Source organism: Ricinus communis, chromosome 1 (genome assembly GCF_019578655.1).
Source record: "Ricinus communis isolate WT05 ecotype wild-type chromosome 1, ASM1957865v1, whole genome shotgun sequence".
Taxonomy (NCBI): domain Eukaryota; kingdom Viridiplantae; phylum Streptophyta; class Magnoliopsida; order Malpighiales; family Euphorbiaceae; genus Ricinus; species Ricinus communis.
This window is the reverse complement of record NC_063256.1, coordinates 19,957,962-20,029,315: the sequence shown is the minus strand read 5'-3', so window position 1 is coordinate 20,029,315 and position 71,354 is coordinate 19,957,962. Positions and strand designations below refer to the sequence as shown.

General features: G+C 32.5%; 5 protein-coding genes and 1 long non-coding RNA gene across 16 annotated transcripts; 3 read left to right on the top strand and 3 right to left on the bottom strand.

Moving 5' to 3' along the window:
- Nucleotides 1-23,226: 23,226 nt before the first annotated feature.
- LOC125371032 lies at nt 23,227-25,944 on the bottom strand. Its single transcript, XR_007217198.1, has 3 exons — nt 25,310-25,944; nt 24,020-24,096; nt 23,227-23,625 (listed from the first exon to the last, which is right to left on the bottom strand). It is a non-coding gene; the product is annotated as an uncharacterized LOC125371032 (long non-coding RNA).
- A 7,843-nt stretch (nt 25,945-33,787) lies between these two features.
- LOC8271851 (kinesin-like protein KIN-14F) lies at nt 33,788-44,348 on the top strand. Of its 3 annotated transcripts, XM_048379661.1 has the most exons (19): nt 33,788-34,125; nt 34,213-34,389; nt 38,297-38,460; nt 38,848-38,991; nt 39,539-39,898; nt 40,154-40,222; nt 40,350-40,574; nt 40,728-40,809; nt 40,917-41,012; nt 41,094-41,273; nt 41,376-41,482; nt 41,586-41,764; nt 41,890-42,054; nt 42,156-42,409; nt 42,490-42,653; nt 42,741-42,935; nt 43,012-43,739; nt 43,885-44,053; nt 44,184-44,348. In XM_048379661.1, the coding sequence occupies exons 2-18, from the start codon at nt 34,233-34,235 to the stop codon at nt 44,042-44,044; spliced, it is 3,429 nt and encodes a 1,142-aa protein (XP_048235618.1). In that variant the 5' UTR covers nt 33,788-34,125; nt 34,213-34,232; the 3' UTR covers nt 44,045-44,053; nt 44,184-44,348. The 3 variants fall into 3 exon arrangements, with proteins under 3 accessions (XP_048235618.1, XP_048235621.1, XP_048235615.1); XM_048379664.1 differs by having other exon boundaries at nt 43,042-43,739; nt 43,885-44,348; XM_048379658.1 differs by having other exon boundaries at nt 43,885-44,348.
- Nucleotides 44,349-44,436: 88 nt separating this feature from the next.
- On the top strand, nt 44,437-46,145 carry LOC8271841. The gene has a single exon (XM_002532123.2). It carries the CDS (start codon nt 45,174-45,176, stop codon nt 46,143-46,145), a length of 972 nt encoding a protein of 323 aa, XP_002532169.2. The 5' UTR covers nt 44,437-45,173.
- Nucleotides 46,146-46,428: 283 nt separating this feature from the next.
- Nucleotides 46,429-54,907, bottom strand: LOC8271840 (UDP-glycosyltransferase TURAN). Of its 7 annotated transcripts, none has more exons than XM_015727220.2 (18): nt 54,770-54,907; nt 54,025-54,149; nt 53,903-53,936; nt 53,700-53,755; nt 53,464-53,604; nt 51,691-51,839; nt 51,508-51,597; nt 51,333-51,399; nt 51,182-51,245; nt 50,985-51,090; nt 49,893-50,059; nt 49,687-49,797; nt 49,532-49,593; nt 49,369-49,421; nt 49,209-49,284; nt 48,673-48,798; nt 48,369-48,437; nt 46,429-46,591 (listed from the first exon to the last, which is right to left on the bottom strand). In XM_015727220.2, exons 2-17 carry the CDS (start codon nt 54,127-54,129, stop codon nt 48,414-48,416), a joined length of 1,431 nt encoding a protein of 476 aa, XP_015582706.2. In that variant the 5' UTR covers nt 54,130-54,149; nt 54,770-54,907; the 3' UTR covers nt 46,429-46,591; nt 48,369-48,413. The 7 variants fall into 7 exon arrangements, 4 of the variants coding, with proteins under 4 accessions (XP_015582706.2, XP_002532170.2, XP_048235627.1 ...); XM_002532124.4 differs by lacking the exon at nt 46,429-46,591 and adding an exon at nt 46,605-47,005; XM_048379670.1 differs by lacking the exon at nt 46,429-46,591 and adding an exon at nt 46,605-46,914.
- Nucleotides 54,908-55,364: 457 nt separating this feature from the next.
- On the top strand, nt 55,365-61,176 carry LOC8271843. Of its 3 annotated transcripts, none has more exons than XM_048379687.1 (7): nt 55,365-55,495; nt 55,620-55,733; nt 55,839-56,050; nt 57,893-58,070; nt 58,611-58,754; nt 58,952-59,039; nt 60,228-61,176. In XM_048379687.1, the coding sequence occupies exons 1-7, from the start codon at nt 55,452-55,454 to the stop codon at nt 60,498-60,500; spliced, it is 1,053 nt and encodes a 350-aa protein (XP_048235644.1). In that variant the 5' UTR covers nt 55,365-55,451; the 3' UTR covers nt 60,501-61,176. The 3 variants fall into 3 exon arrangements, with proteins under 3 accessions (XP_048235644.1, XP_015582708.1, XP_048235639.1); XM_015727222.3 differs by having other exon boundaries at nt 57,884-58,070; nt 58,662-58,754; XM_048379682.1 differs by having other exon boundaries at nt 57,884-58,070.
- Nucleotides 61,177-61,449: 273 nt separating this feature from the next.
- LOC8271844 (LRR receptor-like serine/threonine-protein kinase RGI3) lies at nt 61,450-65,400 on the bottom strand. Its single transcript, XM_015727216.3, has 2 exons — nt 62,468-65,400; nt 61,450-62,340 (listed from the first exon to the last, which is right to left on the bottom strand). Exons 1-2 carry the CDS (start codon nt 65,295-65,297, stop codon nt 61,865-61,867), a joined length of 3,306 nt encoding a protein of 1,101 aa, XP_015582702.2. The 5' UTR covers nt 65,298-65,400; the 3' UTR covers nt 61,450-61,864.
- Nucleotides 65,401-71,354: the final 5,954 nt, after the last annotated feature.

The window sequence follows — 71,354 nt, the reverse complement described above, 5'->3', positions numbered from 1 at the left end:
AAATAGTGAGGAAATCACTATTGAAGATTTTTCAAAGCATATTGATGATTGGGAAATACCCAAGGTTCAAAAGAAGTAAATCTATGAGTTTTCAAAGTTTCCTCTCTTCAAAACTGATTTTACTATTAAAACTGAAGAAAGAGATATTAAAATTTCAAAGCCTTTTGAAGAAATTTATTTTTTGAATCCAAAGACCCTTCAGAAGCATAAAGAAAGAGACTATAAGTACATTCATATAGGCCTTGTCCAGGTAGGAATAAAGCCCCTTACCAGAGAAGGTTTAGATACTTCCATCTTAGCAGTCCTTAGAGACGCTAGGTTTACAAATTTCTATGATTCTTTATTAGGTACTGTTGAGGCAAGCCTTAATAAAGGACCAATTTCTTTCAATTGTTTTCCAAACATTACAATTTCATTAAATGATAAAAATGTTCTAAAGAGTATTGTTCTTCAAATAAAGACACATAATTACAAAATGCTTGAAGGATCTATTCCGATAGCATTAATTTTCAAAATAAATTACAAAGCCATGATTTCTGCTTTTGGTTCGAAACACAAGCTCCACTCACCAAAAAGAGAAGCCTTATTCCTCCACACAGATCTTTCCAAATCCAATGCAACTATTGCAAAAACTATTTAATGGAAGGATATCACTCTTCCAGAAGAATAGATCCTTGAAGGTGCAACTCAACCTGAATCACCAAAGCAAACAGAGCTAAATAAAAATCTCAGAAACATAACCCAGTTTCTAGATGGAAAAGTAAAGCTTACATTCAACAGGAAATCAACCTCTTCTAGATTTTCTGATGATGACTCTTCAACGTCGACCATAGATATTGGAAGGGTATCAAAAATACCTTTTGTTATTTATGCCCCTTACAAAGAACCAACTCCATCACAATCACAACCAAGATTTTCAACATCTGATATACCAAGCTCAAACACCATATTACAGAATGTTGATTACCAAAGTAATATCCCTAGACCCGTTTACAATGAACCAAAGAAAGATGATGATATAGAGACCGTCTTTGTCCCCTCTTCACCATCACCATCTGCAATAACTCAAAATCTAGAAGCAGAAATCAACATGATTTCAAAAGATTTTCAAATTAATAAAAAGATTTTACATGAAGATTTTTATTCAAAGAAAAACCATTCTAAAAAACTTTAGTTTTTTAAACATTTTTTATAAGAAAAGGAAAGTATCCAAGAAAGATACTACCAATTTTGCATACAAAACAAAATCTAAATTAAATTTTTTGATTGGTTTCAGGTTTATTGCAAAGAAAACAGTATTCTTTATCCTTTCAAAGAAAAACTCATTAGTCCTGTTACTGTAAGAAACAAGACTCCAGAGTGGAAGGTCGGAGAAAACCAAACCATCCAGTCTGAACATATTCCCCATAGAAAAATAACCATTCCTTATGGAGAGAACGAAATAGAAGCCACACCGTACAAATTAGTAGGAGAAGAACTTGAGAAAAATGTCAAGAATGTTGTTCAGTAGAACAATTTCTCGAATACTTATCTTAACACAATAGGGAAGCAGCTTGTAAGGATAGAAAGCCAAATTCAAAAACCTCCTACAGTCTTCACCTCTCCAATTCCCAACACTAGTCATCCTAAAGAGATAAGCCAAATAGAAAAGCTTAAAAATCCAGTCTTCAAACTCTACCAAATCTCAAACCTAGTTAAGACCAATTTCAAAAGCAAACCGAGTTTGCTAAAGCAGTCAGAGAACAGCTTAGCAAATTAGCCACTTCTGAGTCTTCCAAAAACCTAGTACCAGATACTCCTCACAGCAGTAGGAATATCAGCGCTATAGATCAAGCCTAATGAGATGAATCTAATGATTCAGAGCTTGAAAGTGTCATTGAAAAACCTTCCAACATCAATAGATTGGGATGGCAAGCCCTAGATTGACCTGACATACTTCTAGGAATACTGCCCCAGATATAGGAATAGAAAATCAAAATAGTATCTGATGGGTGCTACTCGTGTTAGCTACAATCTAAGGCAGTGTACCTATCGATGCAGTGTAGCACTAATGGCGAGTATCAAGGTCGTATTCCTCGGGAAAGCGAAAGCCCAGAGTTACTCATTTGTTCTTTGTTATATTAACCTAAAATGGATGATGAATAAATTCTAAACTAACTATTAACTACAAGCTAAGTCCTAAGGGAGATGCAGGAGTAATTGATAAGTGAAATAATCAAGACAAGAAGACAAACCCAAAGGTAATCTAAACTAGTTGGCAATCAAACAAAAGATAAAGGATCGGTGAGTCTAATTATGCTACCTGTGGATGAATTCTTAACTGAATTCGGTTTCTCTCTCGAGATAACCGAATTCCTAAACCTAATAACCTAAAGTTGGAATCTCTTCCTAACGATTGATTCTTAAATTAGCATTAAGCTTTAATCCGCCTCTATTAAGCTTTGTTAATTCTTAATCCGGCTAGTTAATTATCCTTATCTGTAAGCGATTATTAACCAGTTCTTGCTATTCAAAATTCCAATTGCCAAACGGATTTCCCAATCTCATAAAACAATCTAAACATCACAATTCATAACGTCTCATGAATAATGTATAATCTTATTAATACTGAAAACAAGAAGAATACAAAACCAACTCGAACAATCCAACAATATAATATCAAGCCAACATAGTAAAGAAATCCCAATGGATTAAATCAATCTAGCTAATCATGTTCATTCTCAAAATATACAAGAATTCAATTACAACAATAAGCAAAGGTAGAGAAAACCCGATTACACCCTTGGATGAGAGTAAAATTTAAATCCTTTTGCTCCAATTGAATCGATTCTTGTTCCTCTTGCTCGATTTGAAAATCAATCAACAAACCTTGCCCAATCTTCGATCCTTCAAGGGAATCTAATTGAAACCTTGATCCAAGTCTCCTTTTCTCTTAGTTTCAACTCAGAAAACCCTTAGAGAAAGAAAAATTAGGGTTTGGGACGTTCTAACCCTAGCCTCCTCTTCTTCTCTTCTTTTCGTTCTTTTAATTAATACCCCATGTCGCCTCCAACACGGCCGTGTTCCTGGCCGTGTTCTCAACACGGGATGGTGTTCCTGGCCGTGTTACTCTATGTGGCCGTGCTCCCTAAAATCTACTTCTTCTTTGATGTCCAACACGGCCGTGTTTGTCCCCGTGTTAGTAACACGGCCCATGTTTGTGACCGTGTTGAGAACACGGCCAGTGTTGAGATCAACACTGCCATGTTCAGCTTCCTCATGCTCGTACTTAGCTCGTTTCGGCAGCTTTGACATCCAATTATGCTCAAATTCTTTCCTTTTTCATCCTTTGACCTCTTTTGGACCTAATGCACACAAACATATGTATAAGGTGAGTGTTGAGACCAATTCACATCCAAATGTCCATAAAATCAATCTTAAAAACTCCATTTAGATGTGTGTATTTTACGCACATCAAATAACCCCACACTTAGCTCATTGCTTGTCCTCAAGCAATCAAAAGTAAAATAAGAAAAATAAACCACTAAGGAACAATACTTAAACTGACAAACAAGCTAGAGAGTTCTTGCACATATCCTTAACAAGCACAAGTCAAACAAAAAGAAACGAAGCAATCAATTCAAGTATCACAACCAAGATGCCAATAATTCACAAAATACTGTCTCAAGGAAATTATTCAGAACCATCTCCTCACCAGATTCACTCTAAATCACTCAAAGTGTTTAAAGGGTAGTGTTTAATCGCTCAATGCATCAACTATTGCCTTACTTACTATATGCTTGCTCTTAAATCCTACTCCTACCACTTATGGAGAGTTAACAACCATGTCAAGAGGTCTTTATAAGGGTTGAAATGGGGATTAGGTAAGGGTAGGTAAATTTGGTCAGAGTTGAACCTATGGTGTTCTGCAATGAAATACATGACATGCACACAAGTCACAATGATCACAAGGGGTAAACAATGGATAGTAGTCCAAGGTGGGAAATAGGAATCAAGTCAAAATGTTTAGCTCACTTACTTTCTTTCTTTTCATCAACTTTCCCTCTTATTCTTTTTTTTTTTCATAAGAGAAGAACATTCACATAATAGAGTGAATTTCTTTTTGGATTGAAGTAAGCTGCTACAAGATTCTAAAGCTATTCCCAAGATAAAAGTTCCCAATAAAAACAACTCATGTGCAAAATCATAACCCAAAGCAGAATAAAACTAAGTGGTAATAGAATATGATAAAAGAAATGGTGAAAGAAAGGGTTATCTACAGAATCAATAAACGAATGAAGGCTATTTGGCTAGAATGAAAAACCTAAATGCCTCTATCATACCAAAGTGTTAAACTCTCCTTGTGGCCCTCATAAGCATTACCGAGCAAGTTCTAAAAGTAAAAGCGATGAATTGGCACTCTCAACAAGAAATAAATAAAAGCATATAACGTGTATGCTTACAATTTAGGCTCAATTTCTCACAAGTGTGCTTTTGAGTAGGTTCCAAACAAAAATCATCAAAACAGAATTAAATGAACCAAAGCAACTTAGTGCAAAACTCAAACTAATTATCTTACACTCTTCCACAAAACTCAACACTATCGATTTTACCCGATCACATGGACATAAACAAGATTTCAAAAGCAAGTCAACAGTAAGAGCATCGAAACAAAGTGAAAAATTTTCAAAATTTTACAAAAAAAATTGCACAAAGAATAAACAAATAACTGAGATGGAATAAATGAAATGCGATATATACACTAGAAAAGGATCTAAATTTCATATACAAAATAATAGAACATGAAAGTAAGTATATATTGATATCACCACCCCACACTTGAAGGACACACTATCCTCAGTGTACAAAATATATGAAATGAAAAAGGAAAAAGAAACTAATCTTATACGATTATAGCTCCGGGAGTGAAAAGAGGTGCATCGGTATATCGTGTGGAGGAGTGGGCTCTTTGAGGACCGGAAGTAGTGTCACATGCGGAGCTGGTGGATCGGCAGAGCGTCAATAGGAGGCTCGTCAGTACTGTGTTGAAGGGTGCTCGGTTGGAGAGGGAGGGCTAAATTTGGATCATCCGCTAGAGGGATGTCAAAATGGCTCGCTCTGGAACCCGGCTCTATGGACGTGGTGCAAAGTCTGTAGCAAAAATATCATCGAACATGTCATTGGCCATAGAGGCCTCTAACCTACCTCCCTGCTTTCAATCAGGGCTTGAAGCATAGCCCTCTGCCTCTCAAACCGAGCCATCATCCGGCTCAAACTCGTAAAAGGTCCTGTTGAAAAGCCTCTTGTCGAATAAAATCTGCTTCGCTCCTCTGCCAACCTCTCGCACTCTGGCCGCAGCTCTAAACTCAATTGGGAGACTCCTAAAACAACCGAAGAAGACCCGAAGGAGCTGAAGTAGGCGGTTTGGAGGAAGACTCGGAATATCGGGAAGAAGGTGGGACATCCTGTACCATGGGCTCGTGGGGCGGTCGCTCCTCTCCGAGTCGCCAAGAGAGCATTCCTCGGTCTATACTCGGTCCTAGCGGACCGCCTACGAGTCACCATCCCCATACTAACCATCCGGGGAAGTCCCAACGTCTCCATCACCCCCGGCTCAAATGTGGTATCGCTTCCTTCAAAACTCCTAAGCTCCTAGCCGGTTGAGTAATGTAAGTCCCAAAACAGGAAAAATACCTTCTTTGAGTTGTTGCGAAGGCACTGATCTGTCCGGCCAATAAGTACCCCATGTCGGTGGTCGTGCATCTTTGTAAAGTATAAACAGTCAGGCCGGGTAACTACACCACCACTATCTCCCCCTGCCGTTGATGGTCCTAGCCAAGAATGCGTGCAAAGTACCATGATCCCTCGGGCAAGTTAGACGCCTTGGGTGACTGTAACCCTCAGTGTCATCGGGAAATCTCGGCCCACATCTACGGATATGACACACCGGGCATGTGTATACAATGACTATAAACCTCTCCGACTGCATCCTCCTCAGTCCACAAGCCTAAGTGTACCCCAAACTGTTGTACACTCATCGTGAAAGTCCGCCTTGCTAGTCCGGCCGGTCGCATCCGGTTGTTGGAAGTCCCGCAATCGGCTTTGCGAGAAAGAAAGTCTTGGCAAACTCCACAGTCAACTCCCTATATGTTGGTTCAACAATGTCAAAGAAATGTTGAAATGGGGTGTCTCAAGATATCGGTGACTGCAAGTCCGACGGTCTCCAATGCCGGCCAGTCTATCCTACGCCCCTTTCCCAAATCTTTGTGCCTCATCGATTGATATCTCTGCTCAAAGGTGGGTTGCCCTTGGAAAAGTAGGAATCGATGGCGCTGCGGTGGTCTAATTTGGCCTGAACTAGTCGGTGCAGCGCCTGACGATCGAGATGAAAAGGAACCATCGGTCCGCCTCCTCTTGTAAACTCCTGATCCTCGTCTGGTGGACATAGTACCTGAAAAGAAAACTTTTAGTACTAAGGATCAACAAAATTTTGGCAGCATAACGGCATAAAATGAACAAACCAAACGATTTAACTCGATAAAATTAAATTGCTCAATGTCCTGCAAAGAAAATTTAATCCACAACATTGCCAACTAATGCTAACCAATTAAATTTGCAATTCATCCATATGGAGTTTACTTCGCCATAATCCATCACAAGACAAACCAACATGCTAATATAAAATAGATACAAACAGAGTCGACTATCTATGACAGAGCCTATTGTTTAGCGACCGACAATAATGATAAAGAGAAAAATAAGAAATTAATCATAATCATAAATAATAGTAGAAAAGAAAAACAGAAAATATGAGCAAGTTAAGTATATAAACTATATTAAAGAAAATAAAAGAAAATTAAGCACAAACACGAATGTAAATGCATGCACCAAATAATAAAATAAGGGAATAAACAAAAAATAAATAAATAAAATAAAAAAAAATAAAAAAAATGAAACACAAAGAAAATATAAATACGAACTAATATCAAAATAAAATAATGAAAAATGAAGTTGGAAGGTACTTACTTGACAAACGCAATATCCAAAGCCTTCGAAATGAGAAATAAGATGTGAGAGAGTAAGAGATGGGGGAGAGCAAAAAAATTTTTTGAATGAAGTGGTATATATAGGCAAGTGTGCTGAACACGCCCGTGTTCGAAAACATGGGTCGTGTTCATGAACACGGTATGGATATCGGGCCGTGTTAAACGAATAAAAACATGCTGACTTACCACTTCTCAGAACACGCCCGTGTTACGGACACGGTCTTTGACATGGGAACGTGTTGTGGACACGGCAGGGCATAAATTCCCGTGTTAGCTTCTGTGAACGTGTTCAACTTAGTTTGATTTTCTTCAATCAGAACACAGGCCGTGTTAATGAACACGGTCTTGAACACGCCCGTGTTGATCTCCAGATAATGCAAAAGTTGCGATTCTCAGCACTTTCTCACTCTTTCTCACCTGCAAAACCAATAAATCCTCAACTCATACACTCAACATAAATAAAACTTAACAAAAACCAACTATAAAACCTAATCAACTAAGTTCACAATGCAAGGGTAAAGTATTCAAATTGAAAAATAGAATTTGGGGTGCCTCCTAAAAGCGCTTCTTTTTGATGTGATGAGTCTTCTTAGCTGGACTCATGGTGAAAAGCAAACGGTGGGGATTGGCGACCATCCATCATTCTTCCAAGCAAATGGCTTCAAATATCCGCTTAGAGGGATAATCGTCAACTTCCTCTTCCCGACAGTCAAGCAAGCTGCCAGTATGATGGACAAAACTCGCTCCTCATATATTTGCACGTAGTCATGATGCTCTAGGGGCTCTTCCAATTTGAAAGCTAGAGTTTCAACAATTGGAAGGATCGATGGTTGGGCAATCTCTTCAGGAGTGTCGATGGTTTTCTTCAGTCCCTGGCTTGGTTCACTTGCTAGAAGAAACTCGAGCTCCTCCAAGACTTCTTCATTGGATAACTCGTGCTCATCTTCCATCATCGAAGGGACTTGTCAACAATTCCTCTAACTGCAACTCAGCATCATCAACTGTACATTCCTGTTGATAGTCTTTCAGAGGAATTATGTTCGCCTCTTCCTTTTCTGGTTCCATCTCCATGTTCAAGAAATCGTCCTGCACATAAGCATCATCATCAAACATAATAGATAAACCAGAAAAATTCTCATCTAAACGCAAAGTGACGGCGCTCAAATGTTCCTCGGATTCAGTAGCGTTTGATAGAGTTCTCGATTGCTCTTCAGCTAGTAACTTGAAGATTAAGCCTACTTAATGCTCTATGTTATTAATCGAGGCTTGTTGATCTTCAAGTATCCTCTCTGTTTGTTGGAATCTATCATCAAGACTTGTAATGAACATCATCATCAGCTCCTCCGACACTAACTCTTCATCTTGAGTTGAAGGTGCAAGAGTAGGTTTCTTGATGTGGTTCTTTGAGATTCAGTGGTTCGGGCCATCTAAGCTCCATCCATAGGGTGAATGAGTACTCCACTCTTGATTATAGGTGCTTCCATACGAGTCACTTGGCCAATTGCCCGTATAATTCACCTATTCACAGTTATAAGAATAAGGAGTAAAATCACTGCACAATGGACAATTATTACTCAAATGTAAACCACAACAAAATTCATAAAAAACTTGAGATGAAAGGATAGGAGTGGAGAGTTGGTCGGTAGCCCTGCAAAACGATTCCACTCGAGCTTCTAAAGATGCACGGGTATCCCAATTTTTAGCACTCTCTTGGTTCCTAATCCCATTTTCCAATGCGCCACACAAAGAGTTTGAGTTTAGCATTGAACCTCCTTATCATTCACTATCTGAATCATAAACTTAAGCTAAATAAATATGTACAAATAAAATAAAATAAATAAACAAATAAAAATAAAAATCATAAAATAATAAGAAAGAAAAAAAAAGAAAAAAATGGCTAAATTAACAAATAGCAAATTTCACTCTAGTTTTCAAACAATTCCCGGCAGCGCCAAAACTTGATGGGTGCTACTCGTGTTAGCTACAATCTAAGGCGGTGTACCTATCGATGCGGTCCTAGCACTAATGGCGAGTATCAAGGTCGTATTCCTCGGGAAAGCGAAAGCCCAGAGTTACTTCTTTGTTCTTTGTTATATTAACCTAAAATGGATGATGAATAAATTCTAAACTAACTATTAACTACAAGCTAAGTCCTAAGGGAGATGCAGGAGTAATTGATAAGTGAAATAATCAAGACAAGAAGACAAACCCAAAGGGAATCTAAACTAGTTGGCAATCAAACAAAAGATAAAGGATCGGTGAGTCTAATTATGCTACCCGTGGATGAATTCTTAACCGAATTCGGTTTCTCTCTCGAGATAACCGAATTCCTAAACCTAATAACCTAAAGTTGGAATTTCTTCCTAACGATTGATTCTTAAATTAGCATTAAGCTTTAATCCGCCTCTATTAAGCTTTGTTAATTCTTAATCCGGCTAGTTAATTATCCTTATCTCTAAACGATTATTAACCAGTTCCTGCTATTCAAAATTCCAATTGCCAAACGGATTTCCCAATCTCATAAAACAATCTAAACATCACAATTCACAACGTCTCATGAATAATGTATAATCTTATTAATACTGAAAACAAGAAGAATACAAAACCAACTCGAACAATCCAACAATATAATATCAAGCCAACATAGTAAAGAAATCCCAATGGATTAAATCAATCTAGCTAATCATGTTCATTCTCAAAATATACAAGAATTCAATTACAACAATAAGCAAAGGTAGAGAAAACCCGATTACACCCTTGGATGAGAGTAAACAGCCCCAAATCCTTTTGCTCCAATTGAATCGATTCTTGTTCCTCTTGCTCGATTTGAAAATCAATCAACGAACCTTGCCCAATCTTCGATCCTTCAAGGGAATCTAATTGAAACCTTGATCCAAGTCTCCTTTTCTCTTAGTTTCAACTCAGAAAACCCTTAGAGAAAGAAAAATTAGGGTTTGGGACGTTCTAACCCTAGCCTCCTCTTCTTCTATTCTTTTCGTTCTTTTAATTAATACCCCATGTCGCCTCCAACACGGCCGTGTTCCTGGCCGTGTTACTCTCTGTGACCATGGCAACCAATGCCTACAAAACCCAAAGTGGTACCTCTGATAAAGCCATTGCAGAACTCCTTATAGCTGGATTTTCTTGCCAGCTTAAAGGATGGTGGGATTACCATCTCACACAAGCACAACAGCTCCAAATCCTAGGTGCCATCCAAACCACCATAGAAGGAACCCCCATCTTAGATGAGCTAGGAAATCTTATTGAGGATGCTGTGTCAACTTTAATCTTGACCATTTCTCTCCATTTCATAGGAGACCCTTCTCTTCTAAAAGATAAGAATGCTGAGCTTCTCAACAATCTAATCTATAAAAAGCTTAGCAATTTCCAAGCTTATAAAGATACTTTCCTGACCAGAGTCATGCTTAGGGAAGATTCAAACCAACCTTTCTAGAAAGAGAAATTATTAGCTAGTTTACCTAAGATACTAGGTGAAAGAGTTAGGAATACCATAAGAGAAGCCCATAATGGCCAGATCCCTTATGATTTCTACACTTATGGTAAATTAGTTAGCCTTACCCAGAAAGAAGGATTGAAGATTTTCCATGACCTTAAACTCCAAAGACAACTCAAATGAGAAATGAAGAAGACTAGGCAAGAATTAGGTAGTTTTTGCAACCAGTTTGAGTATAATCCCATAGAACCTTCTCCTACCTACAAAGGAAAATGCAAAGAAGATTTTTCTAAATCTTTAAAGAAAAAACGTTTTTTCAAAAATAGGAAAGCACCAAAAAATAAAGAGAATTTCTACAAAAGACCATCCTCTTCTAAGTTTCCAAAAAAAAATTTCAAAAAAGATTTTAGCAAAATTACTTGCTACAAGTGTGGGAAAAAGGGTCACACTTCAAAATATTCCAAGTTTTCTAAAAAACTTCATAAGCTCCAAATAGAAGAAGAAATTTTGAGCAAAATTTCAGCTCTTCTTGTTGATTCCTCTGAATCAGAATTTTTGAATAGTGAGGAAGAGTTTCAAATTGATGAAATTAAAACCTCATCCGATTATTCTGAATCAGATTCTGATGATATTCTAAAGAATATTAATATGCTCACTAGGCAACAAGAAGCTCTTCTTGAAGCCATCAAGCATATTAATGACCCTCAAATCCAAAAATAAGTTTTGAAAGAAATTCTAAAAACTGAAACCCTTGTCCCTTCCTCTAGTAAGAACACCTATGATCTTACTATGATCTTGGATAAAGGGAAAAAGTTAAAAAACCCTCTTCCTACCGTCCAAGAACTTTAAAAAGAAATCAAAGCCATCAAAACAGAGCTCAAAGATTTGAAAGAAAAACAACAAAATGATTCTCTTTTGCTCCAAAGCTTGATTCTTAAACAGAATAGTGATTATGATTCTGAAGAAGAAAATGATTTTCAAAATCTTGAGGTTTCTGAAAATGTTCCAGAAAACTTCATTAATGTTTTAAAAGAAATTATCTCAAGAAAATATTTGATTCAAATAAAACTCATTTTTCCTGGTGATTTCCAAATAGAAACTATAGCTTTATTTGATACAGGAGCAGACCCAACTGTATCAATTATGAGCTGGTTCCTAAAAAGTATCATCCAGAAATAAAAAAAAGGCTCACCTCAGCCAATAGTTCAAAGATCAAAATTACGGGAAAAATCGAAGCTGCAATTTTGAACAACAATATTGCTCTAAAAAATATTTTTATTCTTACCAAGGATTTACAGTAAACAGTTATTTTGGGAACTCCTTTTATTAATTTAATTACTCCTTTTAAAGTAACTACTGCTGGTATCATTTTTAAAGCTAAAAATTCAAAGATTATTTTTCCTTTTATAGAAAAACCCAAGAAGAGAAATCTCAATCTTATAAAAGCCCACTCAATTTATAATTTTGAGATAAATGCTTTGATTAAAGGAAAATAAACTCATTCCAAACAAAAAAGATCTTCTTCAAAAGCTTCATTCTGCTTCTATTTTTTCAAAGTTTGATATGAAATCAGGATTTTGGCAAATCCAGATTCATCCTAAAGACCGGTACAAAGCGCATTCTGATTCCATTTGGCCGATCTGAATGGAATGTAATGCCTTCGGATTAAAAAATGCTCCTTCTGAATTTCGAAAAATCATGAATGACATTTTCAATCCTTATTCAAAGTTTTGCATTGTCTATATCGATGATGTGTTAATATTTTCAAATTCCCTAGAGCAACATTTCAAATATTTGGAGACATTTTTCTATGTTGTCAAGAAAAATGGTCTAGTAGTTTCAAAGTCCAAGATATCTTTATTCCAAACGAAAATTAGATTTCTTGGACATTACATCTCCCGGGGAACTATCACCCCAATTGAAAGGTCTCTAGCTTTTACTTCCAAATTTCCAGATAAAATTTTGGAAAAAACTCAATTGCAAAGATTCCTTGGTAGTTTAAATTATGTCATGGATTTTTATCCAAATTTAAACTGTTTAGCAAAGCCCTTCCATGATAGATTAAATAAAAATCCCCCTGCATGGACTGATGAGCATACAAAGATTGTCCAAAGCATTAAAAAGCAAGTTTCTGAAATACCATGCTTACACCTAGCTGATCCATCTGCATTCAAAATTATTGAAATTGATGCATCTAATTTAGGATATGGTAGAATTCTTAAGCAAGTTCAAAACAATAAAGAATGCATTGTCCAGTTTACTTCTGCATATTGGAATGATATACAAAAGAATATTCCACTATCAAAAAAAAAATTCTTTCGATAGTTTTGTGCATTTCAAAATTTTCAAAGCAATCTTTTAAATCAAATTTTTTTTTTAAGGATTGATTGTAAATCCACCAAAGAAGTATTACAAAAAGATGTTCAAAATATAACTTCAAAATAGATTTTTGCCAGATGGCAAGCCATTCTTTCTGTTTTTGATTTTGAAATCGAATACATAAGAGGAGATTCGAATTCAATTCCAGACTTTCTAACCAGAGAGTTCCTTTAAAAACAGGAGTGAAGATGCCAAGAAAATCGAGAGCAAAAGACAAAGAGGAAATGCCAACTAAAGCTGTTCAAAGCCTGAAAAAGGAGATTTTACCCTCCTCTTCAATGCCTATCAAAACTTGGACTGAAATCATCCAGGAAGAAATGAAAGAAGACCTAGCCCAAAAGCAATTTCATTTTCAGGAGTGGCTTGCACAGCGAACTCTCAAATTTTTAAAGAGGGTCGAAGAATATTCAAAGCAACTAGTAGAACTTTACCCCGAAGTCTCTCCAAAGACATCCTCCTCTTCCAACAAAGGTAAAGGTATACTTTTTATCTCTATTTTAAAACCTGAGATAGCAATTTTCCTTCAAAACCTATCTCAGAGCTCTCAAAGTATTTCAAAGCCTAACTCATAAGAAATAGTTTTGTCGCAAATAAAACTTTTCAAAACCAATGAGTATGTAGAAAAGCAAAATTTCCAAAGCATTTTAACTATTGAGGAAGGATTCTGTACAGAAAGGCCCTCAAAACTAGTTTCAAAAATTTTCCCTCTAGGATGGTACTTTAAGCCCTGGAATATATCAAAGCCCTAATCTTACTACCAGTCTATCCTTGAGGTAACTGGTTCTGCAAAGTTCAAACACTTCAAAAAGCATAAAGACCACAAAGACCCTACATATTCCACATGCACCATCCAAAGAATCCTCCACCCTTCAGATTGGGAAATGAATTTACATTCACCAAGATCTTTTCCAAATTCCCTCCAAAGCACCTACCCATCAAGCCTAAATACTTCTTTCAACTATTGGGATTACCAACAAGCTTGGTTTAATACCTTTCTTTTACAAAACGAAGGACAAAGCCATTTTTGGCTTTTCTACTTCGACACAAGCACAATCCAAACTTCAAAAATCCCATATTGGTTTAAACAATGGTGGATTTTTTATGACAATGTTCCAGAGACCATAATTCCAGAAGTTCTACCTCTGTTTAATATATTCAAAGCCCACTATAAACCAAACAAAATAGAAAGACATTTTCCCCCTTTACTTCTATTTTATTCAAACTTTTTTCTCCCTTGGGTATGTGTATGGTATTTCCATTTCAACCAAGCAGCAGATGGAGAAATCATCCTTGCCTGAAGATTCAAAGTTAAATGGTGGGATAAATTTAACCACCAAGAAAAATTATCTCTAAAGATGGTACAAAGTTTTCTTTTAAAGAATAGCTTCTTGCCACCTCTGAAAGAGCATACCACTTTCTTGGCACAGAAGTCTTTCATTATTCCAAAGCTAGCGGTGGCTCAAACAGAAGAAGATTTCTTACAATTGATCAAACAGTTGTCAGAAACCGCCTCTTCAAAAGGAAAATCTAAAGCTTCATCTTCGTCTTCTAGCACCAGCTCAGCACCAATTGATCTGGATAGTGACTCGAACAAAGATGATTGTTTTGGAATTTTTAAGCCCATCAAATAACATCTTTGTAAAGCCCTTGGGTTGAAAACCAGAAATGGCAGCCCAAAATAATTGTGTAATAGGCCAAATGCCTAATATAAAAAAAATTTAAAAAGAAAAAAAGAAAGAAGGAAAAAGACTCTGCACCTCTACTTTTTTAAAGTAAAAGATTCCTTACTATTGAATCGTGGCAGACGACTTCTGCAAAAGATATGGAGCCTCTCACTCCATTATCAAAAGCATCCAAAAGACGTGGAGCCCCTCACTCCATTATGAAGAGCATCCAAAGTAATAATTATGAAGCCTTAAGGCTAAATACCTCTATAAATAGATGAGCTACCTAAGAAGAAGGCAGACTAAGAAATAACAAAAAACTCTTATATTCTTCAAGTCATACCATTAGAAATATAGTGAGAAAAGAGATTGTGAGAGTGATAGTGAGAAACAACCTTCCTCTTGTATTCATCAACTCTTGTAAGTTATATTTCTTTTTTTTAGAGCTTTCATATTAAAGCTTTTATTACAAAGTTTGTATATTTGTTCAAAGCATCAATAATCAAAAACTTGTTATTTTATCTTATTTTCTATTTCTTTTAAGATTTAACAAGTGTATGCTCTGTGCTTGCCTCGTCTGAGGATCCTGCACACTAGAAACTTGTTAGTCTTCGCGTTAGTCTATATTTTAGTCTATATTACCTAATAAAGAATCATAGAAATTTGTAAACCTAGCGTCTCTAAGGACTGCTAAGATGGAAGTATCTAAACCTTCTCTGATAAGGGATTTTATTCCTACCTGGACAAGGCCTATATGAATGTACTTATAGTCTTTTTCTTTATGCTTCTGAAGGGTTTTTGGATTGAAAAGATAAATTTCTTCAAAAGGCTTTGAAATTTGAATATCTCTTTCTTCAGTTTTGATAGTAAAATCAGTTTTGAAGAGAGAAAACTTTGAAAACTCATAGATTTGCTTCTTTTGAACCTTGGGTATTTCCCAATCATTAATATGCTTTGAAAAATCTTCAATAGTGATTTCCTCACTATTTACTAAACCTTTAGACCTTGAAGACTCAGAGGTAGAAGAGTTTGAGAAAGAAGAAGATCTACAGAAAAAAAATTCTAAATTCATTTTAAAATTAAATCAAGATAACTTTCTAAATAAACATGAACCAAGCCACCAGATTTGCTGCCCCTACACCAGACGGGACTTACTACTGAGCATAAATGAACAAGTTTTTTTATCAGTAATATGATGCAGCTTAAAATGATTTAAAAAATTTCTTTTATGTAGATAATCTTTTCTTCCCAAGAACCTTGTAGGCTCTGATACCAAATATAGACTAACGCGAAGACTAACAAGTTTCTGGTGTGCAGGATCCTCAGACGAGGCAATCACAGAGCACTCCAAATCCTAGGTGCCATCCAAACCACCATAGAAGGGACCCCCATCTTAGATGAGCTAGGAAATCCTATTGAGGATGCTCTGTCAACTTAAATCTTGACCATTTTTCTCCATTTCATAGGAGACCCTTCTCTTTTAAAAGATAAGAATGTTGAGTTTCTCAGCAATCTAACCTGTAAAAAGCTTAGCAATTTCCAAGCTTATAAAGATACTTTCCTGACCAGAGTTATGCTTAGGGAAGATTCAAACCAACCTTTCTGGAAAGAAAAATTCTTAGCTGGTTTACCTAAGATACTAGGTGAAAAAGTTAGGAATACCATAAAAATTCTGATTCAGAGGAATCAATAAGAAGAGCTGAAATTTTGCTCAAAATTTCTTCTTCTATTTGGAGCTCATGAGTTTTTTAGAAAACTTGCAATATTTTGTAGTGTGACCCTTTTTCCCACATTTATAGCAAGTAATTTTGCTAAAATCTTTTTTGAAATTTTGTTTTAGAAATTTAGAAGAGGATGGTCTTTTGTAGAAATTCTCTTTGTTTTTTAGTGCTTTCCTATTTTTTAAAAAATATTTTTTCTTCAAAGATTTAGGAAAATCTTCTTTGCATTTTCCTTTACAGGTAGGAGAAGATTCTATGGGATTATACTCAAACTGGTTGCAAAAACTACCTAATTCTTGTCTAGTCTTCTGCATTTTCCATTTGAGTTGTCTTTGGAGTTTAAGGTCATGGCAAATCTTCAATCCTTCTTTCTGGGTAAGGCTAACTAATTCACCATAAGTGTAGAAATCATAAGGGATCTGGCCATTATGGGCTTCTCTTATGGTATTCCTAACTTTTTCACCTAGTATCTTAGGTAAACCAGCTAAGAGTTTTTCTTTCCAGAAAGGTTGGTTTGAATCTTCCCTAAGCATGACTCTGGCCAGGAAAGTATCTTTATAAGCTTGGAAATTGCTAAGCTTTTTACAGGTTAGATTGCTGAGAAGCTCAACATTCTTATCTTTTAGAAGAGAAGGGTCTCCTATGAAATGGAGAGAAATGGTCAAGATTAAAGTTGACACAGCATCCTCAATAGGATTTCCTAGCTCATCTAAGATGGGGGTCCCTTCTATGGTGGTTTGGATGGCACCTAGGATTTGGAGTTGTTGTGCTTGTGTGAGATGGTAATCTCACCATCCTTTAAGCTAGCGAGAAAATCCAGCTATAAGGAGTTTAGCAATGGCTCTATCAGAGGTACCGCTTTGGATTTTGTAGGCATTAGCTGCCATGGTCATCTGTTGTAAAAGACCAAGAATGTTGTATTTTGACATTCCATCTATATTCCATTCATAGACGGAAGAGGCATTGAATCTAGATTGGGTAAGGATACTGCATTCTTGGTCTCTTACAACAGATGACCATTGCTCCAAAGCTTGATTCTTAAACAAAATAGTGATTATGATTCTGAAGAAGAAAATGATTTTCAAAATCTTGAGGTTTCTGAAAATGTTCCAGAAAACTTTATTAATGTTTTAAAAGAAATTACCTCAAGAAAATATTTGATTCAAATAAAACTCATTTTTCCTGGTGATTTCCAAATAGAAACTATAGCTTTATTTGATACAGGAGCATACCTCAACTGTATCAATTATGAGCTGGTTCCTAAAAGGTATCATCAAGAAACAAAAGAAAGGCTCACCTCAGCCAATAGTTCAAAGATCAGAATTGCGGGAAAAATTGAAGCTGCAATTCTGAACAACAACATTGCTCTAAAAAATATTTTTATTCTTACAAAGGATTTACAGCAAACTGTTATTTTGGGAACTCCTTTTATCAATTTAATTACTCCTTTCAAAGTAACTACTGCTGGTATCATTTTTTAAGCTAAAGATTCAAAGATTGTTTTTCCTTTTATAGAAAAACCCAAGAAGAGAAATCTCAATCTTATAAAAGCCCACTCAATTTATAATTTTGAGATAAATGCTTTGATTAACGGAAAATAAATCCAGTTTTTCCACCTAAAACAAGATATGGGTTTGAAAAGAATCTAAAGTCAATTGCAAAATGAGTTTGTCTAAAGAAAAATTTCTGATTTGCAAAAGAAGATTGAAAAAGAAGTTTGTTCTGATCTTCCTAATGCTTTTTGGAAAAGAAAACAGTATATGGTAGATTTACCATATGAAAAAGATTTTTGTGATAAATAAATTCCCACCAATGCCAGACCCATCCAAAATCATTTGGATGGCACCTAGGATTTGGAGCTGTTGTGCTTATGTGAGATGGTAATTCCACCATCCTTTAAGCTGGCCAGAAAATCCAGCTATAAGGAGTTCAGCAATGGCTCTATCAGAGGTACCGCTTTGGATTTTGTAGGCATTGGCTGTCATGATCATCTGTTGTAATAGACCAAGAATGTTGTATTCTGATATTCCATCTATATTCCATTCATAGATGGAAGATGCATTGAATCTAGATTGGGTAAGGATACTATTTCGATTTTCTATTCCTAGATCTGGGCAGTATTCCTAGAAATATGCCAGGTCAATCTAGGGGCTTGCCATCCCAATCTGTTGATATTGGAAAGTTTTTCAGTGACACTTTCAAGCTCTGAATCATTAGATTCATTGCATTGGGCTTGATCTATAGTGCTGATATTCCTACTGCTTTGAGGAGTATCTAGTACTAGGTTTTTGGAGGACTCAGAAGTGGCTAATTTGCTAAGCTATTCTCTGACTGCTCTAACAAACTCGGTTTGCTTTTGAAATTGGTATTGACTAGGCTTTGAGATTTGGTAGGGTTTGAAGACTGAATTTTTAAACTTTTCTATTTGGCTTATCTCTTTTGGATGACCAGTGTTAGGAATTGGAGAGGTCAAGACTGTAGGAGATTTTTGAATTTGGCTTTCTATCCTTACAAGCTGCTTCTCTATTGTGTTAAGCTAGGTATTCGAGAAATTGTTCTGCTGAACAATATTCTTGATATTTTTCTCAAGTTCTTCTCCTACTAATTTGTAAGGTGTGGCTTCTATTTCGTTCTCTCCATAAGGAATGGTTATTTTCCTAAGGGGAGGATGTTCAGACTGGATGGTTTGGTTTTCTCCAATCTTTCACTCTGAAGTCTTGTTCCTTACAGTAACAGGACTAATAAGTTTTTCTTTAAAAGGATAAAGAATACTATTTTCTTTCCAATAAATCTGAAACCAATCAAAAAATTTGATTTGGATTTTATTTTGTATGCAAAATTGGTAGTATCTTTCTTGGATACTGTCCTTTTCTTGTAAAAAATGTTTAAAAAACTAAAGTTTTTTAGAATGGTTTTTCTTTGAATAGAAATCTTCATGTAAAAGCCTTTTATTGATTTGAAAATCTTTTGAAATCATGTTGATTTATGCTTCTAGATTTTGAGTTATTGTAGATGGTGATGGTGAAGAGGGGATAGGGACGGTCTCTATATCATCATCTTTCTTTGGTTCATTGTAAACGGGTCTAGGGATATTGCTTTGGTAATCAACATTCTGTAATATGGTGTTTGAGCTTGGTATATCAGATATTGAAAATCTTGGTTGTGATTGTGATGGAGTTGGTTCTTTGTAAGGGGCATAAATAACATAAGGTATTTTTGATACCCTTCCAATATCTATGGTCGACGTTGAAGAGTCATTATCAGAAAATCTAGAAGAGGTTGATTTCCTGTTGAATGTAAGCTTTACTTTTCCATCTGGAAACTGGGTTATGTTTGTGAGATTTGTATTTGGCTCTATTTGCTTTGGTGATTCAGGTTGGGTTGCACCTTCAAGGATCCATTCTTCTGGAAGAGTGATATCCTTCCATTGAATGGTTTTTGGAATAGTTGCATTGGATTTGAAAAGATCTGTTTGGGGGAATAAGGTTTCTCCTTTTGGTGAGTGGAGCTTGTGTTTCGAACCAAAAGCAGAAATCATGGCTTTGTAATGTATTTTGAAAATTAATGCTATCGGAATAGATCCTTCAAACATTTTGTAATTATGTGTCTTTATTTGAAGAACAATGCTCTTTAAAATATTTTTATCATTTAAAGAAATTGTAATATTTGGAAAATAATTGAAAGAAATTGGTTCTTTATTAAGGCTTGACTCAACAGTACCTAATAAAGAATCATAAAAATTTGTAAACCTAGCGTCTCTAAGGACTGCTAAGATGGAAGTATCTAAACCTTCTCTGATAAGGGGCTTTATTCCTACCTGGACAAGGCCTATATGAATGTACTTATAGTCTTTTTCTTTATGCTTCTGAAGGATTTTTGGATTGAAAAGATAAATTTCTTCAAAAGGCTTTGAAATTTGAATATCTCTTTCTTCAGTTTTGGTAGTAAAATCAGTTTTGAAGAGAGGAAACTTTGAGAACTCATAGATTTGCTTTTTTTGAACCTTGGGTATTTTCCAATCATCAATATACTTTGAAAAATCTTTAATAGTGATTTCCTCACTATTTACTAAACCTTTAGACCTTTAAGACTCAAAGGTAGAAGAGTTTGAGAAAGAAGAAGATCTACATAAAAAGGTTCTAAATTCATTTTAAAATTAAATCAAGATAACTTTCTAAACAAATATGAACCAAGCCACCAGATTTGCTGCCCTTACACCAGACGGGACTTACTACTGTGCATAAATGAACAAGTTTGTTTATCAGCAATATGATGCATCTTAAAATGATTTTAAAAATTTCTTTTATGCAGATAATCTTTTCTTTCCAAGAACCATGTAGGCTCTGATACCAAATATAGACTAACGCGAAGACTAACAAGTTTCTGGTGTGTAGGATCCTCAGATGAGACAAGAACCCTTTTCTTCTCAAATAATTTACTTAATTAATTTCTTAAAGATCCAACTAATTTGGTATAGAAAAATAACTCATTTAATTGTCTAACATTAAAATTTCTATTAAATTATTTCAAATTAAATCAAATAATAAAAAAAATTAAATTAAATTAAATTAAATAAAAATTCATTTATTAATTATTATTTATATAATCATTATTAAATGAAAATTCCGGGTATTATATTATTGAATACATCATAGCTTTTAAATTCCATCAAAACTTTGATTCTCTTATAAATGATAGGAGAACAAATATCACTTAGAGGATATTTAGTATAGCTATTTGAGAGCAGCTGACAGTTCTTTAGCTTCTAATAGCTATGTCAAGATGTTTGCTTATTTTAAAAAGAAAACAGCTCGTAGTTGTTAGAACATCTAATAGCTTTAATTCATAGCAGCTTTAATTTGAAGCTTTTCACCACTCTTAGCTTTAAAATGAATAGACTAAATTAACCTTTTTATTATTTACTTTAAATTATTTATTATTCTCTTAATTTTAATTTACAATAAGTTAATTTAAATTTTTTATAAATAAATAATAATTTAAAATATTTCTTATATCTCTTAAAGTATTTATTTATTGCTTAGCTACTCAACATCTTCTTATCATTATTATTTCTTATTTTTATTTCTTTGTTTAATTAATCATTAAATCGATGTCTATGTTGGTCATTGAATATATAAACAACAACAACTATAGATGTTTCTACCAAACACAATCATCAATTAGCTATTAATTATTGGTTACCACCTACCAGCAATAGCTTAGCCAAACATGTCCTTAAAAAAATGGATATATATGTATATGGGGTAGTTACTATTTGCTCCTTGTGTTTTTCTATATTATACTAATTACCACTAACATTTAAAAATTAATTTTTTTATCCTCCTGCTTTATAATTTTATACTAAAAACCCATCTGATTAAATTTTTTATTAAATAACCGTTAATTAGGTTTGGTTTTATACTATTTGTCCCATGATATTTGGTGTAATATATAAATTGCCCCTTATAATTTATCTATTATACTAAAACACTCTTGTCTAATTTATATGCAATGATCAATTTTAGTGTCTGGATAAAAATATTAACTAGTGTTCTTTAATTATTCTAATTTTTAGCATAACTAATTTTAGTAAAATTTAAATATTTTAAAGTACTTATTAATTAAAATATTGAAAATTGACACAATTTAACTTTAAATTCTTAAAATAAAATAGATACTATTCTTATTACTAACTTTATTACAGTAAATAACTTTAATAAGAATTTTGATTATCAAATTTACTTTTTAATCAATTTAATTTCTTACTTGTATTGACTTTCAAAATGCAAGGAGATTTTAGTATAATAAATAAAATATAGAGAAAAATTTGTATATTACATAAAAAATCATAAGGTAAATAGTATAGACCCAAACTTAATTAACGATTCTCGAACAAAAATTCTATGGAATGAGTTTTTAGTATAAAATTATAAAATATAAAAATAAAAAAATATATTTTTCAAATATTAGGAGGTAAATAGTGTAATAAAAAAACACTGGGGTAACTATATATATATATATTCAATCATCGCAACAACAATCACTAGTATAGCCTATAAATTTTTTGGATGAGTTAAACTCTCACAGCAACAATTTAAAACATTTGTATATCCAATGTTGCACTTTTTTAAATAAATATTTTGCATATATATAACATATATATAAATGTACGAAGCGGAAATGACAGACAGATTTATTAAAATAACCTTATAGATTGTTTAGTTAATTAATTGAGTTAATTAGATCATTTATTAATTAATTTTATTATAAAAATATTAATAATTTCTAAAGTATAAGTTTGACTCTAAATTTCTAACTCTATTAAAATTTCAAGATTGAATAAATTTTAGAAGTTAACAAGGATTAGAATAATAATAATGAAAAGAAATTTTTATTAGGATTAATATTCTATTTAATATGAATTTAGTTTAATTTAATATAATTAATAGAAAATAATAAAATATATGGTAGTAGAATAAGAATAAAATCTATATAGAAATATGAGACTAAAATATTATAAATAAAAAGTAAAAAATATATTTAAAAAACACCACAGATTGAAAAAAAAAAACTAAAGAAAAATCTATAGAAAAACTAATGGAAAGTATGAGTTTTAGATATATAGGAATTACAAGTTGTTAATGCTTTTGAAATAGCATAACCCAATATTACCACTTCAACTTCATCATCATCATTAAATAAAGTTTGGATAAGTAGTGATTAGATCTTTTAAAATATATTAAAAAATTTATATATAATAGATACCATTTACAATTAATTAATTAGAAATAGCATTTAATTTAAATTTTATGGTTGCGAAAAAAAATTAAAAATTACATACAAAAGCATCAACTATGTAGTAACTAAATGTGTGGTCAAAATAAAATATGACTTTTAGCATTATTTTCATATTATTTCCAAAACAAAAAAGATTTTCTTATATAAGAAGTTTTTTTATTTTCATATGCACAAGCGCTAGAAAATGATTTTCGAACGACATATATATTAAACATTTTATAAATTCGTATCTACAAGTTAGAATGGTGTACATATCTTAAATTAATTTTTTACATTTCCAGATTGATTAAATTTGCGTGTTTTCTATAACTGATTTCATAAATCTAATGGTAGAAAAAGAATATATACAAATATGAGACTCACATAATTTATCGACTCCCACTCATAAATTAAATATTCTGTGTCATAGAATAAGGGGTCTCATCAATAAATGAGATTCCCACGAAATAAGTGTCGGCCCGCACAATGAGCTCTTTTTGTTCGTCGAGGTCTTCCAGCATTTTGAAGAGTCTTGGGACCTTCAAAGATCCCACACGCCATGAAGTTGACACTGAGCGCAACCTCTTTGAGCTCTTAACGAATCCCTTGTGGAGGCAAAAAATAAAGACTATCGCCTTTTAGCATTTATAGTATAAATTATAAATTATAGTCTAAGTTTTTTTTTTATATTCTCAATTTATTAGAAGTCTAATAGTTAATGAGTGTCACGACCCACTCTGTGGACCCGTGACCGGCACTAGAGAATGGGTAGACTAAAGGCCACCGAATCCCGTAGTAAGCCTGACACTCACTGACTCAATCAAATCTCATATCAAATTTTACTATTATTAAAGCCACAAATAATCTTAATAGTTACATTTTACATAATTACTTCAGTCTGCCAGAAAAATTAGACGAGACCCGAAACTCAGAAAATTACCACTGATACCTCTACTATTACTACTGCGGAGAATCTAAGATTTTTACAATTTAACATACCAAATCGAATACACCACTCGATGATGAAGAAGTCGAGTTACTGAGTAAGAGTCGCGGGAAGACTAACAGTCACCAATCTGAAAAACAGTAAATGGAGACTGTCAGTCTCGAGAGTGAGTTAAAATCAAATAATCTGGGGACTACTGCATTCTTCACAGAAAATATAGATTATTCGAATCAGTATATCAACCAAACACATAAATACCAATCATACTATAATCATACCATAATTAATAAATAAATAAAAATATATTTTTACTTTTAGGGACGAGTGGCTCAGTAGAACCCTAACCCCAAATTCTAGTAGCCTTTCGGCTCTCTTAATCCAACAGGTCTGGCGCACAGAGAGCAAGCTCGATCAGAGTCCTTACCTCCAGTCTGAACACTTGAATTTCAACTAAGCCGGCGCCCAGAGAGCATTGCTCGATCAGGGCAAACAAATCCATAATAATCCTATGTCCATAATCATTACCGGTGCGCACGCGGTCCTGATGTAACCCACCAGGTAGCATGTTCTACGAAAACCACATTTCGCAAAACGCAATCATCACATTTAATAAATGTCATTGTCTACTGAAATCATTCAACACATATCGAAAAAAAGATTAAAAATTTAGGGTAAAGCAACGTGCAATTCGTGTCGAAAAATAATAATATTTGTATTATTATAACATTCCTAATAATAATATTTATATTATTTTCAATAATTAATAATCAAGTGAAATTTATTTATATTGCAATGCTAATAATCATATCAAGCATAAGTTTCTAAAATAGCATATTAAATTCAGACTTAACAATAGTGCAACGATTAAGTGACTTTAACTCACAGATTTGGCGACCTCCTAGCTCTGCTCCGATGCCTCAGTTGGAGCGAGCCGAACAGACAGATCATCTAATCATGGAAAATAATTTATCAAAACGCGAAAACAATCGATCATTAATCCTAGGTCTAGACTCCTAGGACTGACTGTCTAAGAATCCCGATTCGGAAGAATTCTACTGAAAATCCGGCAGAACTTCCCCTACAACACGGGCATTTACCCCCCGTAAAACGGGTCTAGGACCTGCCAGAAAAATACTAGAAATATCCAACAATTTAACACAACGGGAGTCGGGTTCTCAAGACTTCACTAATTTCCCGACTCCACCACACAGCACAAAAATCACGAGGCAGGCAAACCGACAGACAATTATTTTTGACTCACAAATATCAAATACTCAACACAAAACAATAAGCACGAATTAAATCAAAGAATTTTCAAAAATTAACGAGCCAGAGAAAATTACTGAAACGCTCGATCGCTCGGTCGACTCGCCTCCAGCCGCCGGAGTCCGATCGACGATCCAAACTCACCAGCGGACTCGAAACCATGCGCTGATGACGATCCCCGATTCCAATTTTTCGATCTGACCCCCAATCATCCAAAGAGATTTGCGAACGATCTCAGTCGTCGATTCGCAAACGGAGTCCGATCGCCACGAAACCGGTGCCATTGTGAAGTTTGAGTTGAGAAGAGTCGGGATACGTCCTCCGATCGTCCATCCTTCGCCGGAGCTCGCCGGAAGAACCTGAAAACGCGGCTGCCACCTACTTCGCCGGAACTCCCTCCTCCGGTCACCAAAACCGATGCCACTACCGCCAAAAGGAAGCTCTCTTCGAGGGGAGCCGATCACCACCAAGATCGGCCGGAAAGGCCGCCAGAAACGGCTGGAACGACCTTCGAAAACGCTGCCCCTTCTTGCGCGCTTCCGCCGCCTACTGACACCGCTGTAGCCGTTGCCGCCGCGCTCGCCGACACCAGCAGCTTTGCCGGCCAGCTCTCCGCGCCCCCGGCGGTCGGCCCTGATGCCCGCAGCGCCGATCTCCTCATCCTTGCACGATTCTCTCTCTCCCCGACACCTCTCTCTCTCCTTTTCCTTCTTCCCCGATTCCTTTCCTTTCAGTACCGACATTTGACCCCTAAAATTTTTCTTATTACAATTTGGTCCGTCAACTTTCTTAATTACTTACAATTTCATTTTGCAGAATTTCCAATTAACCCTTAAGCTTTTTATTTAGCCTTTCAATTAAGCCCCTAGCTAATTAATTTGGGCCAAATTAGAATTATTGAAAATATACAATTACATAAATACCCATGCCGACACATTTATTTACAAAAATACCAAACATCCAAATTTCCATTAAAACTCCATATTAATGAAATTACACTTTTAAATCCTCATCCAAAAATAAATTTTCAATTTAGTATTAACACAATTAATTTAAATAATCAATTTTCTAAATATTTTCCAACTTAAAATTTAATACTACTAGTTAATTGAAATACCTATTTTCCCTAAACTCCTTTTATAAAAACACCCTTTACAATTTCTCCATAATTTTCTAATATATAATTTTATTTATATAAATATGCATTTGGGAAAAATTTGAATAACCAAAAAATATTATTATTTCTCAAATAATTTACTTAATTAATTTTTTAAAAATTCAAACTAATAAGATATAGAAAGAATGACTCATTTATTAGTCTAATATTAAAATTCAAAATTTGCATTTAAATTATTCTAACTAGACCAAGTAAAAATTAAATTAAATTAATTTTAAATAAAAAACTCATTATTAAATATATAAAAATTCCAGATATTACAATGAGTCTCATCATAAATTACTAAATTTTAACTAATATTGATAGGTAATAGTTAAAAAACTTAGACTCTTTTTTTCTCACAAATAAAAATACCAAATAGATTTTTTTTTTTATTCATGAGATTCTCCATTTAACTAAATCCATAATAACTAAAACTTATCTATTTAGTTATTATTTAAAACACTGTATAAAATAGTAATTAAGAATAAAATTAGCAATAAAATCAAATAAATATATAAAAGAATTGTAGATAAAGAACAATGAAAAATACAAAAGAAAAAAATCAAAAGATTAAAAGGAATGAATTTGGATAAATTTAAAAAATTAAAAATAATTTACAAAATCTATGCCTGAAATATTAAAGATAGTGTCTAATATATAATTTCGTCATCTAAGACTAATCTTATTTATGTTGTGTTTAACAATGAAAATTATAATTTAAAGATTTTATAAATTTTTAGAATATTAAAATGTCTTTAATTGTAAATTTAATAGTTATTCTAAATATTTAGATGAATTAATCTAATTAAAAACCACGACATTATGTAACATTAAAAGTGTCATTTTTTATTATTGAGATATAACAAGTATATATAAAAGTTCGAAAGGGAGAGAACATATAAATTTACTGAAAGGGTCTTACTGATTGTATAATCTGATTAATTTAGTCATTTGTCATCAGCGTACTTCAGAAACCTTTGATATCAGAATATAAAGATCAAAGGAAAAAAGAAATAAAAATAGGAAAAGTCGAAGAACCATACCTTTTCAGACCGGAGGATCTCGAACTGATTATGGAAGTAATGAAGATTTTTTGTCTCACGGTAGCCTGCTCCAGTCCCTTTACGAAACTTTCGTTATTGGGTTAGCCATATACTTTATATATTTCTAGCGATTCATATGGCATCATCAAATGATACAAGTCTTGGATGCTGGACTTACGAGTTGTACCTTTTCAGTTAGTCCATAAGAATCGGACACTCATATTCCAGGACCATACAACCCGGTTACATGAAAAGCGTCAAACCCAAAGCAAATAATACCAATAATTCATCAAATACAAGTCTAACTCTAAAACTCTGTCGGTATTAGAGTTTTCAATATTGATTATAAAATTAACTTTTTACTAAGTCAATATATTTTATAAATAATAGACCATTACATTTGATAAAAGAAAAAGTAAAGTCTAAAATCAACTAAAAATGACATTTCCGTTAATTTTTTTTGTAGAATGTTATTTTTAATGAAAAATAGAGAAATCTACAACAAAAGTTTTGCAAAAAAAATTATTTCTAAATAATATTAAAAATATATTAAAAATACAAATATGACATTGTACATAATAAATTATAAAATTTGAGTAAAAATAAAAAAAAATAAAAAATAAGAATAGAGAAATATTATATAGAAATAATCCTTAATACTTTTCTATAAAAATCTAGACTGTACTATAAGTGTATATAAAAAAAATATAATAGTTTAAATTATAAATATATAATAATTCTTACACTTAAAAAATATTTAAGTTGAATGAGTCATATTCACCAAACCAACATAAAATATATATAATACTACATTTAAACTTTTAATAAAATTCTAACTCTATTAAGAATTTACTATATTAACTAGTAAAAATATCAAACAAAAAACATATTATATTCTTAAAGATTATTTTAATATTTGACAATATTTATATCACAATTTTACCATATGTTTGAGTTTTGCTTTATTTGAACGACTAAATATCAACTTAGTTTGTAGAGTTTTGAATGAGGCAATTCCATAAATCCCTAGGACATAGAATGTGATTAATCAATAAACTTTTAGCTAAATGCTTAAGATATAAAAAATATTTTTCTTTATATTTTATCATATTTTTCTATTTTATTTTTAAAATTATTAACCAGATTGATGATCATATCAACTAAATAACATTTTAAGTAGATATATATTTTTAATTAATTATTTTATTTTTCATTTAATATTCATTATAAACTAAAATAGTTCTAAAATATCTCATAGTGATGAGTTTAAGTAAGATTTTTATTATATTTAAATTAATATTATAAAATTAAATAAAAAATTATACAAATAATAATAATAATATTATTTATTATTATTATTATTGAAAAGAATAAATAATAATGTCTTTTGATAACTGGATTTGTGTACTCCACATTATTCTGCAGGTCTAAAGGTGTCATTAACTTTTTTGTTTTCTAATAAAGTGGTTCAAATAGGCTTAAGAACCTTTGCTTTGTACTTGAAATAAGAGTGATCATTAGAAGAAAACCTGTCCTTCAAAAGAGACGAGGAAAAAGGAAAAGTATTAAGTACCTGCCTGTCTTTCACACATTTTGACATAAAAATGTCTGATTTTCTTTTTCTTTTTATTAATAATATTTATTTCGTTAAAAGAAATAGGTAAATTTTTGCGAACTTAAACAACAATTCTTTTAAAAGGTATGAGTATTTCATTATATATAAAAAAAATAATTCGTTTAAAAGCTCATATTGTATTATATTTTCTATTTTATGATTAGAAATGATAACCAAATTCAAACACTAGTTTGTTTTAACACATATAAAAAATTTAATTTACTATTTGTATCTATTCTAAATTTATATTAGTATTATTTATATACTGCTTGAATCCATCTAAATTTATTTATGAATTATATTTATAAATTTATATTAGTATTATTCACATATTGCTTGATACATATTTTTATTTCAAAAATTACTTTATTTTACGTCTTTAAAGTGAAAGTTTTTTATTTTAATTTATAAATAAAAAAATTTTAGACTTGTAAAGAGTTTTATTATGAGGTGTTTTGTGCGCTCAAGAATTAAATTAAAAGTCTTATTTAAGTGTAAATTTATAGATTTTTTCTCTATATGTAAAATGGATTTGAGCCTGATCCAATTCAATTCTTTAATACTTAATTAATTATATAAAGTTTTCTTTTTTTATCTTAAACGTTCTTATTTTGACTTAACTTTTTGAGTTACCTATTATTTATTTTCTAACATTCATTTATTAAAGAGAATGTTTCATGTTAATTTTCTTAAACATTGTATAGTAACAACTGTAATATTCTAATCCTAAACTCTATATAAACATTCTTTCTACTGAATTTTAACTTTTTTTCAACTACTAAATTAATAAAATTATTCCTGTTATTATTTGTTGAATTTTAAAAAATTATTAAAATAAATCTTTAAGAATAATTTCATTTTTGTACGCCTCAAACTCTATTAAAACTTTATTTACCTAAAAATAGACATTCTACTCGCTAAAGCCATTTGTAAAAATAGATATTCATTTATAAATTCATTTAATATATAAATTTTGAGAAATCAAAACAAGCTGTTATAATAAAATAAAAATATTAAATAAATATAAAATTAAAATTAATTAAAATAAAAATTTAAAATATCAATATTAAACAAATATCTTTTATCTGCGAATAAAAATTCAAATCTATTACCACAGTAAAAATTAAATCCAAATTGAGTTATATATTTATAAAATTCATCCCACTAGAATTGAGTGCAGTGACATCCGTATTATATATGACAGTAATTATTCTTGTTCTATTGACTTCTTCAAACAGTGCAAAGTCAATTCTTTACTTTCCGAGATCAACTATAGAAAAAAAAAAAAATTAAAAAAGAAAAAGAACACTGTGAAAAAATGCGTTAAATTATAGAAGAGGTATTTGTAGTTTTCCTTAGAAAGGAAGTAAATGGTGTTTGACTGTGCAGTGAAATCTTTTTACTGTAACGAATTTGACCACAAAATTACATGCTTAGAAAAGAAGTCTCTTCGTAACCATAATTCCTTTTTAAGTAATTTTATAAGAGAAAAGAAGAAAGAAAAAGGAAGTAAAAGCAATAGGGTTTGAGAGGAAAAGGGAACCTTCTCTTTAAGTGGGCCCAAAATATACAAAAGGCTTATCTCTCCAATCATTTTAATTATTATGGGATCCAACGTTCCAAATTAGAGGACCCAAGTCTTTTGCCTCTTCTTCGTTTCAAAAAATATCTCACATTTACTTTTGTATTTTTCTTTCACTGTTCCTATTACTATTATTGTTATTTTTATTATTCAACTAATAACTCCAGTTCAAATCATATGCCAGAAGCGATGTAAATATAGTTTTTTTGTATTAAATAATAAAAAGTATTTAAGTTTAAAATATTATTTAAATTAAAATATGCAACTTATATCATATAAGTAAATACACACTAAATAACATAATTTCACGTTGAGAAAATGTAAAAGCTTTTCATACACGTATAATTGATGAATAAAATGAATGTTCAATACTTCTGAGATTAGATAAGATAAATAGATGATATAAATTATATGAGTTAGTATCACTTAATATAGCTTTTTTTATTACAAATTAGCTCTTATTCAAGTGATAAAATTATTTTATTCATAGAAAGAGAAAATTATTTTATTATTAAGCATATATATTTATATTTTTATGATAAATATAAAAAAACTTATTATTTTTTATTTTGTAGATAATAATTAAAATTTTTATAAAAAATAGGCCTAATTATTAATTAAATCGTGAACTTTATACTTTTAATTAATCTTATCTAGTTACTTTAAAATTTTAAAATAAATATTTATTTTTTTAATTTATTTTAAATCTTTTGGCAACAGTTTTAAAATTTATAATAAGACATCATGGCAATTATTAAAAAACATTAGTGAGTTAATAAAAGAATTTACTGTATTTAAATGTAAGATGAATAAAATAATGTCCATATGACATTTAATGACTATATTGTTAAGTTTATGATAATTTTTTTTACTAATTTATAATTATTATTTTTTTAATAAGTACAATCGATTTGTTATGTCATATTTTTTATCGTGAAATTTTAAAAATTATCATGAAGAATATTTTTAGAAATAAATAAAAAATATGAATATTTATTTTAAAATTTTAAAATAATTAAATAAAATAATTTAAAAGTATAAAATCAAAAAGTTTAATTAATAATTAGCCATAAAAGATATAATATGATGTTTTTTTGGTAATGATAATAGATGAGGAAAAAATGATAAAGGTTCTTAGTTTAAATTCTTAAGGAGAATCTTCTGTCATCTCCCACCAACTATTTTGTTTCTTCACAGCACTAAGATACTGTTTCAACAATTTATATATTAGAGGAAATCTTAATATATATTTGTGCAACTTAAATTTGCCATCTCTGACAAAGAGAAAAGAAAAAACTCAATTAAATGAAAGATAATAGTCCTGTAGGTTTTGTTTCATCATTAATTCTTAATGTAGTATTATATAATATATAAACAAGACAAACAAAGTATTTTGACCAAATATTTGACCATAAATTAAATAAAATTGTTATAGAATTTTTTCAAGAAAAGAAAAAAAGAAAATTGTATGTTTAAGTCTTAACACTTACAAATTCAAGAGTTTACACCATAATTATTAACAATCTATTTTGAAAGAAATATGATTAGATTGTGTTTATATTTTCCTATAAAAATGTTTGCTAGTCACTTGGTCAGAATGCATCTTATACTCTCAATTTTTTCTTTTTTATAATATGACTAAAAGATTAAAAAAAACTAATTAAATTAAATCGATTACAAAACCTATAAAAATTTGAATTGAAAAATAAATTAATTGAATTTGTTCGATTTAATTTTAATTTTTTATGTTGAAAATTAAGAAATTTAATTCAGCTTAAATCTCTATTGAATTAATAACTAAATTGATTATATTTATTTATTTTTTAAAAAATATATATATAATATTTAAATTTTTTTACTGTTTGTAATGGATTAATCAACCGCATTTTTAATTAACTGAATAGTTGATTTTTTACCGTTAAAAAATCAATAATTTTATTTATTTTTAGATGCTTTAATTAATTGAGAAGTTGGCAAAAAATCACAATAGAAAATAACCCAAAAAAGAGGCCATACATATGTTGCCATCAAAATGGAAAAATATTATTTACAGGACCATATAAAAGAGAAAAAAAGTAGGTAAATACTCAAAGTCAATATGCACGACCTAATCATAACCAGCATAAATCAATGGAAACATCGGACGGTCTGTATTCACCGAGCAGCATCAATCATCATGCGGAAGCATGAGAAATGTCGCCATATCATAACGGCCACTTTGGGGGATAAACATAAACCAACATTTACAAACGCCTTTTAAAACGCACACCGCAGCCATCATTTTTGGCCAAATCTTGCCCTTCAGTCCAGCAATCATAGGACCCCACTTGTCATCAATCTAATTTGCTTCTAGTTTTATGCCACGTGGAATGGCATTTTCAAGTCAAATGGACCCAATTCAAGTCAAAGGTGAGTGTCTCATTGTATAACAAATTATTTCACTTTATAAAATGGTATATATTTTTACTAATTTAATTAAATTTTTAGATTTAAAATCTTAAATATATAATTGTATCATAAATTTGAAGTACGTTCTAAATTATTCTAAATAAAGATTTTCCTTTAAATTTTAATTATATATAGTCTGTATTATTTTGAATTTTTATTAATATTAAAAATAAAAATATAATATATTTAAAATTATTTTTTAGATAATTTATAGTATATAAACTGAAAAAAATTAAAATATTATGAGATTCTAACATAATATTAAAAAAATATATATTTTCAACCATTCTAAATCGGTCAAAAACTAATATCTAAGATATATTGCTTTTATTGTGTAAGCTATACATATGTGAATGAGGAGTTAATCCAAGTTAATAAATTTGGGCAAATAAAAATAAAAAATTAATATTAAGCAAATCAAATTCTTCAGCCTTGTTGTCCATTTAAAAATATTTTAAATTTTAATATTGAATAATTGCTATATATTTTATTATTTAAAATTAATAAATATATATTAATTATTTATAAATTTAATATATAAATAAAAATATATAGTAAAAAAAGAGAAAAATTGGAACTTATTATTAGCAGAGAATTCACTTAGAGTTAAAATGGACACGTGTAATGGTAATTGCTAACAATAAGGCATAACAATAGTGATATTATTATATTGTTAAAAAGATTTCACTTGAATCCATCCAAGAAAGCCAGGAGGCAAAGGGTTTCAATTTTGAAGGGTCTTTTCTCTCTCTCTCTCTCTCTCTCTCTCTCTCTCTCTATTATGTTTTGTTTTGTGTATGCATTTAATAAGGGGATAGCACCACTCTTTGTTAGTAATTCTTTTGAATGCTCTCTGCCCTTTCACTCCCCACGAGAAACCTGTCACCTGCCATTCCATTTTCTGGGCTTTTAAGTTTTGGATCTGCTTCTTCATTTCTTCACTTACTTACCAGTAACCATACACACTGTTATAACTTCATTGTTCCTGCCCTTTTCTTTCTGTCCTTCAAGATTTTGATCAAACCTGCAAAGGGCGAGTGACTAATGTATGTATATACGAATGTTTTTTACTGTTCTTTTTTATTTTTTCCTGCATCTGCTCTTGTTGATCATAGCTTTTCTTGCTGCTGCAGAGAAATAGATAAAAAGAGAAATGCCACAAGAAACCACCAATTCAGGAATAATACTGACATCTCCTTGCAAGAACTTGAGAGGATTAAAGTCTTCGATTTCTAACAATGACGCTTCATATGCAGCAGAGGAGATCATCAACGACCGTGAATTAGCTCAACGAAAAGCTGAAGAAGCTGGTACAGTTTACTATTTCTTCTTCTTCTTCTTCTTCTTCTTCTTCTTCTTCTTCGTAAGTTCTTCTTTTAGTTCATCTAACACATATTGGTAGATAAAAATAAATGGAATCGAAATGAAAATAATTTAATTCAATTCATTTTCACGGGGCTCTTCTTCCTCCAATGTCTCTTAGTTTTTCACGTCTATTATTTTTAAAATTTTATGCTAAAGTCCGATAAATTATTCCTTTTTTTTTACCACTGTTAATCTTTTGTTGGGGGCAAAATAAGTGTGGCAGTGTTGGTGTAATAATATGATAAAAAAATAGGATAGACAATTAATTAAAAGTTATGCTCATTGAGACCAATACTATGATGTGGCGGAGACTGCGGGTGATCCAATACCCGATTATTATTATTATATGCTGACGTGGGTTTACCTTTGATATGTGGGTCCAATTGAACTAATCTTTACTTTTGTTTTAGCCGAAAGCAAATCTACATTTATACTAATGGTAGATTTTTAACACAAAGAAAGAATATCTAACAGGGATATTTCATATAATCACTCAAAATTAATTTTTTTAATTATTATTACTATTAAGATGATTTTGATATTATATAAATCCAACTTAAATTTTTTTAATTAAATCAAAAACTACTTAAAATAGTAAGTTATAATCTTTATTTAGAATTTATTATTTTAAATATTTTAGCAGGGTGACTTTTATATTTTAATATATAAAATTTATTTATTAAATTTTTATTTTTTTAGTATATTCTTAAATTATGATGGGATTTTATAGTTTTCTTTTATATATATATATGAAATAAGTTTTATTTTTCTTAAATTTTTAATTTCTAAATAAACTTAAATCATTCTAAGAAATTAATTATGTGTATTCAAAACTAAAAAATTTAATAATTTTCAGAATCAAATGAATTAATTAGATTCACTATTTAAATATACCATTATTTATTATACTCAGCGTTTTAGAATTCAACACAAAAGATAAGAGAAGAGATAAATAAAAATAAAATTATAAACTTTATAAATAATTTAATATAATTTATTTATATTATTATAAAAAGCCACTAAAGTAAATATCGTGTAGGACCATAAATGTTTCTTTTGAGCCAGCCTCGAGTACCCTCACAATCATTTTTTCTCTCTTCAGATTGAAACATAAGCAATTATTAGAAATAGCAGTGGAGCACTTTCTAATAAATTTACTCTCTTTTTCTTTTTCTTTTTTTTTTTAAAGAAAAAAAGAAAAAAGAAAATAAATATTTAAAATAAAATTAAAAACAAAAGAGAAATAAAAATTGAAAAGCTAAATCCAATAATTATTAAATTGTTTTGTTAATTTGACTTGTCCAGGCAGATTGGATTTGTTTTTCAAAATACTAATAATAGAAAGAAAAAAAAAGAAATTATTCTAATTCTGTACCTGACACAGTCTGTGTGAGGGACATGAGTACAATTAGCAGGACAATTTTGAATATGTTACTTTTTTTATGTTTTATTTTATTAAATATAAAATATTACCTTTGCATCACAAATTATTATTTTTATACTTTATATATTTTTAATTTAAAATTAAATGGTTTGATTTCGTTAGAAATTTAAATTAGAATTTAGAAACTGGATAACTTTTATTAGTTTATAAAATCAAACTAGTTATATTTTATACAAATATAATATATTATTTTTTAATTATAAATAAAAATATAATCAACATGTTAATGTGTTAAAAAAATAGATTTTGAATTCGAAACTTTAATTTTTAATATAAAATGAATAACCATCAAATTAAAATCTGATAATTATAGAATTTTGCCTCAGTATCCTAATAATGATAAAGATGAATTTTGGAACTTATTTAAGTTATTAAGCAGCTTCATAATTAACTGCCACCAACCGGACCTCAGTCCGCAGTGATAAAATAATATTATTTGCTTAGAGAAATGTTGTGGGTCGGCAGCAGTGCCAAAAGAAGAGATGGGGTAACCGAATGCTCACCGAACCAACCCTAGGCAACCACCGGACTACGGGCTAGTGACGAGGGCTCTTTAAAAGTCTCAAAAATGGGTCATTTCTCCATTATGGGTTTATTTTCTCACAGTAATTCCATTTTCTTTAATAACAACAAGCCAAACAGTCATAGACTCTCTAGAACCATGCAACATCAAAGGAAAAAAATATTAAAATTAATATTATAATTTAATTTTTTTAATACGAGAGATTTTGTAATTTTTTCAGTGATATTTTAATATTTTAAAAAATATATTATCAGCAGTTTGTGTTTTAATTTATTAATATTATTAATAATTTAAAAAATTAAATTTAAAATAAAAATTCAATTACTGTAAAATCGGTCTTTTCAGATAAATAATAGAATATAGAGCTTTATAGTTTTGTCAATCAATCAAGACTTGTTAGAATTTATTAAAATAAAAAAAATTAATTTATAAGATTATTTTCTTTTCTTTTGATTTTTCTTTCCAAATTTTAAAAATTGATACACCTAATTTTGAATATAAGCTAAATTAGTGAGGAGTAAAATGATAATGAAATCGCAAGCAACTAACACTAATAAATGAATCACATTATTAAACTAACAAAGTTAGTAAATTTAAATGTAATTATTAATATTTTAATTTTTAAATACTAAAATATTAAAAAATATATTTTACAACAACCTTTTGTGTCTAAAAGTTTTAGGGTTTTTCAAAAAAATAAATAAAGAAAGAAAAGGAGAACTGGCCTAGGTTTGGTGGGAATAAAGAAAACTGTCCTTTGTTATAAAAAGAAACAAAAAAGGAAAAACAAAACTGTAATTAACCAATCAATTTTGAAAACCAATGAGGGATGATTGATGGGTTGCATTTAGACATTAACTTGAGTGTAAGAAATCCAGTGACAAATTAGACATTAACTTGTGTTTTCAATATAAAAAAAAAAATTATCATTATTATAGTATAATTATTTTTATTTCTCCATTTGGATCCAATGGGGTATGGTAATAATTTTTGTATTTTTGAAGGGCCCCCTTATTCCAACAAAAATAAAGAGAAAATCACCAAAAAGAAATGAGTACTAGTAGTAGGGGCATGCATGCTAAAGCCATAAATTGAGGCATGACCATTTTCAAATAGTACCTCAGTTCTCACTTTTTCTTTTTACTCATTAAAGACCCTTTTTACTAATTTTTCCAGAAATTTTATTTTATTACAACTAGCTACAACTTTCAATTCAATTAAATCTGTTTGATTAATTATCCCAATTGGAAATAGTTTAAAGCTGCTTCAATTCAATTTCTTTTACAAAGTTTTTTAGGGAATTGTATGATTGTGCAAAGAATTCAATTTTTTTTTTTTTAATAAGGCCTCGCTTGCACTCTGTAATTAGTGGAAAAGTAAAATAAAGAATAATTAGATACTTTCATTTTCTTTTTCAATTGTTGTAACTTGTAAATAATTCAATTCTAGTAAGAGAATTGGACTAAATTCTTTTTGTGTAAGAGAATTAAACTGAGAATAATTTAGATAATAACTTTATATTTTGTATTAATTCAATAACTAAAATTTATTTATTTATTTTTACTCTGATCATTCAATTTTAATTTTATTACATTTTAATTATCTCGGTCAATAAGAGATCGATATGTTTTATTATTCTTTTCTTTTCTTTTTATTTTCTACTTGTACGATGTGTCAACATCTTATTTGACAGGAGTGACTAACATTAAAAATGAGACTGATTAAAATGAAAAGAATTAAAATTTAGTGATTAAATTTTAAATTAAGCATATAAATACCGTTAAATGTTAAAAGGGTTTGATACAAGTTAGTGCAAGCAAAAATACTACAAACATATGCATGAAAATTAGAGTGCATGCAATAACAATACTTCTGTGTGTGGCAGCTTCAAGGAGGAACCAAGCAGCAGAATGGCTAAGGCAGATGGACAAAGGTGCTTCAGCTACCTTGCCCAAAGAACCCTCTGAGGAAGAATTTTGCCTTGCACTAAGGAATGGTCTCATTCTCTGCAATGTCCTCAATAAAGTCAATCCTGGTGCTGTCCTCAAGGTATTACCTACCTCCTGTCAACCCTCTATTTACTGGCATTTCTCTGGCATTAATCTAAAAATTAAAATGATAAGCAATTCTTTTATTGAGATTCAATTTGGAACTCGAAACCTCTCAGCTCTGAAGAAGTAATCAGAACCCTCTTTTAAAAGTTACGGATGCTAGTTAGCTTTAGTTTTTAGTTGTTCTATCCAAAAGAAACATTTCAAATATACTGCAATAGCAACTATAATAGCAATGCAATACAGATCCTTATTATTATTATTATTATCTTATACTATCTTTCTGACTAGAATGAATATTCTTGCCAATTCTACTTCACTTGTATGGTGCTACAATAAGATTTTGATTTAGACTCCCACTGATGTTGAGAATGGTTCTGTACAGGTGGTGGAGAATCCAATAATTGCAGTGCAGTCAACAGAAGCAGCAGCACAGTCTGCAATTCAGTATTTCGAGAACATGAGAAACTTTTTGGTGGCTGTTAAAGACATGAAGCTCCTGACTTTTGAAGCATCTGATTTGGAGAAGGTTTTCACTTTTTTCCTTTAAAGGCAATCTTATAGTGCCCTATTTTCACTTGCTTGGCTCATTTATAGTACTCATAAGATGGAGTTCTGCTAGTATTTCCAACCAGAAGTTATTGTCTGAAAACGCACAAAAAATTTCCTATGGACATCCTTTCCTTACTCTTAGATTGCAGGTTGTGCATGTGGTCTCTTACATAAACTTGCAGATTAATGTTCCTTCCTTGATCAGGATTGAAAATTATGCATATCCTTTCTTTTTTGGTCAGTTGACTCCCAACTGAGGTATGAATTCAAAGCTTCATATCCCTGGAGAAGACTTCAATACCTGTTAGCTAAAGCTCATTGGAAATTCGAGCATGCTTTTCTTTTAACAGACATATAAACAGTTTCACATATTTCTAGTCATTAGTCAGTGTATCTTCATAACATAAACGTAACACATGTATACTTCTGATTGAAACATTTCCTTATAGCTGCTATGATAATTTGTTGTCATATGCCTTCTCTAATTAACCAATTCTTTGATTTCAAAATCTGGGGATACACAGGGAGGTTCATCAAGTAAAGTTGTGGACTGTATTCTTTGTCTGAAAGGATATTATGAGTGGAAGCAAGCAGGTGGCATTGGGGTATGGAGATATGGAGGGCTTGTAAAGATTGTATCCTTGCCAAAGGAGTCTCCACCTTCCTTGGTTGGAAGTGAAAGCACTGATGAGTCAGTTGATGAATCAGAATCATCACAATATGAACAACTATTAGACTTTCTCCATCTTTCCAATGAGGTTTCAATTGAAGAATCCAAAATTGCAAATGCTCTAACATTTCTTTTTGATCGCTTTGGACTTGGGCTCCTGCAAGCTTATCTTAGAGAGACTAATGGGATTGAAGAACTGCCTTTGAATGCAATGGTAGGTAAGATCCTTTCAGATTTTATTATGTTAATTCCACATTATCAAAATAGACTCAATGTAAGTTCTGTAGTTCTGGATTAGTAAGTTACAGGAATATAGACCACTGAATATGCAGTGCTGGAATATATATGAACTCCAGACGAATTGGAGGGATCAAATTGATAATGGAGCCTAAGAAACTGAATAATTACTTGATATTCTATTCTTCTGTTTTGTGGGATCTTGTATGATTGTGTTTGTGTTAATCTGCAGGTAATAGATGCTTTACTCAGTAAGGTAGTTAGAGATTTCTCTGCATTGCTCGTTTCTCAAGGCACTCAGGTAAATTTCTCGGAGTATTTCCTCTGAAGTCTTTCCACATTATCAGTGTTTCAATAAATCCAAAGTTCTTTGATTTTCTTTAAGGCCCTGAAAGTAATCTGATGTGTTCTTTCACTGCAACTTGCAGCTTGGATTATTTCTGAAGAAAATATTGAAGAGTGATTTTGGTTCCTTGTCAAAGGCTGAATTCATAGAAGCTATTACACAATATCTTAGGCAAAGAAGTAACTTGGCATCAGATGATTTCTCCAATTTTTGTGTCTGTGGTGGGAAACGAGAAGTTGTCCGGCATACTGTTAGTCACTCTTCTGCTCGTATAGAACTAGTTGATCTTCATCAGAAAGAGCTTCAGGTTTGAGTATTAGCTCATTTGAACTTCCTTTCTCTCTATTCAACAATTATTAACTGCATAACTTAATTGATTACTACTTTCTTGAGTTTGTACCTTCTAATCTTGTCAAGAGAATAGATAATTCACTTGTTTGTCTATTTATCTATCTTTCAGGAGCTTACAATGTACTACAAATCAATGAAACGAGAAGTAAAACAAATTCATGCAGATTGGGAAGATGAGCTCAGGAGGCTTGGTGAGAAATATTGCTTGCTGTTCATATAGTGAATACTATAAACTGTTTACTTTGAAGTAATTGGTGGTGTCCCCAGTAACAACTCATATATAATATTTATGCCTCAGAGCATCACATAAAGGGTCTTGAAGTTGCATCCACTTGCTATCACAAAGTTTTGGAGGAAAATCGCCAACTTTACAATCAAGTCCAAGACTTAAAAGGTACCCATTTCTTATTCACTATTTTTCTTTTATTCAGAACTAGTGGATTCCAATGAGTTGGTAACATTTGGTTCTGAACAGGAACAATCAGGGTCTATTGTAGAGTGAGGCCTTTCTTGTCAGGGCAATCAAATTCGCAATCTACAGTAGATTATATTGGAGAGAATGGAAATATCATGATTGTTAATCCTCTTAAGCATGGAAAAGATTCAAGAAGGATATTTTCTTTCAATAAAGTGTTTGGAACAAGTGTCACTCAAGGTATAAAAACTTTCTGGCAGCAAAACTTTCCTACTCTACTAAAAGGAATTTAAGTTTCTACTCATTTTCTTGACAAGGATTGTTGTTATTTTTTATCTGCAGACCAAATATATGGAGATACAAAACCTTTGGTTAGATCTGTTCTAGATGGTTATAATGTTTGCATCTTTGCATATGGCCAAACTGGATCAGGAAAGACATATACAATGGTATAGCAAAAGTGATTGACTAGCACAGTTCCGCAAAATCTTGTACAATAACTCACTATCACATGTAATAAAATTTATATATGTTTTGTTCAATTTATGCCAGAGCGGCCCTGATCTGACCTCAGAGGAAACATGGGGTGTGAACTACCGAGCTCTTCGCGACTTGTTTCAGATTTCAAAGACAAGGGCAAATGTCATAAAGTATGAAGTAGGAGTTCAGATGATTGAAATATACAATGAACAAGTCAGGGACCTATTAGTTAGTGATGGATCAAACAGAAGATATCCTTTCATACATTTATTTTTTTTATCTAATTAACTTTTAATATGCTGATCTCTGCAATGTTTTGATTACATTTGAGCCGAAATTCTTCCCTCAGGAGTTGATATGCCTTCACTACATGAACATTAGATATACGTAACAACTCTCAAATGAATGGACTTAATGTACCTGATGCAAGCTGGGTTCCAGTTTCTAGTACTCAGGATGTGCTTGACCTGATGAGAATCGGTCAAAGAAATCGCGCTGTCGGTGCAACTGCTTTAAACGAGCGAAGCAGCCGTTCACATAGGTAGAACTTCTCTTTTCTATCAACTGGCATGACATTAATTTCATGAAAGTAAAGATTTTAAGAAATGGTTAGTGATGGTTTTTCCATGGGAGAGGCTGCAGTGTTTTGACAGTTCATATCCATGGAAAAGAGTTGGTTTCTGGGTCTATCCTTAGAGGTTGCCTTCATCTAGTGGACTTGGCTGGAAGTGAAAGAGTGGATAAATCTGAAGCTGTAGGTGAGAGATTGAGAGAAGCTCAGCATATTAATCGATCTCTCTCTGCACTTGGAGATGTGATAGCTGCCCTTGCACAGAAGAGCGCCCATGTTCCCTACAGAAATAGCAAGCTTACACAAGTCTTACAGGATTCTTTAGGTATTTGTTCAATTATGCTATGGAATTCTCTTCCTTTCGAATTCTTTCACTCTTCCTAATTTTTCTCATTTTATGTTCAGGTGGGCAGGCTAAAACACTGATGTTTGTGCATATAAATCCTGAAGTTAACGCTATTGGAGAGACAATCAGCACCCTGAAATTTGCTGAGAGAGTTGCATCCATAGAACTTGGGGCAGCTCGATCAAACAAAGAAACTGGCGAAATTCGAGAACTTAAAGAAGAGGTGCAATTTTCTTGGATTGAGCATGCAGTTTTCTTCTTAAATTAATCGTAATAAAAAAAAAAAAAACTCACTGTCACCTTTGTACAGATATCAAATCTCAAAGAGATGTTAGAGAGAAAGGAATCCGAATTAGAGCAAATGAAAGCTGGAAATGTTAGAAACATTGCCGAAACTCATAAACCGAGAGCTGTTTCTCCATTCTACATGCCAAGATATGGTGCCAATTCCAGCTTCAAACCTGAACCTCATCAACGACCAAATGATGAACCGAGAAGCGCTGAGGTAAAAGAATAGCAATCTGAAGTAAGGCAGATTTTTTTCATTTTGTTCCAATCTTGAACTTTCACTGAATATTTAGGATTTGGCTGGTGCTGGCTTTAACTTTCAGCCTAGAAGTTGTTCTTCTGGTAAGCAAAGGAGGTCAAGATTTCCTTCAGCACTTGCAGACAAGGAAACACTGTCAAAAATTCCTGCTGTTGAAGAGAGGTTACCAAGCTCTGCAAGGTCACCATCTCCTCCTGTCAGGAGATCAATCTCCACGGATAGAGGAGCTTCTGGTAGGAGCAGGGTCAAGGCTGACACAGTTGAAAACCACCCAGTTGCAAGAGTACCCTTTCCAGCTAGAGTGCCTGTCAATAAATCCATTGCTGCAATGCCAGTAGCCACATCAACAGATAACAACACAAAAGTACAATATACGAGTCCACAAGAAGCAGGAAAGCCGGATAACATCTCAGATACACTATTTAACCTCCAAAGAATTAGTTATAGGAAAATACACCCAGAACATGAAGAGGAGCAGTTTAGGCAGGCTCTTAATATACGACAAGGCGGAATTAGAAAAACCAAAAATGAAAGTAAGATTAAGGCAAAGCATCAACTGCCTGCTAAGTTTCAGAAGTATGATGCAGGGATTACAATGCTTTCTGATATTGACTCTGTAGAAAAGATAGAAGAGCCTCGAAAGAGTGACTTTTCAGAGCCTGAAAATGAGCATTTTCTATCTGGTTCTCCAACAATAGGTGCTCTGAAGATAAAGAAGATTCAAAAGAGCTTCTCAAGGAACTCCCAAAATCTTGAACCGAGGTATAATTAAAAATCTTTGTTCTTAAGTTTCAAAGCTAGGGGAGCAAATGGGATTAGATACCCCAGTAGCCACAGCTGTAAACTTAGTATATTATCTGCATATAAGCTTGGTATATTTACATCTGTATTTTCCAATGATATGCAGAGGTGTTGTGCCAGCCGTGGAACCCTTATTGGCAGGGAAACTTGAAAACAAGCTTCCCAGTAATGCAATCCGCAATCCTAAGGAAGGTGGCAACACATCTATGCCTGAATTCAGGAGGAGCCGGTCTACCCCTCGCGGAAAGTTTTTTAATCTACCATGAGATATGATGGTATATAAATATAAATATATATATATATATAGAGAGAGAGAGAGAGCAATGAATATATACATTAATTGATATACTGAAATTTTGTATAGTGATTCTTCTCGTTTGATTTCTGGTTGGAAACTTCTTTCAGGGGGAATTTCAGGATGTCCCATGAGGTGACTGCTTTTTTTTTTTTCTTCTTTTGTTACATTATATGGACAATTTTTTTTCATGTAATTTGTGTGTAATTTATCTTGTGCATTTCCTATAAAGCATTGTAATCACATATCATAGTAAATTAACATTTTGTTTTCCATGTTTGGAACTATTCATGTATTAATGCTAGCAATGTAAATACATATATATGCAATGATTATATCATATCTAAATTATGAAATTTCTACCCCAACTAGGCTTTTGTTAATTGGTTTTTGTTACACAACAATTTAAGGAGGGTTTTGCGAGAATCTTGCACTGACTAAAAAAGATGGTTATTTTCAAAGACCATCAAAGGGTTGTTCCATGGACTCGCTAAATTTAACCAGCCAACCAGCCTGTCTGTTAACTTAAATTGATGGACAACAACTGCATGTAGTTAACAAGCATATGAATTTTTCTGTTTCAGACCCCTTTGACAGCCTCAGTTTAGTTGCATATTTCTCAAAAAGTTAATTTTCATGTCCATCTCTCCTATTCAGTTTCTTGGTATGAGATTTTCTCAATGCCATTACAATTTTCAACACCTTCAACCACCTTTGAAATCTTGTTCTGCTTCAACTTTTTTGACAGTGTTCAAGGAACAATCCTTGACCCAATGTAACAGAAACATCTTTTCCCTACTTATTAATGGCCAAACCATTACGTTTCAACCATGTATTAGTTACAGAAGCCAGATTTTACAGGCATTTCCTTTTCAAGAAAATATGAAAATATCATACTTGTTGTCTTGAAATGTCAAGGGGATCTCAACATCAACATTTGCAATTAATCTGAATCCAGAGTTTTTCTGGAATTAAAAGGGATTCAGAGAAGAAATATCAATTCATCAGGTTCTCTGGAATTAAATCTTTATCAGTAAGGTGAGAAGCCAACTTCCTTAAACAGCTGGGCTAACCCTTAAGGTTAGTACTCGTACTCGAAAATGCACGACCCATTTCAAATCTCAAAATCGCCACCCTCGATAGAGAAACAACCTGAGGATCAGCCAACAAATAAAGCTCCCCATAGCTCTGTCACCTTAATATACGAAGCCAATGTAGCAGAATTCAACCGCAATGTAATAGTAACATGGAACAAAAGCCTCATCAATTATTCTCTCACCATTAGCGTCGAAAACCTTTCAAATGAAAACCATTACACCTGCAAGATCGATTTAAAAACATGGCAATTCTGGGGTAGAAAGGGTTTAAAATCCTTCCCAGTAGATGGTGGAAAAGTAGATGTTTACTGGGATTTTCGGCGCGCAAAATTCTCGAGCAACCCAGAGCCCTCCTCGGATTACTATGTGGCTCTTGTATATGAAGAAGAAGTGGTGTTAATGCTTGGAGATTCGAAGAAAGATGCTTACAGAAGAACTAAAAAAAGACCATCCATGTTTGAACCTATCTTGTTGTGCAAGAAAGAAAATGTTTATGGTAAGAAAATATTTTGCACCAAAGCAATGCTGCATCTCGGAAATGAAGAACACAGAGAACATGATATTGTCATTGAAATGTCATCTGGGCTTGGTGATCCTGAGCTATGGATTAGCATCGACAGCTTCGAGGTAACTCATGTTAAGAATTTGCATTGGAGATTTAGGGGAAATGAGAAAGTGATCATGAACAACGTGGTGATAGACATTTTCTGGGACGTGCACGACTGGCTGTTTGGTAGCCCTGCATCTCAAACCTCAGGGCACGGTTTGTTTATTTTCAAACCCGGAGAATTAGACTACCAACCTGACTCTGATACCAATAGAAATAGAAATACCAATAGAAATAGAAATACCAGTAGAAATGGAAACAATGTACTCTTTGAAGATAAGTTGGGTCTTGGGTATGACTCATCATCAGAAATCTGGACACCCAGTTCAGGATTTTTCCATGTCGTCTACGCTTGGAAATTAGAATAAGTGTATGTTTGTGGTTAAAGTTGAAACAATCATTATTTTCTCTCTCTTTCTCATGGCAGACCAAATCTATTTTCTCAGAAACAAATATTTATAGATGCCTTGATCCATTCATTGTATTGAAGGTTGTGTTTTGGTTCAATAACAGCAATAGCAAATAAGTGTTTTCCCAAGTCAGTTTAAATGGACAGAAATTAAGCCCCTCCCGAATTTACTTTTTGGTACATTCCTGAGATAGATTTTGGTAAATATTCTGACAGAAACAATGATGTAATTCGAAAGTGAATCAAAAACAGAATTAGCAGAATAAAATTGCAAGAACAACGAAGTGCAACAGAGCTCTCACTTCTTAAGATTTAATGATCTAGTTGAATTAATAATAAATTTTCTTCCCAAATGATGTTCAAAGGAAAACAATGAGAATCCTGTAGCCGAAGACGAAATATTAACTGCAAATCGAAATTGAAACACTGTTAAGCAGATTCAGATGAAAAGTATACAATTCAGTTCACACAGTTGCAACCTCAATGCCTGCCAAATAGGGGTGATGGGGGCTGTAATCGCAATGGGACAGGAATAACATTTCATTACATAAACAGCAAATCATGACATGGGAGCCCTTCCCTTCCTTTACCCTAACAATGCCTGTAAAATAAAACTGAGCCATTTCTCAAATATTAAAGCATCCTGCTGCAAAGATGCCCAGCAGCAGAGCAATGCCAGAAAAAACTAGGCCATTAAACCTTTGCCCGGTCTCCAGCGCTGCAATGAGCTGTTACAAAGTTAATCCTAGTTACTCAAAAGGCTGTCCTTGACATCATTAAGCGTGTTTGCATTTCTCGTTCTAGTCCTTGAATTTCAATCTGTATCACAACACAAAACTCCCGACATTTTAAGTTTAGTAACACTGTAATCCTTTTGAACTTAATTCCGAAAAAACCTCACTCTTAAGTATGATATGATATTATGCTATCATGAATATTTTTCAACTCATAAGAATTTAAATCTATGTCTTGCTATGAAAGTACATCATATTCATGAATTTGAAATCAAGCAAAACGAATTTTAGTGATGCTAAAAGTAAAGTAGGAGTTTTATAATATGAATTGAATTTTACACTTTGTTTAGTTGAAATTTATAAAATTTATAGAATTTATTTACAAATTTAAAATTTATGTTGTCTGATTGAAGTTAAAATTAATTTAGAAATCTATATAATCAAGTTTATGTAGAATAAGTTATAGCAAAATTAAATTTAGTAGTCAATATATATTCTATAGCTCCAAAATATCTCTTTCAACTTTATCATTTTTATTTTACTTTATTTTTCATGTCTTTTTTTTAAATAAAATAAATTTCTTAATAGATTTAAACCAAATATAATATTAGGTATTGCAATGAGACAGGCTTTAAGCCAGGGACTGCGAAATTTTCTTAACCAATATGAGTGATTTCTTAACCAATATGAGTGAATTTATAAGGATATTACAACACTTTCATCTCTGTTTTCTCAAAAATAGAATTTTTCTATCACTTAGTAACTTGTTGATATGTTCATTAGTAAAATATAAAATAAAAACAAAAGGAAAAATTTTCACCTAGGCCTGATGCATGTCCTTACCTATACTTTAAACCGATAGATATTGACACATCGATTAGTTTTAAATAATAGAATATGTGTCCGTCATCCAATATCAAAGTATAAAACATTTGTACGTATGTGTCACTCTTCTTTTTGTTGTGGTATATACACCAAGTCTAGGTAAAAAAATTTCAAAAAAAAAAAGAACACAGCTGTCTTATGGTTTGATCTGACTTTTTGTTTTGCACAATATATTAGTCCCTAACATTTATACTATAAAGTAAATTAATCCGTAATAGAAATAACAAGTCAATTTTTTTTATACTTTGAACTAACTACTGACTAATAGAATATTTTTGTGAAATGGCATATAAATGTGAGGGATGAAAAATGATATTTTTTGAAAAAGCAGGGATAAAAGTTTATGATAAGACAAGCCTTACTAGAGTACCTATAAATCTTTTTCTGAAAGAAAATTTGACATGTTAACAATCCCAGTCTTCAGAGCTTCATAGATTTTCAATAATTTGTTGGCAAAGTTAATAGAATCATTTGCAATCTTATCTAGTGTTAAACATCAAACATTCTAATTTAAACGAGCCCGAAAGTAACTTCCAAAAAGCAAAAGAAGATAGCAAGCTTGCCTCTTTATATTACTTTCCAACAAACATTCAACTTGAGACCAGAAATTAATTTGAAGTCTTGGAAATAACCTGCAAATTCAAAAATGCATATAAAGAAAAGTTTATGCAACAGAAAAGGGCAGTAGACCACAATCATAAACAATTCTGTTAAGCATCACTATCTAGTGTCCTCGGGTTACCAAAATATATAGCAGTGAAATACTACAGCCTACCAAAATTTATCATAAATGAGGATACTTGATTGAACAATTAAAATAATAAAATGATAATATTTGCAGACATAAAGAGAAAGAAAGAATCTTGCCTCAGTTATTAATGGCTTAGCATGCGCTTCCCATTCAGTAGCCCACCTTGAAGAACTCTTTTCCAGAGCACCATTTCTTAGCAACTTCAGTGCATTACATTCATCTGGATAACCCTTGAACAACATCTGCACATGTTTAAAATGAAACCAATTTAACTTTTTTCTATGAAGCTAATTGATTAATGAAGATTCATTTCAAAATAACACACAGGGCAAGAGGGATTATAGTCATACAAGGCCAAATTGCAAAGTAAGACATCATGTGGTGTGTTAGCGAGTTTGTGATAAAGCCATTTGCTTTGGCATCAAACATGAAAGAGTACGAGTTTGTCTATTTTGCCTACTAAGGAAATAAGATTGTGAGCAAACATGGTCATGGACCTTTCAATTAATTAAATATTAAGATTTGAATACGATAAAAAACTTGAAACCTACCCTCATAGCTCCGCTAATTCAAGGATTTAATCACAGAGATGCGAAACTTAAAATATTCAAATATCTTAATTAGCCATAAAAATTCTAAGTAATTTAATTACCAAAAGCTCATCAGCTAGCTCTGAAGATGACGAAAAGAGGAGACCGTTTTTATCAACTTCAACTAACTCCTTGATGCTTCAAACAGAGAAGATGATTACAAACAATAAACATAGATAGCCTTATTTCACATGCTTAAATAAATGGATGATAATGCTTTACCAAGAGTAGGCAACAGCACAAACAGGCAGTCCACATCCGAACATGTCCACAACCTATGCCACATTTTATAGAGTATCAGTTCTTGTGAAACTCAAATTTTGTAACCACACACATGTACAGTTTGCTTATCCTGGTAAAAGTTGTTGCCATATTAATGATATACCTTCATGGGAAGGTCCAACCCCGATGATGAAGTATGCAAGCACACACCTAGGTCTGCTGAGCCTGTAAAGATAAAAGAGCCAAAGAAATGGCATATCATACAATATTTTTTCTGAAAGAGGGGCAAGAGTAGACTAATTTAAGTCAAAATTTTACCTAGAAGCAATGGATAATCCTCAGCTGACAACCACATGGTACGAAATGCCACACGTTTCAGGTGTAACCGCCTTATTTTTTCTTCATATTTTTCCTTTTCAGGCCCCTTACCTTCATCGATGGAATGAGGCTAGTTAAAAGGTTGTAGCATGTACTTATTTTATGCATTTGGAATAGAATAAAAGACTTGGTCGAAGGGGCACTACCTGTAATGACAAATAACAACCTGGGATATAAGCACTGTTTCCCCTTGGTTAATTCCTTCCAAAGGACCTCATCAAGAGAAGAGTCATTTTCATTTAAGATTGCAGCAACACGTCTATCATACATTACTGCAGCTTCAAGGAGAATGCCAAAATCCTCATCTGGCGTCCTGAAATGTTATCATCTTAAAATAATGTCTTCTGAAAAGTTATATTTAAAATGGAAGCCTTTCTCATAGACTCCTTAGCTAAAACATCCGAGTTCACCACAACAAAATAATATGGATGGCCAAACAAAAACACAACTTTTTCTAAAAAGATGGACAATCAGGAAAGGAGAAGAATAAAGGAAAAATAGAGAAAATACTTGTATTGGCTTTTTAAAGATATCCAGATAAATAGTGTGAAAGATCTACATCTTCACAGTAAAAGAAAGGAAAGATAATTGCACTTGGAGGATGAAAGAATCAGAAGAGAAGGATGATGTTCAACATACAGGCCATCAATCACGTGCTTCAATATCTTCTGATATTTTATTAGTGTATAAGCCACTAATCAAACTATGAATGGTGAATCTCCATCAATCCCATTTGTAAGTATTCGATAATTTGATTTCCATTGTAGTAAATAGCAAGCCTATGCTTGAATAATCATGTAGGCACAACTTGCTTAATCAAGTTGAGCAAATGCTTCCGCAAGTTTGCTACTTCAACAAATGCTGTGCTTGATCAAGTTGAACAAATAATTAATTGAGTTTATTGCTTCAAGAAATGGTCAAGCAGCTAAAAATTATACAAGACACCCTCTTACCCGCTAGCCTCAACCTCCACCAGAAATGGGAAAAGAAGAGCCCGCATTTTATATTTGAAAGTTACCAATAAATAACCAACAAAGGAATTGAGGTTACAAACATAAGATAAATGGACTGACTTAAAATTGGAACAAGCAGGTAACTAAAGCACCAATTAACATGTCTATCATACATGCCACAACCAAAATCTGTGATTGCATTGGGCAATCAGCAGTAATATAGCTTTTGAAACCTCAATTTGAACATTTAACAAAAAAGAATAAAGAAAAAATAAAATAACCCACCAGCTTGTACTGCTAACAACAAGTGCTGGTCTGTTTGGCTTTAAGATGGTATCACCATCAACACTGGTGGTAAACATTGTTTCATTTACATTGTGGTTCCCCATTCCTATGGATCATAAGAGAGATGACCAATTCATGCAAAGAAATCTCAATGAAAATGAATCTCAACATATATATGAGCGAGAGAACTATAGTACCATAGCTGGCACAATCATGAATACTGCCAGGCTGAATGATGTATTTATCTAATCTGCAGAACAACTAAAAAAAATCCATTTCTTATAACAAATTATGCCTCCACATTTCTGAAAAATGGTTTAAAAAATAAAATAAAAGAAGGCTCTTTACCTTATGCTTCTCCTCGAGTGAAGTAGGACTAAAAAACTCAGGAGGCTGATCATAGAGAACTGTAGCGCTGTCAAGTTTATCATGTACTAGATGATCAAATGACATTGAGCTATAATATAATTGATAAATTTTCCCATCAGATGAAGAAATTTAGAAAATTAAGCTGAAACCTTACTTAATTCCCCAGTTTTGAGCCAGTTCATGTTGCATTGCCTTTGTTACACACAGGGAACCATTAGCCATCCTCCCATAATGTCTCTCGAACCTGAGGCACAGAGAAACTCAGACATCTGGTGCATAATCAGATTTAGCTTCTTGTAACAAAAGTACAAGATTCCACAGGGCATCCAAGTAATACCAACGATATACTGCTACAAATCGACTGTTTCTTCCAAGGGACAAAGCCAATAACGTATATCCAAAGTTATGCCAATCAACAATAAATGCAGAATTCCTCAGCCAGCTTGCCCATTTTACAGCCACCAAGGTTGGAACAGAAGGTGGATTCTATGGAAACAATGAAAAGAAAACCATAATTAGAAAAATATAGATCCTGCCAGATCAAACAAAATGATAGATAGCAGCTATATGATTGTATACATACAAAATGCATATATTACATGCATGCTCTAAACATCAAGATATACAGTTCTTTTAAATTTCTGTAAGGACCAGAGAGCGAATTAAAAGTTCAACAATAACTTAAGTTCTGTGACATTACAATTACACCAGGGACTGAAACATGGGGAGGAGGAGGTATTGCAAAGTTAATACTGCATTTTTCATCCATTTTCCAGAAAAACAAAGTTTTGCTCTTCTAAAGGTGGGTGAGGCTTTATGTTGGAGTGTATAGGCATAATGAAAAAGTTGTGTACACGATAATGCCAACCACATATAGCACAGGAATACCTATTTAAACACAAAGCAAACATCTAAAAGAATCAGTGCATTAATATCTGGAGTTCGCTTCTGCCGTCTTTTTAAATGCTTTCTCAAGGGCTCAATTTTAAACTTGAAGAATGGATAGTTATAAAATACTGCTAATGGTTTCCACCTGGTAAAGTACTCAACTTCACAACACAAATTCATGTTTCATGCATGCACTTAATACTGAATTTAATACAAGTGCTCATATGAACAAATATTGCAGCAGGGATATTATTTGAAGCATGACATTTTATGATTCTAATCCAGACTCTTATTATAGGTTGAAATATTATTATATGAATGCAAACGAACCATGTTTGCACTATAACCCTGTTAACCTTTTGGTTGACTACATTTTAAAGCATTATTACAGAAGTTGAAAATGCAAATCAAATCTGTAAATGAATATTATAAAAGCAGGCCTATTGATAGACCTTAAACCACCTCCAATTTATATTCTTGGAAACACAATGGAATTTGCAAGGTGAAAGCACAGTGACAAACTTAAGTTGTCAGGTTGAAACCAGGAAAATCCAAGACAGTGACAGAAGACCAACAAATTTAAGCCATTTTTCTCTAAAGCAGCTTCATATAAGTAAATGAATGAAACTTTGTCAAGATTAAATGTTCACATGACAGCTAATTCCTCATAAAAGAATTTGACAAGTATACTATCTTTTAAGAGGTTCAAATGTATGCAGTCTTCTCCTTGCATTGCATTAGTTTCCTTCATTTAAACTAATGACCATTCAAAAAGGTGCAAATGCATAAACCATTGCTAGAGGAAATGCAACACAAGACATCCTAAAAGAAGAGAACCAACCAAAAGGAGAGAAAAAAAAGAAGGATAATGCAAAGAGGACTGTCATTCACATCAGATATGCTTGTCTATGAAATTCATTTTTATTATGTGCGTGAGAAATAAGCAACAGAAAAATCCAGGAAGAATGACCAGAGCTATTCACAAACTTCCAACATATGCAAGCAAGAACAACCATGTTAAGTTGTAGCAAAGATTTCAAATAGAAGAGAGATCTACAAATTTTACAGCAGTGTATATAAGAAAATAATTGATTTGTTTCTAGAACACTTAAATCATAGGGTTCTATGAATTCCAACTATAAATAAATGAGCATATTGATTAAATGTAGTGAACAACCGAAGGATCAAGATTGCCAAAGAGGTCAGAAAAGAAAAAGTTCACCTGCACAATGAAAACATCAGGGGCTGGAACTTTGAAGCAGAGATGCCAAAGCAGCACAAAAAACTGAAATAAAGGTTTGAGCACGAGAACCAAGGCTTTAAGCAACTTGGGTAGGGATTGAGGAAGTACTGGCCACTGTTTCTGTAAGAATTAAAAAATTAGCATAGAATTATACAAAGAAAGTAAATGAATAGTAATGGTATGAGAAAAGATATGTGAATGAAAATTATATATACCATTTTGTGGATATGAATAGACTGATTCTGTAGCAGTGCCATATGGGGTTCAGAACCTGCCAAACGAATAAACATTTTTAGCCAAATCACACATCATGCACAGTTAATTAAATGAATTAGTGTCGGAAGATAGTTGAAATTGGGTAATGCCATGATGAATTTTATGTAATGCATCAGAATCCCCAATTTGACAAAAACCAGACCTCCATAGGCAACAATGTCCACTTGTAGAGATGCCTACAAAGACAACTCCATTAACAAAAAATGATAAATTAAAATAAAAAAGAAATTGAACAAAATAATGGAATTAAAGAGAGAGAGAGACCTGAAGAGCAAGGGACAGCGCGTGATACTGCATACGAGGGCTGCGTCCTATATCTCCTAACACAACAACACATGCTCTTCCTCTTCCTCTTCTCTTCTTCCCCATCTGAAACTCTCTTTCTTTATCTAATAGCAGCATAACAGAAGGAATTTAATTGAACTGAACTGTTGATTTATGAGGGAAAAGGTGCAATTTTGTGCCCCTAATGTTTGGTGCGAAGAGCGGATTAGTCCTTAAACTATTTTTGAGCGCACTTAAACACTTAACTAATGAGAAAACCTTACTTAATGCTCCTCCTCATTGCTAGAGATTTAACAGTCTTGTAATCCATTAAACATGGCTGAAGGGGCAAGTAGAATGGATCCCACATTTACATGGTCAATGCTAATAATCTTTCTCTTTCTCTAACCTTTCTTTTCCTTTAATTTCTTTTTTCCTTTTATTTTTGAGTAAAACTGTAAAAATTAGTGCAAACCTCTGCTTCAGATGGTTCTCTAAAACCTCTACAGTTTTCATGTCCTATTTTTCAAATTTCAATCTAATCCTCTAAACAAATATTAAACTTCAACTATTTCTCAATCAGCGGCGTCACCACCACATACAAACACAGATGCGTTATTAATAAACCTCAATCTAAATAAGAAATTGCAGGTTTAATACAGATAATATGAAACAAGCGAAACAACTGAATTTTACAATCAAATGCCAAAATATAAATAGCCTAATAGTTCAAGAGGGCGCTGACCCAGCTTTTGTTTTGAAATGAGACCACCAATGGACAGTGATCAGAACATCAATCCGCAATGTCTGCACCAGCTTCTGCCCTTCTTTTGCTTTGCTCTCATGAAACAAGAAATGCGACACATAGTATCCAACAGCACATTTGTAATCCTGCAAAACCAATTTCATAAAAAAAAGAAAAAGGAACTAAGCCCAAAAGGAGAACCAAGAACAATAGAGGAAATGAATTCACTTTAGCACAATTATGTCATTACCACAAATCTAAAGCTGATTAAGATTTTTAATATCCGAAAAATTAAAACCCAACTCCTAATCAATCGTTGCTGGAGTTAACGAATCTCCTTAACAACGACCATGTAGACCAGATGCAGCGGCGACAACAGGAAGGAGGAAAAGGAGGAGCTAACTCGTGAGTCAGCTGCGATTGCTACTGTTGCAGCGTTGCTGAGGAACTGGTAACACGAGGATGACGATGCTGTTGTGGTTGTTGCAGCTTCGATGACGATAGGGACTGGTTGAGCAACAATGAGCAATTTAATTTGATTTGATTTTGTTATAAGTGGATTCGATTTAGTGTGAAAGATTTTTCTTTTTTGGTACTGTTTATCTGTGGGAAGGAAAGGGAAGAAGAAGAGAGAGATCAGAACCGAAAGGGAAGGAAAGCTGGTTTTGCTAGAGGAAGAAGAATGCACGGCAACGGCGTCGTTTTAAGGAATGCACAATGCCAGTGGTAAGTGTATTATATATTAGGGATTCCATTTATCAAAAATAAAATAAAATAAAATTCGGTGCGAGGAGTTGTTCTCCTTCGGTGGTACAGTTTCTCACCATTTGCTTCTGCAAAATCAATTCAGTAATCCAAAAGACTGTGGAGCTTTTGGCATTTTGAACTTCACAATAATGGCGATTCTCGCATCCAAATTCTCATTTCATCTTCAATCGCGCTTATTCTCTATCTCTATTCCCTGGTAACGCTTCTCCCTCAATTTCCCTTCACTTTTCTTTTTGGCTTTTTTAGTGTTACTATTTTATGTTCTGCTACGGTAATTTTTTTTTCTTGAATTCTTTTATAGGGTAAAGAGAAATGCACCAGTTCTATGCTTGAAAAGCCGAGATCATTCCACCTTATCAGTTCCAGTTAGATACATTCCCAAAAAATCTTCAAAACTTAATGAATTTAAGGATTCTGACAATGGGGTTCTTGATAAAAGTTTAAATCAGAAGGCTCCAAATCGAAACCAAGATTTGTACAAGCAAGATTTTTTATCTAATGATGCACAACAAGGTAACGTAATGTTCTGCGCATATTTGAGTTATCAGTAGCTGTTAACATTTTGGTGAACTAATTGATAAAGTTCGTGTGAAAACTGTCAGTCACCCATTTGTTCTATGAATTAAGAGAACTAACGAGACAATTAGGATTAGCTTCTTAAATCAGTTTTTACTGTTATCTCCTTAGATATTATACTTTAGTTGGTTTTTTAAATCCCTTTAGTCATAATTATGGACATTTATTGTTATAGAAATTATAGAGTGATTTGTATGCGAAAGCATAATGTTTTTCTAATTATGATGTTTCATATATAATTGTAGCCAATGTTAGTCAAGATTGCTTGGCTCATTGCAATAATAAATCATGAGTGAACCTCTAAATTTGCGGCAGTTGTTTCAGTTTTCTGTAAACTATTTATTAATCTCTTAAGATGAAAGCAATGTGGGGATATGTAGAATTGCATGCCAACTTAAAAGTCTTGATGTAGTCATGTATCAACTTTTTCCAAAAATTAGGATTGATAGACGAGACGAAAGGGGAAAATTAAGTACCTGACCAATGTTGGCTTGGTCTCAGTTGAACCCACATCATCAAGTAATTGAGCTATATGGCCTTGCTTTTTGTTAAAGCTATGTCGTTTAAGAAGCATAAGCCTATCAAGAGGATTTACAGAGAGTTGCACTTCTCCTTCACTTTTCTTACAGCACATCTTTGATGGATGCAGGCATGACTTGTCATGTTATGTGGTTTGATGAGATGAAGTATCATAAGATTTTTTTTTTGTTGCATTAGGTGTACCTGCATTTCACAACGTTAATCATAGCCTAGAATGATGATTAATACAAATTTTATGGTTTAGTCTTTGCAGCTTGGATATGGTTTAGTAGAACTAACAACTCAGATCATGTGGTTAAGTATTAAGAAGTTTGCTGCAACCATCTGTCCATGTTGTGAAAGCCCTACTTCTAGCCATGTGTTGAAATAAAATATCCTTATTTCATGTGAACTGTGAAGCACTGACACTCCTAGGGGGTTGCCGTATGCATGCCGGACACTCTGGGGACACGCTGTAATACATGTGGGACAAGAGAAAAGCGTTCCCTTAATTTTATTTTATTTTTAAATTTCAGGTGGAGACATGCCAGGAACACGGGAAATATTAAACTTTACCAAATTATGGGGTAAATTTGAAAAACATGGGGTACTTCTTAAAATAATTTTAAATTTAGTGGATTGTATTATTAAAACATAAAACATAAAAACATAAAACATAAAACCCCAGCCATACAACCCTTGCCGATATCTGCTTCTCTTTCCCCTCCGATGAACCAGAATTTGAGTCATTGTTGTTTTTAGATGATGTGGGAGAAAATGAAGGTTAGAAAATGTTTTAGACTTGTAGTTTAATTTTATGAATATCATTTATATAAGTTTACATTACAATAATTATCATCTTCTATCTATATATACAATTATATTTATTTATATATTAAATTTGTCACGTTCCCCCGTATCCATATCTCACTTTTTTTTAAAATGTCGTGTCCCGTACCCGTATCCATACCTGGTCTGTGCTTCATAGCATGTGAAAAGAAAGAAATCTACTAAAGATGCAAAGTGTTTGTCATATCAGTGGTATATGCTATTCAATGCTACTTTTCAAGATTGTATTTTGCATCTTATTCTACAGTGTGCTACAGGGATTGTTTACTGCTTTTTTAAAGTATGCCTACAGTTTTTGTGTCTTTTGAATGTTTTTATTTATTTTTGTTTGCTTTCTTCCATGATGTGTAATTGTTCTTTCTTTATCCTCGTCGGTCAAGTAGAATGCTGAAAAGGTTGCAGCATTTTCAGGGTTGGAAGAAGGAATTAACAATGATGTGGAGGTGATACAACACAAATTTATGGAAGAACCAGAGGATTCCTCTGAGAAATTAATTCAACATGAAAGGCTTATCTGTAAAAAGAATGCACAATCAGGTAGAACTATGCTAGATGCTGAGAAGATGGCTATAGAGTTTCTTGCTACAAGGTCAGAATTTGGATTTCTATAACTTTATTGCTTGTCTCTTTATTTTGACATGATATGGAGCTGAAGCGCCAAACTTTGAGTTTTGTGCACAATCATATCATTGCTATCGTACAAATATATATATTGGTGCAATAGCTTTGTGAACTATGCATCATCAGCATATATAAATTCTTAACTGCATGCTCTTTTTCTTCCAGTATATATTTTGAATAACTGAGATCATTGTTGTGAACCTTACACGTATTTGTTGGATTTTATATCTTTAAAAGTAAGCCAAAATGTTAAATCCATATAATCTTTTGCCGTAAGTTCCTGCTCGGACTACTGTGATCTGAAATCAAATTTTAAAAACCAACTTGATCATTCTAAATGCAAATAGAATAAATAGGATGGCCCTATTTCCACACGCCACAGCCTCAATTGCTAGAGTCACAACTTTACTCTATTAAGTGGTTTATGTGAAGAAACCGTTGCTGTCCTAGCAATTAAGGTTGTGGAATACTGTTTCCTAATAATAATCTTCTTTAATTTTGCTCTCAGGAGCACATTTATCTTCAGCTATTATCCTTGGGCTCATTTAGTTTCCTGCAGAGCATTTACAGCAGTTGAGCTCCGGAAGAAACTACATGGAAAGAAATTTCCCCCTGATATTGTGGAAGCAGTGATAATCGATTTCCAGGCCAGGTGAATCACTTATTATGTTAAAGTCATGTTTTCCAGGCTATTTTCTGTGTACTCCTTTTTTGTGTGGGTGTTGGCATTTTAAGCATTTGGACGTCCTTTGTTGCTTTTGTTAGGTATTCCAGTTCTTCCGCTAGCATTGCCTTATGGATGCTAGTAGTTGCATTTTACAGGAGTTTGACCCTTTTAATTTATTGTAGGGGGCTGATCAATGATAGCCTGTATGCAGAGACATTTTCTCGATCTAGATGGTCTTCTTCAAGCTGGGGACCCAGGCGGATAAAGCAAGTAGGATGATCCTGTTCTATTGTTAATTCTCCAGTCTAACATGTTTGCTGAGTAAGCTTTGGGAAAAGATATGCATTGAATTTGACCCTCTTCTTCATTAGTTATGGTTAAAGTTACAATTCATGATAGTCAATAAATAATTCTTGTCAGTAGCTATTTCTTTCCCGCATTTGGTCATTGTTGTTTGTGAATGCACACACAAGTGTGCCTGCACACATGGAGTAAGTGGAGTGCAGGAGCAGGTTCTAGAATATATTAAAAAATATGGATTTATGAAATCAATGGCTACATAACGTTCCTTTGAGCTTCACTTTGGGACTGTAGTTTGGGGTAGCAAGTCATTTCGTTATGTACAGTTGAGCATGAATATTACATTGTTTAGGTCAGTGGAAACAAGACATGATTGATTAGTCAAGTTAAAAACCTATTTATTAGCATGTCCTATTCATTTAACAAGTACTCTTTAACCTGTTAACAGAATATGAACAAGAAGTCTATCTATATATGTATGTGTTTGTGTGTAATCATAAGCATTTCCACCTGTGACACAACAAGATTATCTTGTAGCAGTAACCTACCATACAAATATGAGACAGACATGATAAGGGAAAACTTATGAACCTCTTTCTGGGTCAATTTCGTATCCACTTGTGTGAATGCCACTCCTAGTTTCGTCAACACTCATTTTTAAGTGAAGCTCGTATTATGTCAATTAAATATCTAAAATTTGCTGGAGGAAGAGACTGCTTGAACATAGAATTCACAAACTGTGCAACTTGGTGTATTCTTTTCAGAGATGAGGTGGAAAGTCACTAACCCTTGTGTAGAGTAGTGATTAAATATCTCATTCCTATCTATTTTATATTTATATGCCAGTGATTCAGTAGAATGTGCAGGGAAGCATGATAAACTGTAGTTAGATCTTCAATTGCTTTGATTTGAAGATGTATACCTCAGTGGCTCTATGGAAACCACATGACAGCATACGCAACTGTTGCTGACATGAGTGGGATTGTCATGTGGTAGCAAGCTATAGATTTAGGACACGAGCACTACTTAGTGGTTGTAATCAGCTAGAAATGGGGGAAAAAGAAAGGAAGTTAGAGGGATGAAAGGAAATTGATGAACTTGTATTTTGTTGCAATGTGAAATGCCAATTCCTAATTTTGAGGTCTTTTGTTTAACCAGGCATTGTTCATGAAGGGAGTGAGTGAAGCAGATGCAGAAAAGGCAATAAAACTGGTTTTTGAGGATGACAGATCTGGAGGCCAAGAATTAAAACTCGGCATGTCGAAGCTTTCTATGGAACATCTATTGGTTCAAGCTTCCAAACAGTGGTTTCGAGGTCAAGATGTTCCCAGAGAGACCCGTAAATCAAGAATCATTCGGTGGCTTCAGTATCGCGGTTTCAACTGGGGTGTTATTAGCTTCATATTGAAAAAGTTAGAATCTCAATATTAATTCTTCTTAGAGCATAATAAGGATCTTGCCTGATGCGACAGAAGGAATGGGGGCCATTTTCTTTTTCAGCTAATGGTCCATACTGTCATTGGAATTAGACGTTGCTCAATGTGGATCAGTTGTTGTCTCCATTAGCACTGCACTGGTGTGGCCCAAAACTTGCCCACTTCACTCCCTTCACTATGCTAAATTTCATCCTGCGTCAGCGTACCCTAGTGCCATCTAATCTAAGCAGCAACGTCCATCCTAATGAAGAAACACCTCCAAGACAAAGCAGCAAGTGGTACAACTATCACCATTGTTTTTACTGATTATGGAAGCATTCATGTATCCAATTAGTGCAAATATTGGCAACAAGATCTTCCCTGTTATGTTGGGTGTAAGTGTCAACTACTTGAGAAATTAATCATGCATCCACACACACTGCAGATATTTCGGCTGGATCCTGCTGCTGCTTTAATGTGTACAAGTTCTCAGCATATACAAGTACTTGATAGTACCTAATAACATCAAAAATGTAGAAAGAGAAAATTAATCCCTGGGGGATGGCTACAAGGATTATCATCATCATTAGCCGCTCTTTTAGGGGATTATCAGATTTGAGCTTAGTTCTCTATGCCTGACTATATAAACTTGATGTGGGTCTTTTTCTAATACTACTATTATTTTTTTTGCATGTGAGCAAGTTGTTTACAGAAGATTAATGTGCAATTAATAAACAGGTATAATGGTCCTGTTAGTGCATGTGCTTCTGAGTTAAGCCCATATATAGAGCCTTCTAAATTAAGGTTAGTAACATGATTTGGATACGTTTCTCTGTACATTGCTGTAAAGTCCCTCTCCCACAGCACATGGACATGTGTATGTGGTGTTTGAGGAACGTGGGGCCATGTGAGCACTGCTGGAAAGCCTGCTTTTATCTATTATGTGTATTTTCTAGAATCAGAGACACACAGAGAATCACATTCGCTGCATTAAATTGTAATTACATAGATCCAAAACCACCAATCATTGATCCAGCTTCTACATGCCCTCTTCAGTCATTCTCTTACCCTCAAATGACAGTTGCTAGCCCTACTCCCAAGATAATACCCCCATCAGTATTGGAGCTATCAAACAACAATGGACCATTTGGACAAAGGTTCTGAAAATTCTCTTATTCTTTTTACCTCTCTTTTGCTTTTCTTTTTTAACATACTGACATTTACTAAATTTACCAGCAAATTAGCTACTACAATCTATGATACAACTACCACATATGGTAAAAATTGCAACTAAATTACTGTGATAGCTCCCATTCAAGGAGATTCTCCCATTGAACATGTACAAAATCTCTGTGTGCTTTAACCTATTCTTGACACCTTTTACCCATGATAAATTGACTCATCATCAGAGAAAGCAAAGGAGCAGTTAGAAGACCCTTGTGAAACTACAATCCCAGCCGCAGGGGAAGGCGATGATCGGATTGCTGTCATACCTCCACCCTTTGACATGTCCGGGTCTGGCCTTATAGGATCAATGTGCCTAATCTCCTTTAGCATTGCAGCAACATCCTTCATTGTTGGACGATCATCAGGTCGGTTGCTGATGCAGAGAAATGAGACAGCTAGTGTTTGGAGCATTTCATGCATTGTAGGGTCAGCCCTTCCTCTAAGCTTTGAATCAAGAATGTCAACTGGGTCTTTCTTGCTTGCTAAGTGGTCCCTAACCCACTGAACCAATGGTGCACCACCAGGCAATGTTGGGTCTAATGGGTGTCTTCCTGTTAGTACCTCTAAAAGCACCACACCGAAACTATACACATCACTTTTTTCATTGATCCTCTGCATTGATGCATGCTCTACAAAAAGTAAGAAGAACCCAAGAAAAGAAAACATTAGGAGGCAGGACTGGTGATTTAACTATATGAGTAATTTTAATTAAATAAGTAACTTAAGCTAATCAAATCTGAATAAAAGGAGAAATACCTGGAGCCATGTATCCATAGGAACCAGCCAGGTGAGGCCTTTGGCTTGGTTTGGCTACATCATCAGTAAAATTGCTATTCACAACTCTTGCTAGGCCAAAATCAGCTAGGTATGGTTCATAACCTGGTCCTATAAGAACATTCATGGCTTTAACATCTCCATGAAGAATAGCTGGAACACAGTCATGGTGCAAGTATGCAAGAGCATGTGCAACCCCCAAAACTATATCATATCTAGTTTCCCATTCTGCTCCTCCTTTGGCAGCACCATGAAGGAGTGAACTCAAGCTTCCATTTGGAAGGTAATCATAGAAAAGAAGCTTCAGATTCCGGTTCGAAGCCCAGCCTAAAAGGCGGACAATGTTACGGTGTCTGATTGAACCAAGTGTCTGAATTTCAGAACTGAATGCTCCTGATTCTTCTGATGACCACATCTTCTTAACTGCCAGTGTATCCCCATTTGGAATTGTCACCTTATATACAACTCCTGAGCTTCCTGTGCCTATTACATTAGATGATGTTAGATTTCTAACAATGTCCTCAATTGAGAAATCAAGCTTCTGATACAAAGTCATTTGCCAGTTATAATCTTCCATCAGCCCATTGTTAGCCATTCGGACACGGATTAACATGTAGATTGCCAGCAGAACTAGAACTGCACTTGCACTAAGAAGAACTGACATCAGCAGCTTCATTGCTGATCTAGTCTGGCTTGCAGGTCCCAAGGTATCAACAGGTGTTACTGTTCCAGAAATGTGGAGACCTTGATTTGAAGCAAGGTCACTAAGCGGGAGCTTTCGAAAAAATGGTGTGTTAGGCAATTCACCAGAGAAGTCATTGAAAGAGACATTAAGGGAAACAAGGTTTTGGAGGTCTGCAAGAACATCTAATTTCCCTTTGAGCTTGTTGTGGGAGAGGTCAAGCACTGCTAGCTTGCTAAGACCAGAGAATTCAGATGGGATCACACCAGAAAACTGGTTGCTGCTAAGATTGAGAGAGATTTCAAGTGCTGGAATTTGACCAAGCTCTTTCGGGATATCTCCAGAAAAACCATTGTCTCCAAGGTTGAGCAATTGCAGTTTACTGCAAGACAATATCTCCGCTGGAATTCGGCCGGAAAGCTGATTCCTTGCCAAAACAAGCTTGGTTAATTCAGTCAATAACCCAATGCTATGAGTCAGTGGACCTGCAAGCCTATTGTCTGATACATCAACAAACTGTAGGCTTTCAGGCAGAGTATCTGGTAAAGAACCAGTAATCCCATTTGAATGAAGATCAAGAAACTCGAGGTTTTGGCATCCAGATATGGATGGAGGGATTCCTCCAATGAAATGATTGTTGCTCAAGTCAATGAAATTCAAACTCTTCAAATTTCCAATCTCCGATGGAATAGTACCCGCGAGCCGGTTCCTACTTAACCTCAACCTGTACAGATTGGTGCAGTTCCCTATATCAGGGGGTATGAAGCCAGATAAGTCATTGGAAATTAGCAGTAGCTTGGTTAGATTCTGCAACCCGAAAATCTGTTTCGGTATTGAACCAAAAAGATGATTGTATGAGAGATCAACAGCCTGAAGATTCTGACAATTTGATAGAGAATCCGGAACGTTTCCTGTTAGATTGTTCTGCCAAGCGAAGAATAATGTCAAGCTGTTTAGATTACCAATAGAAGCAGGAATCTCACCCGAAATAGCATTGTTATCTACTTCAAGATGAGTGAGAGCTGTACAATTTGTGATTTCAACAGGAATGGTGCCTGTTAATTGATTAACACTTAGCTGAAGCTCTTGCAACTTCAAAAGGTTTCCGAGACTTCTTGGTATAGTTCCAGTCAGAAGATTCACTGAAAAATCAATGACTGTAAGCTCTGCGCAGCTTCCAAGCTCATCTGGGATTGTACCCACTAAGCTGTTCTGCCATAGAAGCAGACTCTGAAGCTTAGTGAGTTCCCCAATTCGCTTGGGGATCGAACCAGATAAAGAATTCTGATACAGGTACAAGTTCTGCAACTCACTGCAGTCCCCAATCTCTTCTGGAATAGGACCTGATAGGAGTGATGTATAAATAGCTAGAGTTTGGATTCTCTTCAACTTTCCAATTGACGAAGGTAAACTCCCAGAAATGCTGGTTTCGGCGAGGCCTAATACAACCAAGTTGGTGCAGTTCCCAATCTCCAGAGGCAACTCACCTTTGAGATTTTTGTTTCCACCTGCTCTGAAAATCTCTAGTCTGCTTAATGCCCCAATGCTCTTCGGAATCTCGCCGGAGATTTGATTGTCGAAAAGAGTCAAATACACAAGGCCCGAGAGATTGCCAATATCAGAAGGGATTTCACCTTCAAGAAAATTTGTATTGAGAGATAAACTCTGCAGTTTCTTTAGTCTGCATATTTCTACTGGTATTTCACCTGATAAAGAATTATCACTAAGATCAATCAAACTCAGTTCACGATATTCACCAAACTCTTTGGGAATGTTGCCAGTGAGATTAGCTGAAGAAAGAACAAGAGTCTTCAAGAACTTAAGTGACTGAAAATTTGAAGGCAATGAACCTTGCAAATCCACTGCTTTCAAGCTTATCTCTGTAACCATCCCATTTGAGTTGCAATGAACACCAACCCATTTGCATGGAGTTGAGTCTAAAGGATTCCATGAAGCGAGTTCATCTGCTGAGCTGTTTAAACTGTTCTTCCATGCTAAAAGAACTTGGCCTTGTTCGTCAATGGAAGAATAACAAGAATGAAGGAAAACAAAGTTTATTGACAAAAAGAAGGTGAAGGAGAAGGAGCAAATATTGTGAGAAAGAAAGAGATTACTTAGAGTTGCAGGCATTGTTTTTGAGAGATGAGAAACAGTTGATCTATTTTTGGGGATTGTTGAATGGGAAATCCCATGTTTTGTTTATAGACGAAAAGCAGAAGATCAGGATCCAATTGCATACTTGTTTTTCTTTTTTTAATTCTATCATTATCAGTGTCATTATTATTATTATTATTATTATTATTATTATTATTATAAATATTTATAAAATTTCACTTTTTTATTCTCTTGTTGTCAATTGAGGTGATTATATATTATAAATATAAAAGAAAAGATGGGCAATTTCATCCTTGGTCAAGTATCTATCTCTGGTAAATATATATCAAGTTTAAGATTTCAACCTTCACTCTCTTGAACCTTTTGCTGTCATTTTCTTTAATAAAATCAAGATTTTTAATTTCAAGCTATTTAGTGTCCATAAAATGACTCTCTTTTCTCTTGCTCATTCTACTTCATAAAAAAATCCATATTTAAAAAAAAAAAAAGATTAAATCTTTCAAGTGTTCCTACTTTAGTCTAGTGATATTTTAAAATCAAGTTATAAGATTTAGAACTCCAAATTCTCTGTCTTTGCCAGAAAAAGAAAAGAAGAGTTGGTTTTTACTGTGAGTAACTTCCATAAAAGAAAGAAATAGAGAATTGTGTTATAAACCAAGATTTACTTTTACATTATATTTGATTGAAATTTATCATTTAAGAAAAAAATATAAAAAAATAAAATAAAAATAATAAAATTAAAAGAGATATTTTAATGTTACATAATCTATTAATTTACTAACCTCGAAAAATTTATTTATTTTGTTAGAATTTAATATAATTATAATAAATCTACATAAATTTAATTATACAGAACAGTAAATTAACTTTCATTTTATTTAAAATATATAAATTTTAAATTTATAAATAAATTTTATAAATTTCAACAAATATTATTATAATGATTTTTATTTTTTTTGATTAGGTAGTCAAGTTATGTATGTGCATATATCTTTCCAAGATTTTTGATTGACTGATCTAGAATAGATCAACTAGTAACATTTCAGCTTATCCTTGATCATTTAAGATCAAACCAGCTAGACCCACAGCAACCATTGGATCTTCTTCTTCTTTTTTTTTCTTTTCTCCATTTTCTTGCTGTGAATTTGATAAATCAAATATTATTATTATGTCTTCTTTAATAATCCAAAATTGAAGGTGGTCCATCCATCAATATATGTGGCTACAGTTGTGAAGCCAGCATGTGCATGTTAACTGCAGTGCATCTGCAACCTTTTTTTACTGGGTGAAGTAGCTTACTGTAAAAAGTGTATCTTTAAAATATTTGTTATCAAACTTGCTTTACCTTTACAATATTTTGTTTTTGTCATAGCAAAGTAACATTAAGTGAAACTTTTTCATATACTATGTCAAGTCCATCTTATAAATATGTAATATTATTGGGTAGGTTTCATGCACTCTACTAAGTCTCTTATAGTCCTTTTTCCAATATCCATCAAAACAAACCATTTGATGTGTACCATTTTTGTCTAATTATGATATGATTTGGACTCTAATCAACAAGGGTAGAAGCAATTGTTTGAAGAAAATTCAGTAAATTTATACTTTCTCTCAAATTTAGAAAACCATTTTATAAAAAAATAATAAAACTCAAATATTAAATTATAAAGTTATAAATATACTTTTTTTTAACACTCAACCACAATTCTAATACATTCTTATCGACGAATGGATGGCTATATTAATTCTTAATTTTTTTTAAATTTTACATAGAATCAAGTGATTAGACTAAGTAGAGTGCCACCTCATGTATTGCGAAGGACATAATTAATAAAATCTCCCAAACCTTTTGCACTATTGTGCAATTAAGGAATTTAAGAAGAAAATCACATGAATGATGAACCATAATACAAAGGCTCAGATCCATTCTAATTACAGACAATCACAATAATAAAGAAAGTCAACTGGGTTTTTCTGCAAAATTACAAAATGGTAAGGTAGAAACAGAAGTGCCCAAAAACCAAAAAAAAAAAACAAAAAAAAAAACAAAATTTATTTCTTTAACAATTACCAGCGAATTTTGTTGAATTTTAGGGATCTGGGTCAGTAATTCCCTTGAAGCAGGATTAGGATAATTAAATAATTTATAATTCTAATTTTAGTATATAATATAATATAATATAAATGTAAGATCTATTTTGATTATTATGTTAATGAATTATGTGGAATCTAATAAGAGTAGTGAAGTCCACATGTAAGAAAAGAAGAGGGTGAAAAATAAGGTTATTTTTTTAAAAAATAAAAAATATTAATAAGCTGCAGATCTGGTAATGCTGTCGGATGGGAACATGCTGTAAAGGATTAAAATGTAGCAAAGAAATGAACATTGGCCTTCAATTGAAGGGACAATATCACATCATCAACTCATTAAATTAATAAAATAATTATTCACCATGACCCTAATCACCCACGAAAATTTATCTTTTAAAAAAAAAAAATAATTAACTTAATTAATTAAGTAATTAGGAAGCCATTAGTTTATTGTAGTGTTAGATTAGATGATGGGCTAGCATTCCTGCCATGTCCATTAACATTATTATTAGGTCACGGGTAATATTTATAAATATTTTATTATTTAGTAAGATTAGAGATTTCTTTAGAATTTTATTTTGTGAGTATATATTTATTTAAGCGCTCGGCTATTCACCCGGTTTAATATAAAGTTTTATATACAGAAAATATTATTTTCTTTTTAGACTCATCTAATAAGCAGTATTTGAGTAAAAAACCAAATATATAAATTTATATATTTTTAATTATGAACCGGTTTAGTCTAAATAGTAGAGTTCCTACTTGACTTAACCCGGGTCTAGGCTTGAAAAACTTGAATCAATCTAAATTTTGCAAAAATCTAGTATAAGAATATCGTCAACGGTGCTTTTTATTTAAAGAGTATAATTTTAGTATTTTAAAATATATTTATATATAGAAAATAAAATATTTTATTTAAGTGCAATAGACTCTTTATATTTTATTCTATATTTTACTTTTATTTTCATAAATATTAATAGTTTTAATTTTTTTTAACTTTTATCAATTGAAAAATAAGAATTACAAATATCATTTAAATTAAATGCATAGAAATTTGACTTTTTATTTTGTTAAATATATAGTAGAGAGTGAAGTTTTGACTCTCCACATATAAAGAGTCAATTATATTTAAGAAATAAAGAATGGATTAGAGTATCATTTTATAATATAACTTTTTAAAATAAAGAATTTGACATATATAAAGAGTGCAGTGGAGATGCTCTTGATAGATTAACGAATCTAGATAAATGTAAAATAAAAAAAGACTCAAATAGATATTGATAAGTGACTCATTAATCTTGAATACTTGTCTCATTATACATAAAATTGCTTCAAATCCTACCACAACCATCTTCCTAATTTCAGAATACTAGAGATAATTTGAGGGGAATAATTGAACATACATAACAATTACTCACTGAAATCAAAACTTATACAGCAGGCCTGAAATCTGCAGATTAATTCTTGCAGTTAAATGGTTTCTGTAGAAAGAAATAAAGCATTAAATGGCCAAAGCATGAAATTGGTTAACATCTGAAATCACTACTCTTGAGCAGGAATGATGAAAAACCTTGGTTGGAAGCAAATTTCATAATGCTTTCTCTGAAAACATTTTCCAAAAACATCTTACAAAGACAGCCACCATATTGATATTGGATTGACCATTGGGTGATGGTTCCTTACAAATTTATTGAATGCCTCAGGTACTGGGCAGTGCAATGAAGGAAAAAAAAGATACTCTGTTTCATAAGCTTTTATCAATGAATCCTGATGACAAATTGATAATGATGAGAAGAAGAAGAAGATTTTCTAATCTGGTTTGGAGATTCTTACCCACAATAAAAACCCATATAAATTTCCATGCAATTTCTTGTTGGTATTAAATGTAAATTAATGTATGGAGCCCCAAAATAGTACTAATCATTTTAAAGGGAGATAGTGATCCTTTTCATCTTGGCTCAGTGCCCACCAATTCTTCTTTCTTCTGTAATCTGTATATCAACCTGTTATCTTTAATTGGACCAGCATATATGATGGATACTTGACATGAATGCATAACACTATCTATGAACATTTTTCATATTGATATAAGAATTAAAATTATTTAATTTATCAGGATGTCAGACCAACTGCAAAATTATATAGGAATAACAAGTGAAAAGACAAGGACACCAAGATAAAATGGAGAACCTTTTAATGGTAACTTTGTTGGTAAAAGGGGAACTTAAAGAAGGCATTGTTGTCTTAGAAATAAAGGGGGAAACATTTGTAAGATTGTTAAATACAAGTGGGGGGCTTTGGTGCCAATTTTTTACCTTATCAATAAATGGGCAGTTTAATTTCCCATTTAAGAAAAAAGAGGAGACACCATTTTCTTCTTAACCATCAAGTCATACTGTAACTGCTCATAAACCTTTCTCTTATCATGCTCATTTTTCCATTTTTTTTAATTCTTAATTGCATTAAAATGGCCTCCAAAAGTTATCATTACTTTAAAATAATATTAATTTTTAAAATATTTAATTTTTTTTAAGTTTGATATATATATATATATATATATATATATATATATATATATATATAAACACATAGCAAAAATCTAAGCAATCACATAATTGATAATATCATAAACAAAACCAATAGTTTAAGATTCTCTGGTAGTGGAGTTTTTACTAATTTGGGATTCTTTCCCTTTTTTTCCCCAATATTATTAGTTGATGTAGTAATTATATTTATAAATTAATAATATAATATTAACAATATCTTTTGCAATTAGAATTATTAAATTATTTAAAAAAATTAAACTGTTACTTAATATTTTAATTATATCCATAAAAATTAATATTAAAAATAACTAAATCTATTTTAAGAAATTATTTTCTAGAGTAAATGTTTTCCAAGCTGTTTTCTTTTAGTTTAGCTGCATATGTCTTTCTTATAGTGTTAATCAATAATTTTATGTAATTTTAAATTTTAGCCCCCATAAATTAAATTATCTTTAATTTTTTCACCGATAGTAGATAGATTTTATAGAAAAATGTCAAACATTCCATTTTTATTTGTTTTGATTTTTACCCACTTGATGTGATATATTAAATATTTATAAAATTATCTTTTAATTCAAAACATTAATGCTATTTTAAGTAAATTTATAAAAGAATTTATTTTATTTAAAAAAATATGAAGAAAAAGATAAAATAAAAATAATAAAGTTGAAAGAGATATTTTTGTGTTATGAAATGTATTGACTTATTAATATGGAATTCATTTGAAAGTTTTATCTATTTTATTAGAATTTAATTTAACTATAACTAATTTCATACAAATTTGATTATATAGAATACTAAATTAATTTTTACTCTATTTGAAGTATATAAATTTAAAATTTAAAATAAATTTTATAAATTTTATAGATTTCAATCAAACACTATATAAAAAACCGTTTAATAAAAATATTATATATTATATAAAATGAATAAGAATTAGGGCAAATAAAGATGAGAAATCCAATTATAATATATGAAAGAGGGTGCCAAACATGAAAATAATTAAATATGAATCTGGGTCCAAAGCACTACCTTGGCTTTTAATATCAACAAAGAATAGATGGAAGGGCACATGACACAATCTAAAAAGAGAGCTGGAATTTCTTATTGCACATAACAAGCATTTGTTTTAAGCTTAAATTATACCCATTTTTCATTTGCTTTTATATATAAACATATGTCCCAAACTAACATGTTGCCAACTTCCTTAATCATGCAACTTCTTAATTTAAATTATTTTTATTGTCATATTTGTTATAGGAATGGAGAACTGCACATGAGAGAGAGAGAGAGAGAGAGATCAAATAATAATGCATATCCTAAACTACTCCCATCTATTTTCCCACCATGAGTGGGTTCTCATACAATAATAATATTGGTGGGACATTTTTTGGCAAACAATTAAACTTTTACTCATTGCATCAAATAAGTTTAT

What these genes read in the sequence shown, in the direction of transcription:
- LOC8271851 (XM_048379661.1), top strand. Translation starts at nt 34,233, where the DNA reads ATGCCACAAGAAACCACCAATTCAGGAATAATACTGACATCTCCTTGC. An exon ending in TCGTTTCTCAAGGCACTCAG is followed by an intron (nt 40,223 to 40,349) that starts GTAAATTTCTCG and finishes TGCAACTTGCAG; the next exon opens with CTTGGATTATTTCTGAAGAA. An exon ending in AGTCTTACAGGATTCTTTAG is followed by an intron (nt 42,410 to 42,489) that starts GTATTTGTTCAA and finishes TTTTATGTTCAG; the next exon opens with GTGGGCAGGCTAAAACACTG.
- LOC8271841 (XM_002532123.2), top strand. Translation starts at nt 45,174, where the DNA reads ATGCACGACCCATTTCAAATCTCAAAATCGCCACCCTCGATAGAGAAA.
- LOC8271840 (XM_015727220.2), bottom strand. Translation starts at nt 54,129, where the DNA reads ATGGGGAAGAAGAGAAGAGGAAGAGGAAGAGCATGTGTTGTTGTGTTA. An exon ending in TCATGATTGTGCCAGCTATG is followed by an intron (nt 51,091 to 51,181) that starts GTACTATAGTTC and finishes TATGATCCATAG; the next exon opens with GAATGGGGAACCACAATGTA. An exon ending in GGATTATCCATTGCTTCTAG is followed by an intron (nt 49,594 to 49,686) that starts GTAAAATTTTGA and finishes TTATCTTTACAG; the next exon opens with GCTCAGCAGACCTAGGTGTG.
- LOC8271843 (XM_048379682.1), top strand. Translation starts at nt 55,452, where the DNA reads ATGCACGGCAACGGCGTCGTTTTAAGGAATGCACAATGCCAGTG. An exon ending in AGGAATGCACAATGCCAGTG is followed by an intron (nt 55,496 to 55,619) that starts GTAAGTGTATTA and finishes AAATCAATTCAG; the next exon opens with TAATCCAAAAGACTGTGGAG. An exon ending in ATAGAGTTTCTTGCTACAAG is followed by an intron (nt 58,071 to 58,610) that starts GTCAGAATTTGG and finishes TTTTGCTCTCAG; the next exon opens with GAGCACATTTATCTTCAGCT.
- LOC8271844 (XM_015727216.3), bottom strand. Translation starts at nt 65,297, where the DNA reads ATGCCTGCAACTCTAAGTAATCTCTTTCTTTCTCACAATATTTGCTCC. An exon ending in CTATGGATACATGGCTCCAG is followed by an intron (nt 62,341 to 62,467) that starts GTATTTCTCCTT and finishes TACTTTTTGTAG; the next exon opens with AGCATGCATCAATGCAGAGG.